This window comes from Aquarana catesbeiana, linkage group LG02 (genome assembly GCF_042186555.1).
Source record: "Aquarana catesbeiana isolate 2022-GZ linkage group LG02, ASM4218655v1, whole genome shotgun sequence".
NCBI lineage: Eukaryota > Metazoa > Chordata > Amphibia > Anura > Ranidae > Aquarana > Aquarana catesbeiana.
In genome coordinates this window covers 761,344,927-761,417,015 of record NC_133325.1, presented here as the reverse complement: position 1 = coordinate 761,417,015, position 72,089 = coordinate 761,344,927, and the positions used below count along the sequence as shown (strand labels likewise).

The 72,089-nt window shown below is 42.4% G+C and overlaps 1 protein-coding gene across 1 annotated transcript; it reads right to left on the bottom strand.

Annotated features, from left to right (window-relative positions):
- Nucleotides 1-15,491: 15,491 nt before the first annotated feature.
- Nucleotides 15,492-45,775, bottom strand: ETS2 (ETS proto-oncogene 2, transcription factor). The gene is made up of 10 exons (XM_073617219.1): nucleotides 45,569-45,775; nucleotides 35,345-35,421; nucleotides 28,407-28,524; nucleotides 27,841-27,960; nucleotides 24,472-24,672; nucleotides 23,715-23,786; nucleotides 23,255-23,476; nucleotides 21,668-21,931; nucleotides 20,658-20,776; nucleotides 15,492-18,349 (listed from the first exon to the last, which is right to left on the bottom strand). Exons 2-10 carry the CDS (start codon nucleotides 35,414-35,416, stop codon nucleotides 18,134-18,136), a joined length of 1,404 nt encoding a protein of 467 aa, XP_073473320.1. The 5' UTR covers nucleotides 35,417-35,421; nucleotides 45,569-45,775; the 3' UTR covers nucleotides 15,492-18,133.
- Between the last annotated feature and the right edge of the window lie 26,314 nt (nucleotides 45,776-72,089).

The following is a 72,089-nucleotide window of genomic DNA, read 5'->3' as shown; positions in this document are numbered from 1 at the left end:
CCCTTCTTACTGCTAGGCGAGAGTGCTACCACCACACCACTGTGCCGCCCCTCCCTTACATCAAACTCCAGAGTTCTCCTTTACATCACAGTCCACAGGGTTCCCCCTTACAGTGGAAGTGGTTAAACACATACATTTTGTAAATCTGAAAATTTGTCAAAATATTTGCATTTGTAAAAATATTAAATGTAACTTCCTTTCAGTTTTGCTTAGTAGTACATTAGAGAAGTACACCTCTCCTCCGCATTAGTGATTGACAGTGGCTTCCGTGGCAGTGCTCTGCCTGTGTTTTCGGCGCTGGGAGCGGCTATGTGTAAGCTTGTTCTAAATGGGAGCGCATATAAAGTGGAGCCTCTGGGGAAAGTCCATAGGTCATGGCAGGCACAGCCTTAAGTCAGCTGGCGTGGCTGGGGTCCAGTTGGCTGAGCAAGAACAGAGGAGAAAAATTGAAAAAGAATACCCAAAGCATGCAAGTCCTGCTAAAAGCATCTCGTTTAAAAAATTGGCTATAACATCACTTTACCCCCTTTCATAAAAATTCATATCGGCAGTTTTGCATGCTGATGTGAGATTATCCTCTATATCCTATACATCCTAATTAAATATTTCTCTATTAATTATGTTATTACTCACCTCCTGGTCTTCATAGGCACTGGCGACAGAACCTCACAGATGCCCCTGGGAAGGTTACATCACCAGTGCCTTCCAGGGAGATCTTGAGTCCTAACTGTGAGATCTTGGGGGAAAAAAATGTCTTTTTTCTTACAGATTAGTGATATCATGCACCTTATCTGCATGGCTCACACAACATTACAAGCATCTGTCTGAGAAAAAAAAACTGAAAAAATGCAAGGCGTTCTGTGAAGGGTGGATGTGCCGAGTGAAAGACCCCTTGTGGTTACTATGCAGAAGGGAATGGTCCAAGACCCAGAAAACTGGGGTGATCACTGTAGTAGTGTCTGACTACTACTACTACAGCCATGGCCAAAAGTTTTGAGAATGACACAAATATTAATTTTCACGAAGTCTGCTGCTTCAGTGTTTTTAGATCTTTTTTGTCAGATGTTACTATGGTATACTAAAGTATAATGACAAGCATTTCATAAGTGTCAAAGGCTTTTTATTGACAATTACATTGATTTTATGCAAAGAGTCAATATTTGCAGTGTTGATCCTTCTTTTTCAAGACGTCTACAATTCGTTCAGGCATACTGTCAATCAACTTCTGGGCCACATCCTGACTGATGGAAGCCCATTCTTGCATAATCAATGCTCAGAGTTTGTGAGAATTTGTGGGGGGTTTTTTGTTCACCTGCCTCTTGAGGATTTACCACAAGTTCTCAATGGCATTAAGAACTGGGGAGTTTCCTGGCCATGGCCCCAACATTTTGATATTTGGTTACCAAGCCACTTAGTTATCACTTTTGCCTTATGGTATAGTGCTCCTTCATGCTGGAAAAGGCATTGTTCATCACCAAACTGTTCTTGGATGGTTGGGAGAAGTTGCTCTCGGAGGATGTTTTTGTACCATTCTTTATTCATGGATGTGTTCTTAGGAAAAATTGTGAGTGACTCCACTCCCTTGTCTGAAAAGCAACCAAACACATGAATGGTCTCAGGATGCTTTACTGTTAGCCAGGGCCGATCCTGGGCGGGTGCACGGGGTGCTCCGCACCCCAGCGCTGCAATCTGCTGCAGAAGAGGGGCACCAAAGCTGTCTGTGACACTGACTTGAAGTTGACTGCATTGGTTGCTCACTTGCTAGAATCGCCGGCCGCCCGGCGTCTAGCTAGCAACCAGTGACGTCAGGCCGCAGCTGCCCCAGCATTCAGGGCGTGCCGCCTTCACGGCTAGTGAACAAGCTCCGCCCACCTCTGCCATGTTCTTTAGACAGCATGGCTCAGAGGGAGCCAAGCAGAGTGTTTCTGAAGAGATAGCTGCCTTGCTGTGGTGAGTGACTCACTGCACTGCACCAGGCCGGCCTCAAGTAAGTCTAAGTAAGTTGTGCCCATTAAAAGCAGCCACTGTGCCCATCAAAGCTGCCACTGTGCCCATCAAAAGCTGCCACTGTGCCCATCAAACGCTGCCACTGTGCCCATCAAACACAGCCACTGTGCCCATCAAAAGCTGCCTCTGTGCCCATCAAATGCTGCCACTGTGCCCATCAAACACAGCCACTGTGCTCATCAAATGCTGCCACTGTGCCCATCAAAAGCTGCCACTGTGCCCATCAAACACAGCCACTGTGCCCATCAAAAGCTGCCACTGTGTCCATCAAACACAGCCACTGTGCCCATCAAACGCAGCCACTGTGCTCATCAAACGCTGCCACTGTGCCCATCAAAAGCTGCCACTGTGCCCATCAAACACAGCCACTGTGCCCATCAAACGCAGCCACTGTGCTCATCAAACGCTGCCACTGTGCCCATCAAAAGCTGCCACTGTGTCCATCAAACACAGCCACTATGCCCATCAAAGCTGCCACTGTGCCATCAAACGCAGCCACTTGTGCCCATCAAAAGCTGCCACTGTGCCCATCAAACACAGCCACTGTGCCAATCAAAGCTGCCACTGTGCCCATCAAACACAGCCACTGTGTCCATCAAAAGCTGCCACTGTGCCCATCAAGCACAGCCACTGTGCCCATCAAATGCTGCCACTGTGCCCATCAAACGCTGCCACTGTGCCCATCAAACACAGCCACTGTGCCATCAAACACAGCCACTGTGCCCATCAAAAGCTGCCACTGTGCCCATCAAATGCTCCACTGTGCCCATCAAAAGCTGCCACTGTGCCCATCAAACACAGCCACTGTGCCTTCAAACGCAGCCACTGTGCCCATCAAAAGCTGCCACTGTGCCCATCAAATGCGCCACTGTGCCCATCAAAAGCTGCCACTGTGCCCATCAAACAAAGCCACTGTGCCAATCAAAGCTGCCACTGTGCCCATCAAACACAGCCACTGTGTCCATCAAAAGCTGCCACTGTGCCCATCAAACACAGCCACTGTGCCCATCAAACACAGCCACTGTACCCATCAAAGCTGCCACTGTGCCCATCAAAAGCTGCCACTGTGCCCATCAAACGCTGCCACTGTGCCCATCAAATACAGCCACTGTGCCCATCAAAAGCTGCCTCTGTGCCCATCAAATGCTGCCACTGTGCCCATAAAACACAGCCACTGTGCCCATCAAAAGCTGCCACTGTGCCCATCAAACACAGCCACTGTGCTCATCAAATGCTGCCACTGTGCCCATCAAAAGCTGCCACTGTGCCCATCAAACACAGCCACTGTGCCCATCAAAAGCTGCCACTGTGTCCATCAAACGCAGCCACTGTGCCCATCAAATGCAGCCACTGTGCTCATCAAACGCTGCCACTGTGCCCATCAAAAGCTGCCACTGTGCCCATCAAAAGCTGCCACTGTGCCCATCAAACACAGCCACTGTGCCCATCAAACGCAGCCACTGTGCTCATCAAACGCTGCCACTGTGCCCATCAAAAGCTGCCACTGTGTCCATCAAACACAGCCACTATGCCCATCAAAGCTGCCACTGTGCCCATCAAACACAGCCACTGTGCCCATCAAAAGCTGCCACTGTGTCCATCAAACACAGCCACTATGCCCATCAAATGCTGCCACTGTGCCCATCAAACACAGCCACTGTGCCATCAAACACAGCCACTGTGCCCATCAAAAGCTGCCACTGTGCCCATCAAATGCTCCACTGTGCCCATCAAAAGCTGCCACTGTGCCCATCAAACACAGCCACTGTGCCTTCAAACGCAGCCACTGTGCCCATCAAAAGCTGCCACTGTGCCCATCAAATGCGCCACTGTGCCCATCAAAAGCTGCCACTGTGCCCATCAAACAAAGCCACTGTGCCAATCAAAGCTGCCACTGTGCCCATCAAACACAGCCACTGTGTCCATCAAAAGCTGCCACTGTGCCCATCAAACACAGCCACTGTGCCCATCAAACACAGCCACTGTACCCATCAAAGCTGCCACTGTGCCCATCAAAAGCTGCCACTGTGCCCATCAAACGCTGCCACTGTGCCCATCAAATACAGCCACTGTGCCCATCAAAAGCTGCCTCTGTGCCCATCAAATGCTGCCACTGTGCCCATAAAACACAGCCACTGTGCCCATCAAAAGCTGCCACTGTGCCCATCAAACACAGCCACTGTGCTCATCAAATGCTGCCACTGTGCCCATCAAAAGCTGCCACTGTGCCCATCAAACACAGCCACTGTGCCCATCAAAAGCTGCCACTGTGTCCATCAAACGCAGCCACTGTGCCCATCAAATGCAGCCACTGTGCTCATCAAACGCTGCCACTGTGCCCATCAAAAGCTGCCACTGTGCCCATCAAAAGCTGCCACTGTGCCCATCAAACACAGCCACTGTGCCCATCAAACGCAGCCACTGTGCTCATCAAACGCTGCCACTGTGCCCATCAAAAGCTGCCACTGTGTCCATCAAACACAGCCACTATGCCCATCAAAGCTGCCACTGTGCCCATCAAACACAGCCACTGTGCCCATCAAAAGCTGCCACTGTGTCCATCAAACACAGCCACTATGCCCATCAAATGCTGCCACTGTGCCCATCAAACACAGCCACTGTGCCATCAAACACAGCCACTGTGCCCATCAAAAGCTGCCACTGTGCCCATCAAATGCTCCAATGTGCCCATCAAAAGCTGCCACTGTGCCCATCAAACACAGCCACTGTGCCTTCAAACGCAGCCACTGTGCCCATCAAAAGCTGCCACTGTGCCCATCAAACAAAGCCACTGTGCCAATCAAAGCTGCCACTGTGCCCATCAAACACAGCCACTGTGTCCATCAAAAGCTACCACTGTGCCCATCAAACACAGCCACTGTGCCCATCAAAAGCTGCCACTGTGCCCTCTGCACTGGTGGTGCCCCGATCCCACAGCCTGTCGCTTGCTGGACTTTCTTGCACGCCCTGAAGCCTTCTTCACAACAATTGAACCTCTCTCCTTGCAGTTCTTAAAGATCAGAAAAATGGTTGATTTAGGTGCAATCTTAGTAGCAGCAATATCCTTGCCTGTGAATCCCTTTTTGTGCAAAGCAATGATGACTGCATGCGTTTCCTGGCAGGTAACCTTGGTTAACAGAGGAAGAACAATGATTGCAAGCACCACCCTTCTTTTAAAGCTTCCAGTCTGTTATTCGAACTCAATCAGTATTAGAGTGATATCCAGCCTTGTCCTTGTCAAAACTGACACCTGTGTTAACGAGAGAATCATTGACATGTCAGCTGGTCCTTTTGTGGCAGGGCTGAAAGAAATGTTTTTTTGGGGATTAAAGGAGAAGTACAGCCAAAGCTCATTGGTCGTATTTCTCCTGTAGATCACAGGAGTGCAGTTCGTTCTGCACTCCTGTGACCCGTTTTCAGCCGACAGCGGGCCAAAGCCCGCTGTCGGCTGATGTTACAGAGCCGGTCCAGGCTTGGGCAAGATCGCAATAATGAAGTCAGGATCCGCTCACATGCTTGGACTGGCACCCGGCTCGCTGAGATGATGAGCCGGCCACTCCCGCCCCCTCCACAGCCCAGCGCTCCAGTAAACGAGTGGGGGGCAGGGCTCAGGGAACTCCAAGAACCAAGCGATCGGCAGTTTTCGATCGCTCATTTCTCAGTCTTAAGCTGGCCATACATTATACAATTTTCTTATTCAATTTCATTTAGATTTATCTTCAGATATGTGGTGCAAGGGCCTGCCTGAGTCCCAGGGCCCCTGAGGCCTCATGGTGACCTCGAGAGTTAGGGACAGCTGACATCCTTCTGTGTAGAGTGGGTTACAAGGCATGGTGGGTGTAATGCAGAGTAGATTGATGGGCAGCAGACATTTCTTGAATAGAAAGAGATTTGTTGTCTCTTAAATAGAACTGTGGGAGAGAGGGTTGAGGCCAGGACACCCTTAAGTAGATGTTAATTGGCAGACTCCGAGACTTCTATAGGCAGACAGCCATGCAGGGAAAGGCATCCAGCCAGGCATCACATCTGCATGAGTAGGACCGCTGTCTCCTATAGCAACAATCTTGAAACAGTTTCTAACAAAGGTTGTAATTAACTCCTTCACTTCTACAATCTCCTATTGTAGATCTTCACTCAACTGAGCCTATCACTTAGACTTGCTGATCCACTGCCACTGGATCCCCTGAGCTCTTCCAATCTTTTTACTCTTTTTAGTATCTTCCTCAAGTGTCACCCTCACGTCCCTAGCTTGTCACTTATAGATACTCTTGAAGCGTCACCCCACTGGCCTGCTTGGTCCCTGGCTTGGCACACAATAATGCTCTGCAAGCGTCCCCTCCACTGGCTTGACATCTGCTGAAGTTTCCCAATTCTTCACCGTCTCCAGTTGGTGAAAATACTGCTCCGGTACTTGCTTCAGCTACTCAGAGTGGTCCCCGGTATTAAGGTGGTTGGTCCCTTAGTGGCGACAGCTTCCCCTCAACCTCCGACCATGACAGGTTCTCCGGCCGGCAGAACCGTTACTTCTGGTTGGACTGCAAGCTGCAATCTCAACCCTATGCTGCTCTCTTGCTTCTGGATAGGCCCTCAGACAGCCTATCAGTCAGATGCCCCCGAGATAGGCCTCAAGTCTCTGGCCTAGCAGCCCAGGGCAACACGACATACATCGACCCAGACAGCCATCCAGGTGGCACAGAACCCCGATCACCTGACTCCACCCAGATAAATAGGCTCTCCCAGCAGGCCAAGAGACCCAAAAAAATCCTTGCCCATTGGCTGAGACACCCCATTCATTCCTAATCTGTCCTTGCAATGCCCTTGTCTTATCTTATGCCACCAGATACCCAGCCACCTAGTGACAGAAGAGAGAAGTGCAGCAATTCCAGAATTAGGGTGAAATCAATTGACCTCCTATCAATTAGCCAAAGCAATTATCACTTGGCAAATAAATTTACTAGCAACCCTGCCTAAACATCAGGGTGCTACACTTGCAAATTGAAAGTGTTTAGGGTCCACCTCATATTATATGGTTTTGCTAAACCTAAAGTAAAATTATACAAGAAAATTGTATATTGTATGGCCAGCCTTAGGGCCGGCAGGGGACAGATGCAGCATCGGACCAATGCTGCGTCCACCCAGGTAAGTATGATTCTGAAAAAAAGCCAAACCCCATACTTCTCTTTTAAGTTAATTTTCATGACAAAGAGAGACTTTGCAATTGATTGCAATTCATCTGATCACTCTTCATAACATTCTGGAGTATATGCAAATTGGTAGATTATTGGTTCCTGTCTAAATTGGCCCTAGTGTGTGTATGTATGAGTGTGAGTTAGGGACCTTAGATTGTAAGCTGCTTAAAGGCAGGGACTGATGTGAATGTACAGTATGTAAAGAACTGTGTAAATTGTCGGTGCAATATAAATACCTGTATTAAATTATATACAGTAGGGACATAAGTATTCAGACCCCCTTAAATTTTTCACTCTTTGTTATATTGCAGCCATTTGCTAAAATCATTTAAGTTCATTTGTTGCCTCATTAATGTACACACAGCACCCCATATTGACAGAAAAACACAGAATTGTTGACATTTTTGCAGATTTATTAAAAAAGAAAAACTGAGATATCACATGGTCCTAAGTATTCAGACCCTTTGCTCAATATTTAGTAGAAGCACCCTTTTGATCTAATACAGCCATGAGTCTTTTTTTGGGAAAGATGCAACAAGTTTTTTTACACCTGGATTTGGGGATCCTCTGCCATTCCTACTTGCAGATCCTCTCCAGTTCTTTCAGGTTGGATGGTAAACGGTGGTGGACAGCCATTTTTAGGTCTCTCCAGAGATGCACAATTGGGTTTAAGTCAGGGCTCTGGCTGGGCCATTCAAGAACAGTCAGAGTTGTTGTGAAGCCACTCCTTCGTTATTTTAGCTGTGTGCTTAGGGTCATTGTCTTGTTGGAAGGTAAACCTTTGGCCCAGTCTGAGGTCCTGAGCACTCTGGAGAAGGTTTTCGTCTAGGATATCCCTGTACTTGGCCGCATTCATCTTTCCCTCGATTGCAACCAGTCGTCCTGTCCCTGCAGCTGAAAAACACCCCCACAGCATGATGCTGCCACCACCATGCTTCACTGTTGGGACTGTATTGGACAGGTGATGAGCAGTGCCTGGTTTTCTCCACACATACCACTTAGAATTAAGGCCAAAAAGTTCTATCTTGGTCTCATCAGACCAGAGAATTTTATTTCTCACCATCTTGGAGTCCTTCAGGTGTTTTTTTTAGCAAACTCCATGCGGGCTTTCATGTGTCTTGCACCGAGAAGAGGCTTCCGTCGGGCCACTCTGCCATAAAGCCCCGACTGGTGGAGGGCTGCAGTGATGGTTGACTTTCTACAACTTTCTCCCATCTCCCGACTGCATCTCTGGAGCTCAGCCACAGTGATCTTTGGGTTCTTTTTTACCTATCTCACCAAAGCTCTTCTCCCCCGATAGCTCAGTTTGGCCGGACGGCCAGCTCTAGGAAGGGTTCTGGTCGTCCCAAACATCTTCCATTTAAGGATTATGGAGGCCACTGTGCTCTTAGGAACCTTAAGTGCAGCAGAAATTTTTTTGTAACCTTGGCCAGATCTGTGCCTTGCCACAATTCTGTCTCTGAGCTCTTCAGGCAGTTCCTTTGACGTCATGATTTTCATTTGCTCTGACATGCACTGTGAGCTGTAAGGACTTATATAGACAGGTGTGTGGCTTTCCTAACCAAGTCCAATCAGTATAATCAAACACAGCTGGACTCAAATGAAGGCGTAGAACCATTTCAAGGATGATCAGAAGAAATGGACAGCACCTGAGTTAAATATATGAGTGTCACAGCAAAGGGTCTGAATACTTAGGACCATGTGATATTTCAGTTTTCTTTTTTAATAAATCTGCAAAAATGTCAACAATTCTGTGTTTTTCTGTCAATATGGGGTGCTGTGTGTACATTAATGAGGAAAAAAAGTGAACTTGAATGATTTTAGCAAATGGCTGCGATATAACAAAGAGTATATATAGTTATATATAGTTTTTTATATATATATAGTGGGACAGATATCCAGAGGTTGTCTTTTGGAAATAGACGTATGAGTGCTGCCAGCATTGCTGCAGAGGTTGAAGGGGTGGGGGGTCAGCCTGTCAGTGCTCAGACCATACGCCACACACTGCATCAAATTGGTCTGCATGGCTGTCGTCCCAGAATGAAGATGATGCACAAGAAAGCCTGCAAACAGTTTGCTGAAGACAAGCAGACTAAGGACATGGATTACTGGAACCATGTCCTGTGGTCTGATGAGACCAAGATAAACTTATTTGGTTCAGATGGTGTCAAGCCTGTGTGGTGGCAACCAGGTGAGGAGTACAAAGACAAGTGTGTCTTGCCTACAGTCAAGCATGGTGGTGGGAGTGTCATGGTGTGGGGCTGCATGAGTGCTACCGGCACTGGGGAGCTACAGTTCATTGAGGGAACCATGAATGCCAACATGTACTGTGACATACTGAAGCAGAGCATGATCCCCTCCCTTTGGAGATTAGGCTGCAGGGCAGTATTCCAACATAACGACCCCAAACACACCTCCAAGATGACCACTGCCCTGCTAAAGAAGCTGAGGGTAAGGGTGATGGACTGGCCAAGCTTGTCTCCAGACCTAAACCCTATTGAGGATCTGTGGGGCATCCTCAAATGGAAGGTGGAGGAGCGCAAGGTCTCTAACATCCACCAGCTCCGTGATGTTGTCATGGAGGAGTGGAAGAGGACTCCAGTGGCAACCTGTGAAGCTCTGGTGAACTCCATGCCCAAGAGGGTTAAGGCAGTGCTGGAAAATAATAGTGGAAACACAAAATATTGACACTTTGGGCCCAATTTGGACATTTTCACTTAGGGGTGTACTCACTTTTGTTGCCAGCGGTTTAGACATTAATGGCTGTGTGTTGAGTTATTTTGAGGGGACAACAAATTTACACTGTTATACAAGCTGTACACTCACTACTTTACATTGTAACAAAGTGTCATTTCTTCAGTGTTGTCACATGAAAAGATAGAAAAAAATATGAGGGGTGTACTCACTTTTATGAGATACTGTATATATATAAACATATAAAATATATAAAGATTTTAACTATTGGGCTTAGATCTACTTTAAAGGAAACTTTGTACTGAAAAAAGTATACTACAATATGGCTGATTTGCTAAAGAATGTTTCGGTAAAGAAGAAAAGTGAAGATTCACTTACATTTTTCAAAATTCTTGTTTATTTATTTAATCCACCCATTACTGAAGAAAATGCAGTGAATCTTAATTTTTTTTTTTTTTTTGTGAAAATAGTTAAAATTTTATTAAAACCGAAAAAGGAAATATATTGCAGCTTACCAATCATCAGATGTGGTGCTTGCATTTATTTTCTTCTTTGGGCTTTTTTCCCTTTATTTTATTGGTAAATCTACTAGTGCATCGAACACGACCCTCTCCCCAGGGTGACAATTTTGCGGTCTGAAAGGTGTCTCTGTTGCTCCTCCATCCAGAGTGGAGATACCCTGTGACAGAATGAGTGTTACTGGCTAGATCACCAGGTAAAAATAAAGCCTAAAAAAATGAAAAACTAATGCAGCCACCTCATTTAAGGATTGGTAACCTGCGATAGATTACATTTTTGTTTTTGGGTTTAATGCCGCTTTAACTCTTTTGGTAAATGTCGCTTCATTGTCCTTCTCAGATAATAGTTGGTCTTTAATTGCTTCAATGTGGGGAACTTTTACCCCCCTTCCTGCCCAGGCCAATTTTCTGCTTTCAGCACTGTCGCTCTTTGACTGAGAATTGTGCAGTCATGCAACACTGTACCCATATAAATTGTAATCTTTTTTTTCACACAAATAGAGCTTTCTTATGGTTGTTTAGATTATTATTATATTTTTTATGTGATATCAGTTCACATATACAATAATTGCAGCTATATTATTTGGCCATCTTCTAGTATTTGTCACTTATTTACTAGTTCATATCAGCGCTTTAGTACACCTTTTACTTTATTTTTTCTTTTGGTTGTATTTAATCACCGTTGGGTTTTTTAATTTTGATAAACAAAATTTTGCAAATAATCTTTTATAAAAATGTAGGCTGCGCTGTATTCTGATACATTTCCCTGGTGAAAATAACCCAAATCAGTGTATAATATTTAGTCTGTAGGTAAGTTATAGAGTCCACAAACTATGGTATATATGTGAAAATTTATCAATCCTGATGTACTGACGGCCTATCTCATTTCTTGAGGCCGAAACCGCTAGGACAGTACAAATACCATATTTATTGGCGTATAACACGCACTTTTTTCCCCTTAAAATCAGGGGGAAATCGCGGGTGCGTGTTATACGCCGATCCCCTGCGATCCTGAGCTGCCAGATCTTCAAAATCGCCAACCGCGATTTGAAAATGGCACCGAAATACATAGAGCCGATCCTCGTTCACTTTCGGCTCCACTCGTAGTCCCGCCCAGGATGGGCGTGACTGTGAGCGGAGCTATCCGAACCTAGCCGAGTACACTCGGCTAAGTTCGGGCGGCGCTCAAGTGTGGCCGAGGACCGGCTCTGTGTATTTCGGCGGCGGCGCCGAAATACACAGAGCCGGTCCTCGGCCACACTCGAGCACCGCCCGAACTTAGCCGAGTGTACTCGGCTAGGTTCGGATAGCTCCGCTCACAGTCACGCCCATCCTGGGCGGGACTACGAGTGAAGCCGAAAGTGAACGAGGATCGGCTCTATGTATTTCGGTGCCATTTTCAAATCGCGGTCGGCGATTTTGAAGCCCAGGATGGCAGGGGATCACAGGATCGAAGGCTGCACTGACATGGCTGCACTGGGGCAAGGCTGCACTGAGAAGGCTGCAATGATGGGCATTTAAATGTAAGTTTTTTTTCCTTAAAATTCCCTCCTAAACTTGGGGTGCGTGTTATACGCCGATAAATACGGTACCTCCCAAATGACCTTTTCCGAAAGCAGTCGGAGGAATTTATGAAGCATGGCGTGTTTTTTGAAGTTGTAATTTTTTTGTCACATTTTTTGGAAAAAGTATGTAAAAAAAAGAAAATGCGTTTTACTTCAATCACAAATGTAGTACAGCATCCTCATGTAACTGGCATGGCAGTGACACGGACTGGTGACTGTATATAATAATTAAAAAAAAAATAATCTGCCTTCTTTTTTTACATACTGTGGCCATAGTAACACTGAACCACTCTGGGGAGTTGATCAGGTTCATTATTATTATTTATTTATTTTTTTTTTTTACATACTACGATTGCTTATAGCAGTGAATTTCACAGCTATAAGCAAATATATTGACTGAATGACAGTGTGTATACAGTGCCTATTGTTGTGATTGGTCATAGCTAATCATATGGTGCAAACAGGCTGTGATTGGCCCTGTCTGTACCATGTGATCGCTGTGACCAATCGCACTTTATAATATATATATATTTTATATATTGTATACAATGAATGGCATGAAAGGAAGCCATCCATGGTTTGCAACTGTCATGTGATCTGCTGTGATTAGTCACACCAATCACATGGTACCAGCAGTGGTCACAGCAGGTGACAGATCATGCCAGAGCGTGTTTTCGGGAGGATGTTATGACGTCCTCCCAGAACAAGGCTCCGGTCTGCAACAATGACTCGGGCGGGAAGCAGTTAGATGGGAACTAAACCCATCAATTTAACAGTTTAAAAAAAAAACAAAAAAAAAAAAAAACAAAAAAAAAAAAAAACAGTTAGGGCAAGTTTATACTTGCTTCAAAACAAGGCTTCGGACAGGCTTTGTTAAAGCTCTGTGAATGCTGTCACCAAATAAAATGGTTAGCTTACAGTCCTACAGACCTTGCTTTTGTTTTAAAAATGATACTCCATGTAGCTTCAGTGGTGCTTCAAAGCCTCCATAGAAGTCTAATGCAAAGCTCGCTTGAAGCCCCACCAAAGCCACATCAAAGCACCTAACAAAAGCAGGTGTAAACAGGACTGTAAGCCAACCATTTTATTTAGCAACACGGACTTTGACTGGCGTTCAGAGAGCTTTAACAAAGCGTGCCTGAAGCCATGTTTTGAAACAAGTGTAAACTAGCCCTTACAGTCCTGTTTACACCTTGCTTTAGCTTCAAAAATTAAACCCCATGTAGCTTTAGTGGGGCTTCAAAGCCTCCATAGAACTCTATGGCAAAGCTCCCTTGAAGCACCTGCAGCTTTTGAGAGGCTTTAATTCAACTTTAGCTTCACCATGTTTTGGAGAAATTGTAGGTATGAGATATCCACTCACACACAGGGCATCTGCCAAGCTTCAACAAAGCTTCAAAAGAGCATCACCAACGCTTCAAAGCACCACCGAAGTATTAAAAACACATCATAAAAGCGTGTTGAAGCCGAAACAAGTGTAAATGAGTCCTTACTATCACATTGGTTGTACTCTCAACTAGGGCTGCAACCAACGATTTTCATAAAAGATTAGTCTGATTTTTTTTTTTTTTTTTTTTTTTTTAAGGTTATTAATCGAAACAAAGTGTGGTGAATAAAATTTAGTTCGTTAATATGTAAATTTTAAAAAAAAGGCAATTTATTAAATATCTCTATGCAGTGGTAAATATTATACGAGATTTATATAGCGCCAACAGTTTATGCAGCGCTTTACAATGTATACGGGGGACATATAAATAAATAACTAACTATGTGGTTAGGGAGCAAAATATCTAATCCTCTCTGAGAATAACAGGCAGGAGATATACCGTCTATACACACACTATTAGAAGAGATATACTGTATATACCATTAGAGGAGAGATATACACTATATGTACTATTAGAAGAGATATACTGTATATACCATTAGAGGAGAGATACACTATATGTACTATTAGAAGAGATATACTGTATATGCTGCTATTAGAGGAGAAATACTATTAGAAGAGATATACTATATAATCCTCTAATAGCATATACAGTATTAAAAGTGAATCTGGTAAAATATCAGACTCAGGAGATTGTTTTTTTTTTTTTTGAAGGAAGACTTTTTTTTAAAAACAAAGTCATTTTAAGGACGTTCGGTTTTCTAATCGTTACTGGGGTCAAAATGACGTTCATTTTCAAACAGTGACTGGAAAATTTGGAAATTGAAAATTCCTTTGACCAAGAAGTTTTCTAACAGTGTATGTTGTTTGCGTTCAGAAATTACATTTACTTTTAAAAACAGAATGTTAAAAAAAAAAAGTGAAAATTTCAAACATTCTTTCATTCAGCGAACGTACAAAGATTTTTCGTCTTAATATTCTGGTCTGAAAATTGATCCGTGTGGACAGCATAAGGCTCGATACACACCTAATGCAGTTTGCTTTTGATCTGTTTCTGCAGTGCTTTTTGATTTTTGCGCATGTGATTTTGCTGCGATTTGGGTAGCATTTTTTTTGGGCCAATTTGTTGTTGTGCAGATTAAAAAAAAAAAAAATAAAAAAAGGTCCCTGACCCTTTCCAAATACGCAGCGGCTGAAAAAAGCATAGATGTGAAATTGTCCCATAGGAAACCATGTAAATGAACTGTAGTGCGTTTCTGCAAAAAGCACTGAAAGAAAAAAAAAATAAAAATAGATGTGACCAGGTCTAAGGCGTTTAGTAACATAATGGGGTTAAAAACTAAAATTAGCCCCTTATAGTACCAAAAAAACAAAAAGCAAATAATCACTACTGTAAGCGGTTCATTTATTTACTGTAGAACTGTGAAAGTAATATTTACAGTAGCGATTTGCTCTTTTTGTACTATAAAGGGCTTATTTTAGTTTTAACCCCATTATGTTACTGGCCGATTAATAAATTATGAAAATAGTAATCGATTAGTTGTTTCAGCCCTACTCGCAACCAAACTGAAACCATCCAATATCTGGTATCATAACTGATCACATGTGCGGCACCATGGCAGTTGAAGATTAACCAGAGGCCAGGACGGCCTCTGATCTCATCTTGGTTGAGAATGATACAAGGGTTTAGTTCTGCGCTAAGCCCCGGCACGACTCAGAGGCGACATGCAAAACGACTTCTGTATAGAAGTCTATGCAAGTCGCCCCAAGTCGCCCCCAAAGTAGTACAGGAACCTTTTTCTAAGTCGGAGTGACTTATTAGAACGTCTCTCCTATTAGAACGGTTCCATTGTACAGAACGGGAGGCGACTTGTCAGGCGGCTAGGTCGCCTGACAAGTCGCCCCTGTGCGAACCGGCACTAAGTTGGAGTCAGGGCAGCCAATCAGACACTTCTTTATTCTGTTATCTCCTGAAGGTTCATTCTTGCCTGTATTTTATTGTATAGGTAGGAAACTAAATGTCAGCAATGTGAATCATATCATTTCTACAGAAACAGGATAATTCGTACCAGAAACTGTAGTAACAGGCTGGGAAAAAAAAAAAAAAAAAACAAACACACACACGACAATGTTAAACCTCCCAAAAGAGTTTAATTAGAATCAGATCCATGTCCATCTTTAATGGCCCTGTTTTGTACAGAAATATACGCTTCAGTTTACAAGGCACTTTTGTTAAAAAATACAACCTTCTGAAAAAAAATTAAAAATAAACACAATTATACATACATTTCCAGTATATTAAATTTGCAGTAAAAATAGCTGCTACACAAAATCCTCCACAACTATGAAAGGGAGGCAAGATACACAGAAAATACAGAATCCAATAACAAAAATCAGATGGCAGTAAGAAGGCGAGGAGGAAATCATTTTAAAAAAGGGAGGACCAGAAAATAAAAAAAAATACCTTTATTCATATCAGTTTTAATTTTGAGCTGTGGCAGTATCTGTACTGAAGGTTACTAATTGCCAACCAGGAGCATAATTATGAATAAGCAATTAGCAATGCGGGGGGTGGGGGGGGTGGGGGGGTTGTGTATAATGGCTAGTTGGCGTTTGGAAAACACAAATGCGGACATTGCCTTAGAGAGGTTTCATTTTCTACCACAGGCCGAACAATTAGACTTTAGTATTAAACCATTTATTTTATATAAATTTATGACTTCTGGAGTCACAACTTTTTAAAGCTGAGGACATTGTTCATATTTACATCAAGAAAAATATATCAGTTTAGCAACATTTTGGATGGGTATATTCACTAGAACAAATTGTCATTAAAAGCAATATAAAATTGGTGAAAAAGAGAAGACATCCCAGACTAATTGCTATAGGCACTTCCTTTTATGCCCCAGCTTCATCTTTCTCTCCACTGGCTCAATCACACAATGGCTGCCTTAGTAACTAAGTTTTGGGCCTAGACCAGGGAAATTTCAGTGGTGTAGGAAGCAAGTTTTATGTACAGGACAAAACTTTGCTATGTGTTTTGGCACCTCTGTGGACCATGAGTGCTTGGTCCATACTTTGCCAGCCTGGCAAGAATGAGATTTGATGCCACCTATTAATAGGTCAAGGATAGTATCTTGTCTCTGTATTGGTGGCCCAGTGTATAAAGGCTATGGAGAACTTCTATACATTGCTTGACCAGGGCTGAATGAGATCAACCTACAGGAGTTCACAAGAGCCTCTAAATAAGCCTCTCTCAAATTCCTAACCCCAGAGGAACCCTGCTAAAATGTCCACGTCTCAGTGGGAAAAATGCATACCCTTGCAGACAGCTGAAGATCATTTTGGCGTCTTGCCACTGGATTGGCCTAGTGATGTTGGGGGGGGGGGGGGGGGGGATCAGTTAGTCATAGCTCAAGAAACCTCTAGCAACCTCTGGAGGTAATCTGGGGTTCCACAAAAACCTAATGGGAATGGCTTCTCTAAACAGATCAATTGTGACATGCAACTGGTTCTACCAAGCAGCGTCAGCCCGAGAACTATGCAGGCACTATCGCATGGGAGGTCAGTTAGTCATAGTTCAAGGAATTTCTAGCAACTTCTGGATAAACCCTGAGATTCCACAGAAACCTGGCTGAAAATGGCTGCTTCAAACAAATCATTGGCAACATGCAACTCGTTCTGCCAAATGGTGTTGGCCCTAGAACTTTGCAGGTGGGAGGTAAATTGGTCACAGCTGAAGAAACCTTGAACAACCCTTGGGGGAACCTTAGGGTTCTAGAGAACCCTAATTGAGAATGGCTGCTCTAAACATTCATACACCATCTGATAATTGCCAGGCCTTCCAAATCACCGTTCTGGGCCGGCTTTAACTAGTTACTATATTAAGTATCCAGGAAAACCGGTCACAAAGCAAGTGCCAGTCTTCATCTCCTGATCATGTGGCCACAACCCTATTTAGCTTCACTGCAAGTAATGCCACCTTCCTGCAATTAAAATGTGACGATGAGAGCTGCCATCTGGTGCTTTTTGCCAAAAGGCTACATTGCTGTGCAATGGATTCCTTTACTTGACCACAAATTATACTTCTACGTAGCGAACAGATGTACAATAAAAAAGCAAAAGCATTTAAAATGCTATCATTTCTGAAAAAAAAAAAAAAAAAAAAATCTTACACATCTGAAATTCAAATAATATACACATTCCTTTTGGAACAAAAAATATAATATTAATAATTATGTAAATAGGAAACAAAAACTGAACAAATTATTTACAATCAGCTTGAAATGGTTTGAAAATGTCCACAAAGTGCATGGACTCAGCATGAAGAAATCAAACATTAGGTGGTAAAGTGCGCTTTTTCTCCAAGACCGCGCATCAGCTGAAATTAAAGTGGTGACTTTTTCTTCTTCTTCTTTACAGCATTAAACCACAGTTACCCAAGCTTCCCGCTTGCTCAATAATTGAATGAAAATGACTTATTTTTTCCCTGTTGATATACAGTTTTTTTTTACAAAAAGTACATGCTTCCTGTGCAATTTTTTATTCAAGTATGGGCTGTGTTCCTAAGCAGCGTTCGTGGGACCTCTGTACATCCAGAGCTTCGAAAACGTCCCCAAAATGTCTCAAAGTCCCCTCAGGCCCCACAAACTACCCCAAAAGCAAGTTCCTTCATCTAAAAACAGTCCAGCCCATATAATGCGACCAAAAAAGAAAAAAAATTGGTCATCCCCTTTTCACAGTTTTCACAGCCATCGTTCCGCGAGCTTCTGCTCAGTCGTCTATATCCGGTTGAACGTCTAGCATCGCGTGTAGCTCTTCTGCAGAGTAACCCAGCAGGTTCTGGAGATCGCAGACGAACCGGTAGACGTATCGTTTTCCGGAGGTCTTGTGGATAATGTTCTTATCATAGTAGTATCGCAGCCCGCGGCTTAGCTTTTCATAATTCATTTTAGGCTTGTTTTTCCTTTTTCCCCATCGCCGTGCCACCTGGAAATTCCAAAGGCATACAGATGAAAAACGGAGTTCAAGCATAGTAACAAAAGGCTAACTTTAAAAGAATAAAAGCAATTTTAAAAGGGTTATATTGCATCTCACATGTGGTAGATTCAATACCAGCAGCCCTGAAAATCATAGCTTCTATACCACATTTGCCTTCTATAAAATGTCATCACATGTATTATAATAAATGTACAGAGGAGAAGAGATCCTGCAGGGTTTTTCTTCATGTTATTCAAATGAAAGCATCCCTGGTATCTCTTTAGATGTTCGTGCTCCTTGACAGCCAATATAAAAAAAAAAAAAAAAAAAAAATCTATGAAGCACACACACATCTAAAGCAGGTCTTCTTTGATATAACTCCATATGCAAAGAACACAGTTTATAGGTCAGGAAACAATGAAATTAGAACTGGCAGGCCATTTGATGATGCCGGCAAGTCTCAAAAGAACGGCAGGAGAAAGAGAAAAGATTTGCAATACATGCTTGATTTGACTGAATATAATGAAGGACTGATTGCAGGCATTTATGGTTTAAAGCAGGGGTCTCCAAACTTTCTAAACAAAGGGCTAGTTTACTGTCCTTCAGCCTTTAGGTGGTTTGACCTGTGGCTACTGGGAGTAGAAAAGGTCCAGATGTCAGTGGGGAAAAAAGTCCAGTCTTTGGTGTCAGTGGGAGAAATTGGCCTCATCATTTCTCATTGGGCCCCATTGTTGGTGTCACTGGGGAGGAATTGTGCCCCATCTTTGGCATCATTGAGAGGATTTGTGCACCATAGTTGGTTTCATTGGTAGGAATTGTGGCCCATCAGGGGGGAATTATGCCCAACTGTTGGTATCAGTGGATGAAATGGTGTCCAAGGGCCAGATAAAAGCAAGCAAAGGGCCGCAGTTTGAAGACCACTGGGTTCAAAGGTTTATAATTTTCCCTTTAGCTTTCTTTGGGCTTAGTACAAAAGCTAAAGGATTGTTTTTTTTAAAAAAAAAAGTGACAGGTACTTAAGATTCAAATAAAAGATTTTTATAAAACAACACTTTATGAATAGAGCCTGTCAATTGCAAATAATTAACGAAAAAAAAAAAAAAATTGTATAATTTGGCTATTTATGGAGAACCTGGTGCCATTTGGACACATGTGACACTTTATCCAATTTTACTGTAGTAAGGCCTGTACTTCATCTGCAATAACTCTTAATGAGAACCCATCCCTTGAGCTCTTTGTAGAAGAAAAAAAAAAAAAGTCACCAGCTCGCTCATCATGCAGCCTTCACATTTTGTATCCTTTGGCATCCAACAAAAGGTTAGCTATTCACCTACAGATTTCTCTTGTTCAGCCTGTGGGTTGAGCATGAGAAATCTAACAGATAAACCCCCTCCACCCATCCATGCTAAACAGCATGAAAGAAGGAATCTCAACCATGGCCGTCACAGTACTGGAGAGTTTGGATGCAGTCACTGTTCGACGGACAACTTTACACTTGACTCCACCAATAAAAGTCAATTGAAAAATCCACACTTTTGAGCTGAGTGGTGCCGATGGGGCCACGCACAACTCAAATTTTAAATCCAATTTGGAGAAATCTATTTTCTGCAGAAATGGGTTGAAATTGAAACTGTATGCAGGTTTAAAGGGGTTTATGGTAAATCAATTCAGTAAACAAAAAGGTCTTATGCCCTGTACACATGGTCAGATTTTCTGACAGAAAATGTGCGATAGGACCTTGTTGTCGGAAATTCCAACCGTATGTGGGCTTCCATCAGAATTTCCGACACAGTTTGAGAGCTTGCTATAAAATTTTCCGACAACAAAATCCGTTGTCGGAAATTCCGATCCTGTGTACACAAATCCGACGCACAAAGTGCCACGCATGCTCAGAATAAATTAAGAGACGAAAGCTATTGGCTACTGCCCCGTTTACAGTCCCAACGTACGCGTTTTACATCACTGCGTTCAGAACGATCGGATTTTCCGACAACTTTGTGTGACCGTGTGTATGCAAGACAAGTTTGAGCCAACATCCTTCGGAAAAAAATCCATGGATTTTGTCGGAATGTCTGATCAATGTCCATGTGTACAGGGCATTACTGTAAATCATGGCCCTATAGAGACCCAAAAAAGTAATCAACTTGACCAATCTGAGGATATGAGGTGTGGTATGGAGCACTTCCAATTGTTTGAAATGTTCAATAAAAAAAATTTCAGAAACATGAAGGATAAGACTCTAGACTCTCCGATACTGAATTAATATCTTGAAAATGGCCTGACTAATCAGCCTGTAGAAAGATAAAAAGGTACAAACCTCGTCTGGGTCAGTGAGCTTGAACTCCCAGCCGTCCCCGGTCCAGCTGATAAAAGGCTGGCAAGATTTATCTGTCAACAATTCTAACAAGAACTGCCAGAGCTGGATAGGTCCACTCCCTGAAAATAAAGCAAAGACACGGTTATCACATACAGCATCAACTCTATTGTGCAGACTCTGGGCAACGTGCAGGGACCCACAGCAACCAATCAGGATTCATCAACCTATAGGCACACTACAATATGAACAAGGTTATAGAACTACCTTTACTGCCATGGTTTAGCCCAATGTGGGAATGTACCAACCACCGATATTCTTGTATAGTGGACAGATGTTATAGGGCATGAGAACATGATCGGTCTTGGACTTCAGCATAACCAATAAAGGTGAAAGAATTTAATTTCTAACTCACTTGTTAAATTGTATGTTTTGCCCAAAATAAATAAAAAATTATAATATATATTGTGGCAGGGCGAGCTCCTGTCACTGTTTAATATTGTGGTTTACGCCAAATTTTGTAAGAAGCAAGCACACTAATGGCACAGGTGTGTGATGGCTTCATATGAGAGCCAGAGTTAGCGCTCAGAGCCCAATGAAGTTAGCAGTGAAAATTGCTCATGTGCACCATACTGTCCAGGTCAGGACAGACCAAGGCTCGAGCCTGAGAGAGTCCATGAGGGACAGAGCAGCTGGGAAGCTGCAAGGAGAGCTCTGAGGTACAGCATTTGATGGTCAGGAGGACCTAAAAGGTACTAACTGTCAAGAGGACTACTCAGAGCAGTAATTTACATGTTTTTTTAGAGATGTCCTGAGCTCTTTTTTTTTGGGGCTCAGACAGACAATTTCCCTTCCTCAAGGTTGCCTTTGGAACTTTCAAAATGTACATAAAAACCCCAAGCAGTGAGAAGAGCAATAAAAGCTTTACAAGACAAAGGCACGGATTATGACTCAGCCATTTATCAGCTTAAGAGGAGACAAGTGACTCTTAAATAGATGTTCAATTATCTCACCTGTGAACCCGGCAAGGATGGCTGCTGGGATAACTGGTTTGCCTTGCTCCACTGGGTCATTCCTGTCTTGTATGTAATCTTTGAACGACATGGAAGGCTTGTTCAAGCACAGTGATTGGCTAGCGTCTTCTTCAAAGCTTTCGTAGGACGGAACTCGCTGCATGTCCACCAGTGAAGACTGGCTAGTCCATGACTGTAATAGGGAGTCTGTGCTTTCGAAACTCTCCGTACCGCTGTCTACAGAATCCATGTCAATGGATTTACCTGGAAGAAGATTAAGGGAAAATAATTAGAGCACTCTCCAATATATAAATAAAACTCTTGAGCTTAAGACAGCCTGATTGTTCTTCTTTAAAGCCAAAATTGGGAGATACACCCTCTATTTCTCCTACTGACCATTGTCACTGATCTCTAAAACATCTCAACTATCCTGCTCCATCACATGGGGAATGCATTGTTTCCAATGAAAGGAGGGAGAGATGAGGCTGGGTATCAGGTCCTTAGTAGCAGTGGAGAGATGACACTGAAGGAAGCACTTTGTAGAGAAGAAGCAGCTCTGGGATGGTCATAACGGAAAGAGAAAGGTGCCGCTAAGTGCAGTGGTTAAGAGATTACAGGCACAATGGGATTAAAAACACTTACAAGATAGTAAGAGGTCATAGGCATATGAGAGAGAGCGAGAGAGCGAGAGAGCGAGAGAGCGAGAGAGCGAGAGAGCGAGAGAGCGAGAGAGCGAGAGAGCGAGAGAGCGAGAGAGCGAGAGAGCGAGAGAGCGAGAGAGCGAGAGAGCGAGAGAGCGAGAGAGCGAGAGAGCGAGAGGAGGCGACCCGGGTTCTGGAACACACGTGACATCAGGTGAAGGTGGTGGGCGGTAACGCATTTTGGCACATGCACAGCTCCTTCGTGCATGCTCCAAAATGAGTTACAGGCCACCACCTTCACCTGATGTCACATCGGCCACGTGCATTCCAGCTTGATTCCGGAACCACCTCATCTTCACCAAGCCACGTCACCAGGAATTCTCTCTTCCCCCCAGACGAGGATTACAGCGATCCGCATGAGGACTAATTATTATATGCCCATGACTTCTTACTATCATGTAAGTGTTTTTAATCCCATTGTGCCTGTAATCTTTTAACCACTGCACTTAGAGGCGCCATGCTCTTTCCTTTGTTTCCAATAAGTCATCTGACTCATCAACTTGCATTGTTAGAAAGAGCAGTAAAGTTCAACCATAATGCAGATATGCAAATCAAAGACTTAATGTATAACAGGAAAATATGGCTGCCCCCATTCACAAATACACTTACAAATTATACATGATCAAAGGTTTTAAAAGGCATAAGATTACTTACATTAAGCTGACCATTTTACGGATATAGATATATTTAAAAAAAAAAAAAAAAAAAAATTTGGGGAGACTATACACTACCTTTAAATTGTCTCAAGATTATCCCAAATGTGTAAGTCAAGTGCTGTGAGACAATTGTATACATTTGTCTCAAAATAGAAGATGAAAATTATTATTAGGTGCCAGCAATGACACTATTAACACCCGAACCTCAGAGATCATTGTTCTACACTCACCGGAGCTCAGGGAACTCAGTAGGATGTTCATGTTTCTATTATAGTCCCGGTTCATTGAGGAGTAATTGCTGCCCATAGACTTCATGCACGAGTAACTCTGAAACTCTTGCTTGACCGGAAGGAGGTTGGGCACTTGGGGCACCGGGCATAGGTCACTGTACATTTCAGTTTTGGGGTAGCTGTGTACTTGAGAGCCACAATGCAAGGGGTCCATGTTGAAATCTACAGGAAAATTGGAAATACAAAGATCAGGATTGTTGTACCTTATATATAAAGCGAGGTTTAAAAAAAAAAAAAAAAAAAAAAAAAAAAAAGGGGGGGGGGGGGACGACAATAAGAGTAGTGGATAAAATGATACCATAAATTATAACAGCATAAACAGCAAGTATACTGAATTACAAAAGCACATTGTCGAATAGCCAGTTATTTTAAAAATAAATTAGAAAAAAGGAATACTTACTTAATGAGTCAGTGTTCACCCATTGGGTTTGATTGGAGCTATTAATATACTGGTCCTGTACTCTCTCTTGTTCTATAGGAAAGAAAAAAAAAAAAAAAAAATATGCACGGGTCAGTCTGGAAAATATACACAAGACCGACACATTTTAGGTACTATTTACTAAAGGCTAATGCCCTAGGGAATTAATTTGACCACCCTTGGGTCAGGTATATATTTTTTTTCATCTTAAGTAGCAAATTTGTTAACAGTCGCCTGGGGAAGGGGTTGTTTTTCCTCTAGACCAAAGCTGCAGGAGATGTGCAAAGTTCAGCATGACGGACGTCTAAGCTAACTTTATTAACTAGATAAAAAGGGCAGCTAAGAAGAAGTCTTTCCTGATCATTTCCATTGTTCTTACAAGTCTCTGGAGGAATGACTTTTTATGGTCACAGGATTTATGCAAATTTTATGTTGGGCAACCCCTTAGTGCAAGAATGACAGGTGGCTTCATAGCCCTGCAACAAACAGGTTCTTCAACTTTGCTAGTGAAAGTGGTAGACCCCTTTAAAGGGTTTACATTGTAAGTCCATATTTACATAATATGTAAAACAAATCTCAACGGATCCTTTAAAAGGATGAATAATACAAAGTGAATGGCATTTTCCCTTTAAAGGGAAGAGATCTTATTTGGAGAGGAGTTTTTAATCGCCTGTGAACATCTAAAACAACATTCCCGGAACTGTTTAAATGACATTCTGGCAGACGGCTTCTTAATTACCTTTCATCATCTGTTCCAGATGCTCCCAGAGAATGTCACCCACAAAGTCTGGGGCCAGCTCCAGGAAATGCTCCTTTCCTAGACTGCACAACTCCTGACCAGTCATGATGAACTTCTGGAAGTTAACGGTCTCCAAGGAAAACTCGTTGGCAGCCCAAACAAGCCACTGGCACACTTGACTCTCATTCCACAGCCATGGATCTACAAGGAGGAGAAGAACACAGGTTGAAGATACTGGCCAACCCCATATAGGAAACATTTAACAGTAGAATAATAGGAAAATGGGCATGTTTATTATACAACCACTCATAAACCACACACGTGTAATTTTACTTTTCTTGTAATTTCTATAAAACAAATCCCAGATCAACAGACGCTACTAGCCTTTCTCAACCTTTGTACCAGGGAGAAACCCATTTAAGAAGTTTTCAGGCCTGAAGAAAGTCTTACTAAAAAATATATCAACAGCACATGGTACAGTTTGTAATTAGTGGGTTAGAAAGAATCCTACCCGGGAGAAAGACTAGAGTAAAAATACATTTTTTTTTATGGTTGCCATTGTGTCACGATCAAGGTTTAGTGTGCTGCACATAAAGGGCCAGTCCACCCATAGCAGATTTTTACGTTTTTTGGTACATGCAGGAGAGTTGTCCCACCTGACATTTTTTGATCTCTCAGACTCAATTGGTGAGACCTCTGCACTGAGTTTCCATTTTTCACACTGTTGTCCTCATTATGAGAGCTCACACTCCTTTGCTGGACTTTTCATTTCAGATTATGTAGAGCAGCCTTTTCTCAACCCTTTCAATGCAGTGGAACCGTTAAAATAACTTTCTGGTCTCTGGGAACCCCTGCTAAAAAAAATTGCTATATCTACAATTCATGATACATTAGAGTGGCCATTGGGAAGAAGCACTCCCTTACAGATAGGTAAAAAAAGATCAATAGTGTCATTGAGAACGTATCTGAGAAAACAGAAATTGCTTATTGCTCGAGGAACCCCTAGCATCCTCAAGAACAGCCATTCTCAGCCAGGGTGGCTGCCAGTGGTTCCTTGAGCTCTGGCTGATTGACCTCCCATTTGATGTTTCCTGCATAGCACTAGGACCAATGTCACTTGGTAAAGCAAAACCGTAACAATGATTTGTTTTTAGCTGTCTGTAATGGTGGCAAACTGACCACCTTATAAAGAGAGCTTTCTTCCTACTGACCACTAATGCAAGGGGCATTTTTGCCACTAACCCCTTATAAATCAATTTTGGTAAGGGCTCCCCAAGACTTGACAATTTTAGGGGTTCCTCTGGCCTAGAAAGGTTGGAAAAAAAAAAAAAAGGCTACTCTAGAGGAACCCTGGTTGAGAAACCCTGCTGTATCATATAACAGAAGAATTTGGAACCCATACACAGTGAACAGGAACACCCAAAACTTCTAGGTGGACAGGTCAGAAGTTATAGCAGGAAGATCATGCTGGAGTATTGAAGACAGAAGTCAGGGGTAGACTAAACCACCAGGCTCCACCATTAAACATACATTTTGGATGGAGCCTTAGTTGTTTACACCCATAAGCACACAAGCATTTGCCAAGGTATCTGCCAGGTCTATTAATATCAGTGAATGTTTATGCTTTCTGGTCTGGGGAATGACAAACACCGTTTTTTTTCTCTGGAAAAATGTGCACAGGATGACTAAACAGGGTCACGCTGAGAAATCTAGGAACATTGTTTAAATAACTGGCGGTTGCACAATAAGCTGTAGTAGATTTCATGCAGGGAAATTCCTGTGACGTCTATTCATTCAGCTTCTCCCCAAACACGGGATAGGCGAGCTTAAACCTCTGCAGGATAAGTTAACTGCGCTGAGATTGAAGCATAAAAAAAAAAAAAAAAAAAAAAAAAAAAGGGAACATGCATTGTGGAAGAATAGGGGTGGCCATAGATGACCTCTCCTTCAGAAAATACTAATTCCCTGGTTATAATACCAATCCAGCAGCTTTAGTGCTTTCTATATGGCATTTGTGTAAATGGCTTCACTCCAACTTGCCTCATCTGCACGGGTTGTTCCAGATAATGGTCTCCAAATAGTGAAGCCAGGGGCAAATAGGAGTTCTATCACTGACATTCCATTTTATGTTATAAGGATGTTAAATATGTTTAATGGAGGCATGGACTGAGATGTAAATGTTAACACAGAGCTATGATAAAGCTTGCCATACATGGAAAATGTACCATCTATCCCCTATTCCAGTGGTCATCAACCCTGTCCTCAGAGCCCACAAACAGGCCAGGTTGGCAAGATAACTAAAATACAAAAAAAAAGGTGATATAATTTGCTGCTCAGTGATTGCAGTATTCTAGTCTGCATCTCCCCAAGGTAATATACAAAACCTGGCCTGTTAGTGGGCCCTGAGGACAGGGTTGATGACCACTGCCCTTTTCCACACTGTCCGGCCATCAATTTTCCCATCAGAAAGGTCAGGCAGTAGAGTTCCAGCAGGACCCACAGCTTGAAATTCACTCCATAAATGGCCATCTATACAGTTTTACTGGGCATTATAAACAAACAGTTACAGAAAGGTGGAAATACATTGGGTGAAGAAACTGCTTCTCCAGGCACTCTACAGTATTAGAAAACTTGGCTTTAAGCTATGGGATCTCTTTTGAAGGGTAGAATCGGAATTTAGAATGGCCAACCTTCCCCTCCAGCAGAGATCATGTGATTAAAGACCTAGGGTTTTGACTATATAAGCAGTACTAGAGGGAGCATGGAGCAGTATTTATTCCAGCAATTTATGCCCTTATATGCATCTTATTTGTCAATTCCAGCAAGATTGCAAACATAGCTATAAGTTAACATTTAAAACGCAAGTCTGCTATAAGATTTAACTTTCATCACAAATATGAAGGGGTCACTTTTACAATAAACCCTTTTCTTTGAATGAAAAAAAAAAAATTGGACCCCTTCCCTTCAAAGAAACATCCCTTAAATTGAATACAAACCAGACAAAGAAAGGTAGCCTTAATGATTGGGGTAGGTATACATTAATAATGAAAAAACAAAAAAACATGTTAAAAGGACCCACATACCAGCAATGTATCTCCATCGCACAAGCCAGCAGTCATATCAACATAGTCATAAGATACAAGATGGCTTCCCTCATGCCAAAAAGCCAACTGGGCTCACCAAGGCAAAAACCATTGTGCAAAGTGCAGTCAATAAAAATATCATCTTTTATCAAAATGTAGACAAAACCAAACTTCATGTGCCAACTGTCGCTTTTATTAGATGTGAAATGGTTCCAACAATACACACAGCCCCATGGCCGCTAACAATGAACGGATTGTCTAGATAAGAATAGAGAATTCAACTCACTGCTGGGGATGCCAAGCCGTCTCTGCTCCTTTGTAAACCCATTAAAAGTGGCCTTCAGAGCTTGACTCATGACCGCCTTGCTGCAGGGTGTCAGGAGGGGTAATTCGCAGCTGCTGGAGTCTGGAGAAAGACATAAAATGTATTTTATATCAGTGGATACCAAAGACCGATCACATATGCTGCGCTCGGAAGCCTTTCACTATAAATAGTTGAGAACTGCTAAAGCATTTTATGGTCGATGCAGCAAGCTGATCTGTAATGGCAGGATATCGGCTTCCAATTACACTAAGAGAAGCCGCCATACCATCACAAGGCTCAGCAGTCTGTTTCACACTTATTGGAGGCATATGAGAAAATAAATATATATAAAATATTTTATTATCAGCTGCTGGTGTACACACTGGCCAAATATTGGCTGGTTTCGGTTGAACTGGCCGATACATGACAATATTTGGCCAGTTCGCACCAGCCTCTCTTAGGAAATACCTAGTCACTCTCCATCTGCTCCTACTGGCTTACATATTGACCCCCCAACCCACATACTTAGTATAAGACAATAAATTTACCATGTGGGAGCGAATCCAGACCGGTAGGGACTGCCTGCTCTTCTTCATAAGCGTCATACGTGGAGAACAATCCAGTGTAAATCGATGTCGATAAATTAATATCAAATGCCAGCTGCCGCTGCAAAAAAAATAGCAAGAGGAACAGTTTAAGTTTAGAGAACCAACCTTTTTGCATCACAGTAGCACAAGATTTAGCAAAATTTAAAAACAGCTGTATAAATAAAAAAAAAAAAAAATAATATCTATATAGTGGGGACGGAAAGTATTCAGACCCCCTTAAATTTTTCACTCTGTTATATTGCAGCCATTTGCTAAAATCATTTAAAGTTCATTTTTTTCCTCAATGTACACACAGCACCCCATATTGACAGAAAAACAGATATGTTGACATTTTTGCAGATTTATTAAAAAAGGAAAAAAAAAATAAAAAAATAAAAAAAAAAGTCACATATCACATGGTCCTAAGTATTCAGACCCTTTGCTCAGCATTTAGTAGAAGCCCCCTTTTGATCTAATACAGCCATCAGTCTTTTTGGGAAAGATGCAACAAGTTTTTCACACCTGGATTTGGGGATCCTCTGCCATTCCTCCTTGCAGATCCTCTCCAGTTCTGTCAGGTTGGATGGTAAACGTTGGTGGACAGCCATTTTTAGGTCTCTCCAGAGATGCTCAATTGGGTTTAAATCAGGGCTCTGGCTGGGCCATTCAAGAACAGTCAAGGAGTTGTTGTGAAGCCACTCCTTCGTTATTTTAGCTGTGTGCTTAGGGTCATTGTCTTGTTGGAAGGTAAACCTTCGGCCCAGTCTGAGGTCCTGAGCACTCTAGAGAAGGTTTGCGTCCAGGATATCCCTGTACTTGGGATTCATCATTCCCTCGATTGCAATCAGTCATCCTGTCCCTGCAGCTGAAAAACACCCCCACAGCATGATGCTGCCACCACCATGCTTCACTGTTGGGACTGTATTGGACAGGTGATGAGCAGTGCCTGGTTTTCGTCACACATACCACTTAGAATTAAGGCCAAAAAGTTCTATCTTGGTCTCATCAGAACAAAGAATCTTATTTCTCACCATCTTCGAGTCCTTCAGGTGTTTAGCAAACTCCATGCAGGCTTTCACGTGTCTTGCACTGAGGAGAGGCTTCCGTCAGGCCACTCTGCCATAAAGCCCCGACTGGTGGAGGGCTGCAGTGATGGTTGACTTTCTATAACTTTCTCCCATCTCCCGACTGCATCTCTGGAGCTCAGCCACAGTGATCTTTGGGTTCTTCTTTACCTCTCTCACCAAGGCTCTTCTCCCCCGATAGCTCAGTTTGGCCGTACGGCCAGCTCTAGGAAGGGTTCTGGTCATCCCAAACGTCTTCCATTTAAGGATTATGGAGGCCACTGTGCTCTTAGGAACCTAAAGTGCAGCAGAATTTTTTTGTAACCTTGGCCAGATCTGTGCCTTGCCACAATTCTGTCTGAGCTCTTCAGGCAGTTCCTTTGACCTCATGATTCTCATTTGCTCTGACATGCACTGTGAGCTGTAAGGTCTTATAGACAGGTGTGTGGCTTTCCTAATCAAGTATAATCAAACACAGCTGGACTCAAATGAAGGTCTAGAACCATCTCAAGAATGATCAGAAGAAATGGACAGCACCTGAGTTAAATATACAGTATGAGCGTCACAGCAAAGGGTCTGAATACTTAGGACCATGTGATATAAACCTGCAAAAATGTCAACAATTGTGTTTTTCTGTCAATATGGGGTGCTGTGTGTACATTAATGAGGAAAAAAAGAACTTAAAATGATTTTAGCAAACTATAACAAAGTGAAAAATTTAAGGGGGTCTGAATACTTTCCGTCCCCACTGTGTGTATATACATACATTTTTTTATTTTACAAGGTAATACTAGGTGCACAAAAAGCAGATTTATATCTTGTGTGGATATTTATCTTTATATTATAGTTTTTTTGCCCAGAGCTTTAAAATATTCATATTTTGTATTAAAAAAAAAAAAGGGAATATTTTAGTCCTGAACATAGCAATTAAAGAACATATACACTTTACTCTGCCTTGAAGCACAGAAAACTCGTCAATGGAGTGAGGTTTAATCAGTAGTGGCAGGAACGGTAGTGTATAGCAGAGCTCTAATGAAATGAATCCACTCGGATGAGGCAGAATTCAGCAGCCTAATAAGCAACCCCTTCTATAAATACAACGTGATGAGCTGTCGCCATAATTATACATGCCTTCTCCCAGAGATTACAGGGGGAAGAACACTCCATCTCACCTCACCTGTGTATACATGCCATTTCTCTACATCACACCGCACAGCAGAACAAGGCTCTATTCATCCGTGCTGTTTGGGTGCTAAAAATAAAAACTTAATTACGTTGTGTCAGCCATCACCCCGTCTCAGAGGGAAGACACAACACACCTTGACATGTCAGCTAAAAGTCATTAAAAGGGTCACCTACAGCCATTTAAGGTCTTAATTGTTTTGTGGCCCGAGGGAAAAATCAGGGCTAAAAAAGTAGCATCAGTGTGATCATTCCATGCAACAAAACTGTTCAAATTAAATCAAAACCAAGGTGGATAATAAATAAAAACATAATCCATCTATCTATAGCTACATACAAAACTTTTTTTTAATCTGATTTTTTAGATCGAATATATATTTTAATAAAATGCTTTTGGAGAAAAAAAAAAAAATTTTTAAAAATTGAAAATCTAAAGCTAGGTTTCTATTTAGGATACATCAATAATTTAGTTTATTCAGCATGAAATGGAGCTTAGTTATGTAGCATGAGCCTTTATATTCTGCAATATTTACATTTTTGGTAAACTCATTCAATGAATCCAAGCTCTGCAAGCTGAGATGACATGCACTGCATTGACGCATTCACACAATTCCACAGTAGCCATGGGATAAACAAAGTTCAGGAATATTCCTTTATCCCATTGTTTTGCAAATCTATGTACACTACTAACTGTATGATTGAATCGGTTCTGATATCGCCGCCTTACTAACCTAACAGTTTATTATTCCAAATAGGAAAACTTAAATTTTGTTCATAAATAAAGATTCAAGAATAAGATCTTATATTTAAAGATCACCTGTCATTTCAGATCCATCATGGAAGCACCTGTTAGCGGGAATCCACTCACCTGCTGCCACCACGTCCCTCACCTTGTTGTGTCACTGCTGCATCACCAGCCGTCCCATTAAAGTGAATGGGACTGTCGGCGAGTCAACAGCGGGTCAGAGGAGGAGCCTCTGTGGGACAGAGATGACCGTTCCTTTTTAAAAATTAGGAGTTAAATCAAGCGTATTTACTAGCGATTTAAATCAAACCGACCCTGATCAAAACCCCTCCTATCAATTCTTCTGATTGATTTAAAAGCAGGCCAAAAATGTAACAGGAATTCCCATTGATCATTAGCGTTCCCACTGCGATGGCGCAATTGAAAGTGATTGATCCAACATGCTGGATTTTTTTAGAAAAATGAAACCAATGATGGCATGATCGTGTGTGCCCCATTTTGAATTAACACAAGTTTTCGACTCTACAGCCAGCCAAACTCTGCTGTATTAAGCAGTTTTGCTGATCACTTGGACAAATTTTTTGTGGCGCCATTAAGGGCCAGAGAATTGATCGTATTACAGACCGAATAAACATCCGTTTTCTAACAATCCATTAAATTTACAAATTGATCATATTTGCGTGCGTGTTGCATTGCTCTATGAGTGGTCTTCAAACTGCGGCCCTTTGCTTGCCTCTATCTGGCCTTTGGTGCACTAATCCTCCCACTGATGACACTATTCTGCCAACTGACAACAGTGGGGCACCATTTCTCCCAAAGACACCAACGATGGGGCACTATCCCTACCCCCATTACCGAGAAGGTGTTGCATAGTTGCCTCACCTCCGCACTGCAACCGCAATGCACGCAATTGCGGGGCACTTGTAAAATGGCCCCATTCACCTGAATGACTCATGCTTGGCGGGCGCTAGAGACACAGGGTATAATTCCTGCCACAGCCAAGAAGCAAAGCATCTCTGCCATGGCAAATGCTTCATCTGATTAGATGTAGTCACTGTTTGGCCAACTATTTTCCAATCGACTTCTTGAGTTTTGTTAAGCCAGATGGTGTCAACAGAGCTGCCCACAGATCAAATTTCAGCCAGTTGGATGAAATTTGAATGGAGTATGGCCAGCTTAAGTGGATTTAAACATGCTTGAGAGAACCTAGGTCTATCCTCAGACAAAAAGGTTAAAATAAATGGTCTTTATACATTTTCAGCCATTCTCATCCGGGGTTCCTCCAGAAGTGGCTAACTGACCTCCCATCTGATGGTACCTGCATAGCTTCAGGTGCATTGTCACTTGGCAAAGCACCATAAGGGTTCATTCATTCCATTAACCACCAATGTAACAGGAATTTCCCTTAGGACCCCTGATGGACTAATCTTAGTACCACATCAAATGTTGACTTGACCCCACTAATAATTCCAAAATCAAAACGAACATTCCTAAAACTAAAATATTTGAACAAAATTCTACTAGTCTACGGCCAGCTTTATTATTCGCACGTTGAACAAACCCCAACCTCTGCGGGACAATTGCTTTACATCCACAGAAAAGGCATTGTCTTCACACACTTTACAAACAAAACACACAGACAATCCAAGTGTCTGGGTCTACACACACGTAAAATTAATCATAAACCAGCAGTCTGGACAGGTTGGGACACAATAGTCATGAGTCAGCCCGTATCTTTATAGAAGCAATGAGCTGGGCGGGGACACTGGGCTATGTGCAAATATTTGGAGCGGTGTTAATGATAAAGGGACAAGGAGCCCTAGAACAACCACACACTAGCAATAGGAAACCTGAAATTCCACCATTTAGCAAGGGCCAGAGCCACACCAGGTCCATTGTTGGCCATCAAACCACAGCACCTTATCATATGCAAACATATGCAGAGAGGGATCAATGGAAACAAGCCCCGAGCCAATGTTGATAGCAATAGTCACCTAGTCAATGGGAAACTGTTCTGCAAAGGAATTCAAACAGAATCAAGTTTACTCCAAACTTTTTGATTAAAATGGGCCTGCCCATCTAAAGCTGGCCTTGGGTCGGCCATATACTAAGAGCATTTCTGCTCTTTTCTGCAACCTCGGGGGGGGGGGGGGGGGGGGGGGAAGCAGTCCAAGCTGGGAGAGGACAGTGATTATTGCTAGTGGCTAGAATTACATGTAAAATCTGGTCGGCTGCTTGTACTAAAGTTGATCGATGGATCAACTTGGGTACATTCAGCCTGCCCATACAGTTCGAATCTAAGCCGGTTCCTGCTGAACTTTGAACCATCTATGACCGGCTTTACACTAGTAGATTTTCCTACGAATATTTGAACATTGGTAGTACTTTTGATTCTGTGACGAACATCACTTGAAAGTACTTCAAAGCTTTCTTTGCTTTTACCATTTGATTTTGGAATGAATAGACTTTCCTGTATGAGAATCACATTTACTCGTTCGTTCGAAATTCATTCAACTCGAGAAAACAAGTCCACGATGGATGAAAAACAAAATGTCTATTTGTTTTTTTTTTTTTTTTTTTTTTTTGAAAATGTAAAGCTTTATTAAAGAGCAGTGCAGTACAAAGATGAACATAAGTTACAAAGGAGTATTGGAAGAATCCCCCATTAGTAAGGGATAGTAGTAATGCATGGATATTGCAAGCAAACATAGGTTCAAAACCGTAAACTGTAGCCTTTGATACGTTAGGTAAAACAGCTGTTGATGTTCCCCGTGTTGGTGGAGAATCCCGGCACCCCTGACGGGAACTCACTGTGCTAGGACTCCGCCCTCCACAGGGAGAGCATTGAGGCTGATCCAGAAAACCTACCGTACCCACCCCCGGGGACCTACCATCGCCCGAGAGGTGGGAACACGAGACCCTTAATAAGGCCATAAATCCCTTCCTTCAGAAACCCCCCAACAAGCCGAAATCCGTTCTGAGTTATGAGCTAAAACTCGTTGAAGAATATCTGAAGGTGGCAATAGAGGTTCTGCTATTATGTAAACGGACAGTAAAACATAACTTTTACACTGCTAGCTTGGAATCAATTCGTTATACATACCAAAATGATATGGAGAGACAGAAAAAAGGAAGAGAAGGCGAAGAGAGGAAGAAGAGAAAGGACAAGATAAGAGAATTCACTGTCATGGGGAAAACGTTTGTAACCAGTCCAAGGACCCCCTTTATTTTTTTTTTTTTTTTTTAATATGAATAAAATATTCAACTAGGCTGAGATAATGGAATTCCTGTGATAAGGGAAATGCCTAGGTGCCTAGCCCAGGGCTCCCATTTCGCCTCAAATGACCTAGAGGTGTCCGTCATAGAGCTGACTATTTTTTCAAGTGACATGATCCAAGATATCTTTCTTTTGGCAGCCTGGAAAGACAAAATGTCTATTTGATGCCATTTACAAGAAAGAACCTTAATTCAAATTTCCTAAAATGAAAACATTTGGAACAAAATTTTACTACTGGTTGGTTACCTTCACGGCGGTCATATTTGGCTTTGAAACTTCCATTTTGAAGTTTGGGTATATTTTTCATATTTTGAATCTCGGAAATGTTTTTTTAATTGTAAGGGCATCGTATTTTAATTAAAATTTTTTATTGATAAAAATGTTTAATTGCACTAGGCCTAGTGCACGCTTTTATAAAATGTTTCTTTGAAACAATATACCTACATCATACTGGCCCATTTTAAAGTCTACGTCCAAGCCAAAAACTTTTTTTTTCAGCTTTGGATGGAGTGGGGAAGGATTAAAACAACTGGTTTTACCATGACCCGGGGGTTCTGTTCAGTCCTGCCAAACAGAATTCAGAACACAATTTAGAACCAGAACTTGCAGAAATATCTAATAAAAGTCTTACCTTCAGTACGCCTCTGTGGGTGTTGTACACAGGAGCCACCTGATCCAGGTTTCGGATATCAAACTCTGTCATTGTGTCTGCAGAAGAAAAGAACACAGGATTTACTTTACGCACCCGGGGGGGGGCCCAAGACATATTCCAGGCAAATCAAATTTATAAAAAAGGAGTCCAAAGCAGCTTTAATGATGCTCAAAATAGCCAACATGTTTCAAGGGCAAAACAACCCTTCATCAAGGCTACAAGAGAAATACATTTTGGTATTGTATGTATGAGAGAATTTATACATTAAAAAAAAATAATATATATATATATATAACAAATACATAATAGGCAACTAGAGAAGTTCTTTGAAGGGCTGCCATCACACAGAATGATTTCTTGGCGCTCCCTGCTCTATGACTCAGCTCGCTTTCTGAAAGACGAGCAAGTAACAGGAGGGAAAAAAAAAAAAAAAGGAAGGTTTATTGCCTGCGGGAAGCAATCTTTGATGTCGGGCAATTGAGGAACGAAGGACAGTGCCAACGTGTAACATCGCACCTCTACTGAACTACGATGAGACATTCTGTATTTACAGAAAACAAAAAAAAGGTTTTAGTCAAAACTCCCAAACCTGGGCCCTTTGCGTGGCCTTGGCTGGGGGGGGGTTCTGAACTCAAAATATACACATTTAAGAAACGGGGACAACTCAGGGCGTTTATGTGCATTAAACTGTAACAGAATTTAGCCAACCCATAGCGCAATATTCTGTTTTGTAACATTTTGTAATGGCATTACCACATAACCGCAAAGTATAATACTGTAGATGCATTACGTTTGGGCATAGCGCCCAAACGTAAATCAAAACGCACTGTGCAAAAATGTTCTCAGCGCACGCAACAGAACATAATTGCATTGTCTATGCACTGAGCAATGCTGCATAATGCAAGAGAATGTGAATGATCCTCTAAGTTCTGCTTTCTCCAGCTCACTTCATTATACTAAAGTTAAAAAAAAAAATAAAAAAAAAAAAAGGGAGCGGAAAGCTGGACGACCTTGCGGAGGTTTTACACCGCGGCGGTCACATTTTTTGCTAGAATCCCAATCTCATCAGTGTTGGATGACACGATGTTTTTGCCTTGAAGGACACGGAGGAAGTCCATGTTATGGTTTTACAAAGCCGTATCCGGCCTGCGAGCTTCAAGCTGGAGAGGCGGAGGACACACACACGACACATGCAGGCCTCACGTGCTGGAAATCATGTTTGCGGCCAGATGATACACAGACGGGGGCTGCTTAGCAACAAAGAATCTAAGCGCGCCGTTAACCCTTCTCTCCTCCCCAGGGCTAGCCCCATTAATTTGCTGGAAAATTAGATCTGCAGAGAATTTGATCACTTCCAATAATTCACACCGGTTAGAAAGAAACTAAAAACGTTCAGATCATGGTGTGTAAAACCAGCGCAACCATCAAATCCTAACATTTTTATTTAACTAAATAAAATGGTCTACAAGCCTGGGAAGATGCCAGAGGAAAGGAAGGCAATGCTGTTGTATAAGCCAGTTAGAGGTTTCCTCTTAAAAAGGAAGCATCTAAAATAAGACCTACAAGCTTATTGGCTGCCATGACTAACCCCTTTGCTCATTTCACTCAGTTGGGAAGCCCAATCACTTGCATTAATTATTTCTGTAAAGAGCTTCAAATAAGCACCTATGCTTATGAGCGTCAAGCTTTTAAGAGATCTATCAGAACTCTTAAGGCATTTTGGACAACTTTGTGGGAACAGTTTGGGGATGGCCCTTTCCTGTTCCAACATTACTGACTAAAGGCTCGGTTCATACCTGTCTGGACACGCAGTGCCCTTCAGCAGATGTGCAGTAGTGCCATCCCAACATGCACTGATGTGAACATGGCACCCCATCTGCTAACGCAGGGGTCTCCAAGCCTTCTAAAGAAAGGGCCAGTGGACAAAACAATGCCTGATATTTGGTATTAGTGGGAGAAATAGTTGCTGTCAGTAGGAGGAATAGTGCCCCATTGTTAGTGTCAGTGGCAAGAATTATGCCTCAAGGGCCGGATAAAGGCAAGCAAAGGGCTGGGGCCATAGTTTACAGACCACTGTGCCACCACACGTGCCAAGCCGCATGCTGAAGCGTGATTTCAGAACAGGGTCAGGGACTTCTTTTTCATGGTTTTTTGCACACAGGGCAGCCCACTGAAATGGATGAGCTACCCTATTTGTGACGCGCAGGAACACACAGAAGCAAAGATGTGGTGGGTGTACCCCAGTCTCAACTGGCGATCAACTTGCAAAATGTATGGTTGGCCGATCAAAACGCTCCTTACTACAGGAAACAGATACGCAACTGGTTTAAGGTGGACACACACGTCCATATGATCCCTCAATCGATCATTCGATGCGACTATAATAATCAAATTGAATTAGAATCTCAAATCATAGACCTTTCCTTCAACCAATTTGGTGAGCTCGATTGATTTTGATTCTAGCAAATTGAATGCCATGGTGAAATTTTGTTGATCACGTTTTGGCAAACGTCTACAAGTTTGGCAAGAACTGATCGTAATAGACAGATTTATTGATTATAATATATTGTGCGTTGCATAATTTGATATTTTGACATTCTACGATGATGATCACCAAGAGTATGAATACCTTTACTATACACTCAGCCCTGCTCTTCTCGCCTGCCTCAATGATTGATCCCATTTGTACACACCCACAAAGATAAACATTTAACTTCTGACCCCAGTCACAGCACTTCTGAGCTGCAGAGGTCTTTGTACTGGGATAATCTCCTTGTCAGTTTTGAAGGCATTGCTCAAACACATGGAGGTAACATGAGAGGAGGTAGGTGGGTGTATGGAGCACAGTGAACTCAGCTCATACACACCTGTGCACTCAGGTCAAACTACACAATCATTTCATAGCATGTGACAGATGGAACACGCGCCCCGGATTATCTGTAGCACCTTCACTATTCATCATTCCCATTTTACAACCGACTGCAGCCTGGCCAGGGAAGGGATTTGCATCATTCATATGAATGAGAGCCAACAGGTCGCAAACAATTGTGACTCATTCTGAGCACACATGTTACAGTGACCGAGAGGTGAGAGAATCACAAACAAGAGAGACGCTCTGTCACATGGACCAACTTTTTTTTCGTTACATTTTATACCTACAGGCAGTTTTTGTTTTTTTTTAGTTGTATTGCCATTATGCCTTCCAATCATCCTGCCCCCTTATCTTGAAATTTAGAACCTCCTCATCAAACTTGATTGTCCGTTTGGCCGATGGGTAAGGAAGCTCATGGGGCAAGAATAAAGTTGCGGATCACGTTGGACCAAACTTGGCTTTTACAAGAAAAGTCAAGATTTGCATTGCCTAAATTAATGCTGCCGTTGCCGAGTAATTTAGCAGTGCCAATTAAAATTTTTTTTTTTTAAAAATTCATGAATGGTGTATTACATTGATACATAAAAGGCATGCTAGAGCAGGGGGTCGCCACACTTTAAGGAAAGGGACAATCTAATGTCCTTTAGAATTTAGGGGACTGTGCCCAGTGGGAGTAAATAATGACCGATCTTTGGTATTAGGGGGAAAAAAAAAAATTGGTGGGAGGAATAGTGTCCCATTTTTGTTGTCAGTGGAAGGAACAGTGCCCCATTGTTGGTGTCAGTGGCAGGAATAATGCCTCAAGGGCCAGATAAAGGCAAGCAGAGGGCTGCAGTTGGAGGACCACTGTGTTAGAGGAATGAATGGTGGGCACACAACATGGCAGCTTGGCCCAAGGTTGCATTTGTTGTTGTGGAGAAGGCTCAATAGCGACTGTTTTGCACAGGGCAGCCGGTCAGTGGGCTCCAAATATTAAAGCTGCCATAACATTGGCACAAGTCGTGGAGCTAGAACATGGATACGGTTCAGGATGTTTTCCTACTTCAGATGTAAGCAACCTCAGCACACCAGCTGTAGTTAAAACTACAAATCTGATCAAGCTTTAGGAAGTCATGCCTGTGGCTATATCAAGAATCTTTCAATGCCAAGGCTGCCTACCCCTTGCCTACCTACTTCAGTGGCTCAACCTACGGAAGCAAGAGTGTCACCATGGTCAATGGCAGCCTCCATTTTCATCTCATGATGAGTTTTCATAAAGTAGAGGGCAAAACGATACAATAAGCCACTTTTTAAATGCTGCCTTCCCAAAGCAAATCTAAAGGCTAGTCCATAGAGGGCCAACAACACTGATGAAGATGGCGTCCATAGCTCTAAATTAAGCTTGAATTAAAATTAAGTTAATTATCATCCCCACCACCTGCAGAGAAACTGGGAATAGCCAAAGCTTTGTTAGAAAATGCAGAGAATATAAGAGCAATGGGGAGGCAACATTTAAAAAAGGTGGGCGATTGTTTGGATTTCCCCTTAAGATCTCCAGGCCTCATGAAAGACATCACAAACCCACAATCACAACAGAGAGGGTCATTAAATATTTAATATTTTATTCCCCTCCTCCACTGCTGCTTTTCAAAACTGAAATTAATTTCTTTGGTGATGTACATTTAAAAGCCAGATCTAGTCTTAAAAAACAAAAACAAAAAAAAAAAAAAAAAAGTAAAACAAAAAAAAAAAAAAAAAAGAATCAGGGGGAGGGAGTCCCACATCAAAGTCTCCCTTCTCCCTTCCCAAAATTAGATTCTTTTGTCTTTAAAGTACAAAGGCTCCATTATCAAAGTGGATGTAACTTAATGTATACAAAACACAGCCGAGTTCAGAGACATATAATTCAAACAGCCTTGAGCAGATTGTCTTTACAGAATTTGGTTTGTATTTCCCAGCATCCCCCTACCTCTACGTCACCATACCACCTCCACCACCAGACAGAGCTGAAAATGTCCTGAACGCTGATAACCATCTCAAATTGACATTTCACATAATTGCATTTTAACAGCTACAAAAACAAAAGCGTGGTTAAAACTTCAACAGGGCGAGTCGAAAGCCTACCCACATCCTACAAACAGAGGAGGTAGATATAGACAGTTTACAGGAGACTGTCAACCTTTTTGCCCTGAAGGAACTCTTGAAATTATTTTCAAGTTCCTAGGAAAAAGGACATCCACAGTTCAGGTAACCAATAATTTGTAGATAATGGAATAAAACAAGAGATTATAAAGAATGTCATCGAAGTGGGTAATTTTAAGACACCCCCATGATCTATATGACAAAACAATTTTCCAATAATAATTGAAAAAAGATACTAGCATAAAAAATGGTCATAAAAACAAAAAACAGATTGAACCAGTGGTCCATTGAAAAAGAGCCACCTTATGTTGGTGGACCATTGAAAAGCACCCCTTATGCTGGTGGTCCACTTAAAAGTGCTCCCTTATGCTGGTGGTCCATTGACTAGGGCCTCCTTACGCTGATGGTCCACAGAAAACTGTCCCCTTATGCTGGTGGTCCAAGCAACAAAAAGTATCCCCTTTTGTTTGTAGTTCATTGAAAGTGCCCCTTGTGTTGGTGCTCACTGTAGAAGTGACCCTTTACATTGGATCCTGGATATGCGATTGGAAGCGCCTGGTAAAAACAGCCATCTTGCTTGCAAATTAGTTTATAATGTTACATTGAACATGAACATCAGATACAGGCTTTGATGATCTGAAGAGCCATTATTCAACCGTGATCAGAGAGGGAGCACATTAAGGCCTGAACCAGGTCTCCACATACCCACCAGTCCGTTTACACTGGATGCCAGTGGAAAAGTGCCCCGTTACTGGTCAAAGCAGGTGGGAAATCAGGATCCTGTCCACCATTTCTCAAGGAACCTCTAGGAACCATGGTTGAGAAAGGCTGGTATACAGTATAGTGGATAACTAGCCACATGTCATAAGACAAACAGTTTGTTATACATGCTAAGAATAATCCATTGATGCAATACCATTGGAGTGAAACATAACAGACTATACATACAGCTGATATGCAACACATCAGACGTTCTTTTATTCACCACCTAAGTATTTTAGGGCACGTGCTGTCCGCCAAAATAACTATCTCACATGTGATAATTGCACGCTCAAGTGTTAAAGAATTTCATCTCTTTAAGGGCCCATTTTTACCCTTTCATAACATGCATGACAATGTGCTAAAACGCATACGTCCAGGCTCCCCATCTTTGCCAATGGCTGTCATTGACTTCTATAGACCTTCCAACACACTAAAAAGGCAGAAATAAAAAACATTAGCTTTTCTGCCTTTTAGTGCGTGGAAATGCCTATAGAAGTCAATGGCCATGCATTTTGTTGCATTGGCAACAGATATTACCAAGTTTTTGTCAATAGCTATTAGCTCCATCCATGCTAAATCCCAACTGCAAAAATGCCTTTGAAACAAAAGTCAATAACGCATTTCAACGCATTTCTGCCTAAAGCTAAAAAAAAAAATGCACTTCTATGCACACACATAGATTCAAACGGACCCTTAGAGAAAAAAAAAAAAAAAAAAAAAAAAAAATGCCCCTCACCCATTAAACCTCTAATGTATGAAAGAGGGCCTTCCCACTGTCATGGTCCGCCAAGGGCAGGCATCGTATACGTCCCTGCATTGCTTTCTATGAAAAGCATTATATGCGCCAGATGCGGCGATAGAGGACATCTCCATACTATGTTGTTTAGGGCGTGTCCAGGACCTGTGCACATGCAGCGTTTAGACAGAGCACTGCAGGAATATTACCAACCCTCAGATCTGGGCAGGTCACAACAATAAACCTCCCTTATTGGACGTCTATAGTTGTATCTTAGGACACAGGAGGGAGAGAATCAGTTAAAATATTTTTCATGACTGCCGCCGAGCAATCAGCAGTGGAAAAGTTATGGTTTTTGCACCCGCTGGTTGGCATCTATGAGAACTTTATAAAACCAGCATTGGTTAATGTCAGTTATTAAAAATGGCCACACCTAGAATAAAATAACACAAATAGGATTTTTTTTCATTACACATACTAATAAAAACAAATAGAGAAATAATAATAATAATAATAATAATAATAATAATAATAATAATATTATATTATTTAAAAAAAAAGGTATTACACATACTAATAATAAAACAATATATATTTGTTTTTATTATTAATATTATTAGTGTGTATATGTGTAATAAATAAAATTTATAACACACTTCAAGGGCAAAACAACCCTTCACCAAGGCTACAAGAGAAATAAAATACCAAAATCTAATCACAATACAAACAAAAAAGTAATTTTTTTTTTATAGGGATAGAGAGAGTAACAGGCTATCTCAGATAAATCGGGATCAGGTCAGATCCTTACTCTTCTGCCAGAAGTCCCTTACACTGATACAGCGGCTTTATAAAGCACAAGGATACAAGAGGAGAAGGTGTGTCCCCCACCTGTGCCCTACAAACACCCTCTGTGACCCAGCCAGGTGTCATATACACTGATTACTCTGCCGCTGTTTACCCAGCGAACACGCAGCAGCCTCTGACTAATGCAGCCAGCCTGAAATAAAAATATTCCTATAATCAACATGTAGGCGGGAGGAATTTTACAGACAGGTAGAACCAGGTCCAAACATCGCTAAGAGCTGACAAGTCCACATTCAGCACAATTATACTATAAACCTGCCCCTTCTCCAATCACTTTAAAAAGATGGCTATTAGAGAGGAAAGTACATAAAAGTCTAAGAGACTCGACTCATCAAGGCCAGGCGTTATTGGTGTCAAAAATGAACACGTGCGTGCAGCATTCAAGAGGGTGTCAGTCCAATCCGGGTCGAAATAAAAAAAAAAAAAAAAAAAAAAAAAAAAAAAGTTAGCTATTCCTTTTGGTTTGTCCCAATAAAATGATCATTATGGGACATCAGAGATCTCATACACTTAGCTCAGGATTCATCATATTACTACACAGTACAACTGAAATCTTGGTTCTCTTTACTCCTCTCCTTTTCTGTTGTATTTTGTTTGTTGCATGTAATAATGTTTATACTTTTTTTTTTTTTTCAAATAAATGATAACTCACAACTTGTAGTCATTTAAACCAATCACTGGAGACAGGAACAAAAACTAGCATGCCTGCCCTTCATGATCGCACAGGTTTACCCCCCATCATTGTCGGGGAAATTAAATAGATATGCTGATTGATACCTGAGGGTGACAGCTAGAGTTTGCTTTTTTAGTGGGTTGCATTAATCAGTCCCCATTGGCTACTTGTAAATATTAGAAAATCATGCACACAGAATACATTCAGTGTGTACGTATAGTCAGCGATAGAAGATAGAGAGATATAAAGAGATAGAAGATAGAAAGATAGAGAGATAGAGAAATAGACGAATATATCTAGCTAGACAGATACGTAGATAAAACCTCAAACCGCTAACTAGTAGATGGATAAAAGAGGCAGATTTTTGACCTAAAAAGATAAATAGAAAATGTATAGATAGATAAAAACTGATCTTTTATCATGTAATAACAGCTCATTACAAAGTCCCATTACATAAGGCCATTATCTCGGTGCAGCTGCATTGGGGTCTGGTAATGTACTTTATGTCATCTATTATAGATGAAAGTGATAGAGAGAAATGGAACAAACTTCACAATCCCCATCCATTATCATCATGATGATCCTGCAGATCTAATAGACCTGGCACTACACAGAGCAATGTCTCCAATCTCCGGCCAAACCCAAAACACAACCAACACACATACTTTGTTCAATTCTTCGCCGAGCTCAGGACTACTTGTATCTCCGATTCAGATGTCACAACAATGTAGAGGGACATCTCCAATTACAAAGAGAATATATATCTATATTCACAATGTATATAGACATCTCCGGTCACAATGTATACAGTATGTATATACACCTCTGATCACAATGTATATCTACACATCTCTGGTCACAATGTATACAATATATACAGACAGCTCTGATCCCTATGTATAGGGACATCTTCCTTATCACAATGTACGAGTACATCTCTGATCTCAATGCATAGAAAGAGCTCTGATCCCAATTTATAGAATGTATACAATGTATGGGGGCTTTCTAATCACAGTATATATACACATAAAACACACACAAACATATGGGGAGATCTGTATACAATGTATAGGGGGGGGGAGAAGAGATCTGTATACAATGTATAGGGGGGGGGGGAGAAGAGATCTGTATACAATGTATAGGGGGGGGGGGGGAGAGAAGAGATATCTGTATACAATGTATAGGGGGGGGGGGGGGGGGAGAGAAGAGATATCTGTATACAATGTATAGGGGGGGGGGAGAAGAGATATCTGTATACAATGTATAGGAGGGGAGAGATATCTGTATACAATGTATAGGAGGGGAGAGATATCTGTATACAATGTATAGGAGGGGAGAGATATCTGTATACAATGTATAGGAGGGGAGAGATATCTGTATACAATGTATAGGAGGGGAGAGATATCTGTATACAATGTATAGGAGGGGAGAGATATCTGTATACAATGTATAGGAGGGGAGAGATATCTGTATACAATGTATAGGAGGGGAGAGATATCTGTATACAATGTATAGGAGGGGAGAGATATCTGTATACAATGTATAGGAGGGGAGACATCTGTATACAATGTATAGGAGGGGAGACATCTGTATACAATGTATAGGAGGGGAGAGATATCTGTATACAATGTATAGGAGGGGAGAGATATCTGTATACAATGTATAGGAGGGGAGACATCTGTATACAATGTATAGGAGGGGAGACATCTGTATACAATGTATAGGAGGGGAGACATCTGTATACAATGTATAGGAGGGGAGACATCTGTATACAATGTATAGGAGGGGAGACATCTGTATACAATGTATAGGAGGGGGGACATCTGTATACAATGTATAGGGGGGACATCTGTATACAATGTATAGGGGGGACATCTGTATACAATGTATAGGGGGGGAGATCTGTATACAATGTATAGGGGGGAGATCTGTACACACACAGTGTATAGGGGGGAGATCTGTATACACAGTGTATAGGGGGAGATCTGTATACAATGTATAGGGGGGAGATCTGTATACAATGTATAGGGGGGAGATCTGTATACAATGTATAGGGGGGAGATCTGTATACAATGTATAGGGGGGAGATCTGTATACAATGTATAGGGGTGGAGATATAACAAAGCCTCCATACATCTCACACAGATACAATGTAACACTATAGAAGTCTCTCACCTTGTGCTGATGATGGGCGATCCCGGCAGTGATGTCGGTCGGTCAGTAGTATACAGTCCACACACACAGCGATGATCCCGGAGGGGAGCGCTCTATATTCCCAGGGGCCCGGACAGGGAGGAGATCCTCCAATCACAGCCGGACGGTCTGAGCTCTACTCGGGTCTGCTGGAAGTGCTGGAAGCTCACTGATCACCGCCCAGGCAGTAGGGAGGGGCGGTGGCCCCGGGCCCGCCTATTAAGGAGGGGGGATGTGCTCCTGGCTACGCCCCCAGGCTGATTTGTGAATGGGCTGGAGAGATGACAGAGTCATTCATAAAGTCTGTGTGCCAGGTGTGAGCTTCCAGCTGGGGGGCAGGGGCACCTAGGGGGGGGCATTTTGTGATCACAGCAGGGATATAATGAGGTCTGATCACACAGGGAGACTTGTGCAGTTTCTATCAGTAAACATTCTTGGGACAAACAGAGATCTCTGATTTGTACAGGAAAAACAAAAAACAAAATAAAAGATAATAAAAAATAATAATAAAAAAGCATCAGAATGAGTCGCGCTCGTCAGAGGTACCACTAGGGTCACCACCTCATCCCTTTAAACCCGAACACATAATAATTACACAGGTTCTGAGGATAATTTAATGCAGATAAGGCACCAAGTGAGTTTAATTATCACCTTAATTATCCACAGAACCCATGTAATTAATATGTGTTCGGGTTTAAGGCTAGGTTCACACTGCTGCAGTGCGAATTTACCGCGATTTTACCGCGAATTTACCGCGATTTTACCGCGAATTTACCGCGATTTTACCGCGAATTTCAGGAGTTGGATATAGCTGCGATTGATAGTCTAGCCAATGGAATCATAATGTAAAAAAAAAAAGGGTCTTAACTTCCTGTGTACTTCCTGGTTTTTGTGGAGAGTAGTGTGGTGGAATTCGCACATATGTGAACCAATCAATGCGATTCAAGAACGATTTACATTGATGTCTATGGAGACTAAATTCGCAACGCAACGCAGTAAACTCGCACAGGACCTTTTTTTCACGCAGGTTATATTCGCAACGCGTCGATGTGAACGGCACTAATGTTAATCTATGTAATTTAAATGACTTGCGAATTTGAGCGATCGCAACGGCTCAAATTCGCAATAGAATTCGCAGCAGTGTGAACCTAGCCTTAAGGAATAAGGTGGCAACCCTAGGTGCCACCCGCCCCATGTAAAGCGCCATTTCATTTTAAGTTGTAGCCTTGGCATGTGTACAGCCCACAGCGACTGCATGCCCTTATTTAGGTGGGTGGTCGGGGGTGCGGTAACATCACGGCTCAACTGCCTGCTTCTACTCCCTCCCCCCCCCCCGGTCATTTATGTGAATGAGCCCCTAGAGCCAGCAAGTGACAACTGCAATGTCATACTGATGCTTAGTTTTCTTTTTCCAGCTTCTTTTCCTTTATTTTCAATTGGTGATCCTGCCAGTAACACGCTTCCTGTCCTAGGGTGACCACGCTACAGACATATAGTACAGTTAATGAGCGTGGTCACCCTAGGACAGGAAGCGTGTTACTGGCAGGATCACCAATTGAAAATAAAGGAAAAGAACTTGGAAAAAAAAAACTAAGCAAAAAAAAAAAAAAATCAATGATTCTCTATGGAGACGGCTCACATCTGTGCTCCAAGTCGCCTGAAGCTCAAAAAAAGATCTGGAGCTTTTTTTTGTAGATCGAATCAGGCAGATCGGTGCGTATTTTTAAGCGTTTTTTTCCTTTATATAAATGCATGGACATGCTCGATTTGAGCGTTTCAGTGTGTTTTGTCACACATTACTCTGCTCAAATGCGATAATGAAAATAAATAATAATAATAAACAATATAATAAATAAATAAAAATACATAAATAACCCTAACCCCAAATCTTAACCCTAATGTTAGCCCCTAACCTGAATCCCAAACCCTAACCCCAATATCAACCCCTAACCCTAATATTACCCCTGAACCTAACCCCTAACCTAACAAATAAACAATAAGTAAAATAAATAAATTAATAAATAAGTAATAAGATAAATAAATAAAAAACCCTAACCCATACCCTTTACCCTAATATTAACCCCCTAACCTGAATTCTAAACCCTAACCCTAAAATTACCGCTGACCCTAATCCCTAACCTAACAAATAAATAAATAAATAAATAAACAATAAGTACATTGATTAATTAATTAATTAATTAATTAATAATAAAGAAGTAATTCAATAAATAAATAAAAAACCCTAACCCCAACACTTTACCCTAATATAAACCTCCTAACTTGAATCCTAAACCCTAACCCCAATATTAACCCCTAACCCTAATATTACCCCTGACCCTAACCCCTAACCTAACAAATAAAAAAATAAACAATAAGTAAATAAATACATGAATTAATAAATAAAAAACCCTAACTCCGACCCTTTACCTTAATATTAACCCCTAGCCTGAATCCTAAACCCTAACCCCAATATTAAAACCTAACCCCCTAACCCTAATATTAACCCCTGACCCTAACCCCTAACCTAACAAATACATAAACAATGCGTAAATTATTAATAATAAATAAATGAATACTAAAATGAATAGATAAAAATAAATAAATAAAATAAATAGAAAACCCTAACCCCCAAACTTCAACCCTAATATTAACCCCTAACCCTAATCCTAAACCCAATATTAAACCCTAACCCTACTATTAACCCCTGAGCCTAACCTAACAAAACAAATAAATAAACAATAAGTAAATAAATTATAATAAATAAATAAATGACCTCCTAACCCCGATCTTTAAACCCTAACCCTTAGACACTTTCAAAAAAAAAAAAAAAAAAAGTAAAAACATTAATAAATAAATCACAATAAATAAATAATAAATAAAAGCAGATGAAAAGGCTGAAAAACAGTAACAAATGATGCAACACATGATATTTTTCTCTATTAAAAAATCGCCAAAGCTCAAAAACGCTTTAAAACTGCTATATGCCATGCTAAAAAAAAGCGCATACAAACGCTCAAAAAAAAAAAACTCTGAAAAACGCAGCGCTCAGGTGTGAATGCAGCCCAAGAAAGGCCATGCAGCCATTGCCGGCATGCATGTAGACAACAAGTGGCTGCAAACAGGCTGCAGGGGATCCACAGAGGATGAAAAATAAGTGAAAACTGTATTTTATTGTGAAAAAAAAAAACAATAGTAATACTTGAACTCCCACCTCCCGGGTTGATGGTTTGCATACATTCACTTTTCAACACCATAATAAGGCAAAAAATGCGGTTTCACTTGTTTGGTGGTGGGCGGTTTCTCAGATTGCCGGTTACGGTTTCTGTTTGAGTGAGCGATGCTTGTGTATTGTGAAGGAAAACAATGTAGTGTCTTGTCACATTGATACCTGTATTCATTTCATGTCTTCTCTGCCTCCAGGCATGTAAAGAATGGAGAAGAAGGTGGCACACAAAATTGGTGGGAAAAAGAAAAAAGCTGAAAAGCCAGTTTACTATTGTAACAATAATGTGAAACCTGATTTATCCCTGAAGCTGGAAGCCGTAGTAGACCGCGGATGTTGCAAAGAAAAAAAACAAAAAAAAAACACATGCAAGGCAATGACATAATGTGCTAGTATACATTGCATACTAGCACATTATGAAATGCTCACCTTGGAACAAAGCCCTCCAGTGCTGTAATGTCAATGCTTGGGAGGGCTGACACGTTCCCCCCCAGTCTTTCTTCCGGGTTCACTATGTGATTGGCTGGAGCCGCGATGATGTCACTCGGTTCCGGCACAAAGCTCTGAAAGGTAATGGCGGACCTTCGGAACGCATGCGCCAGTGACGTCACCGGCTGCATGCAGGGTGTATATCTCCTAAATGGTGCAGGTTTAGGAGATATTCATTTTACCTACAGGTAAGTTTTATTATAGGTTTACCTGTAGGTAAAAATGATCAAGCGGGGTTTAAGTTTAAAACCGCTTTAATAAAGGAATAGTCCACCTTTTAAGCAAAAAATAAATAAATAAAATTATAAATACACCCCCCCCCCAAAAAAAAAGCACATTGAGGGGTACAGGGTGCAGAGCCTGTGTAATGACATTCCCGGGACTCACTGCCGCCACCTACAGCCATCTATTGGGATACATTAGAAGAGGCGACTGTACACTGCTGTGAGACATGGGTTGTGTAAAGCAGTGTTTCTCAACTCCAGTCCTCAAGGTGCCCCAACAGGTCATGTTTTCAGGATTTCCCTCAGATGAAACGGCCGTGGTAATTACTAAGGCGGTGAAACTGATCAAATCACCTGTGAAAAATAATGGAAATCCTGAAAACATGACCTGTTGGGGGCGCCTTGAGGACTGGAGTTGAGAAACCCTGGTGTAAAGTATCCGCACTGACGTATGCTCTGAATGCAGACCCTCTGTGATAGACGTCAGTGCGCATGCTTTATACAACCCAGGGCTCACAACAGTGTACAACTTCCTCTTCTAAGGCTAGGTTCACACCTATTCAGGTTAAGAATGATGCTTTTCCCCAGCGCGTTTTGCGTTGCGTTCTTCACGCGCATTTTTAATTTTGTTTCAAGGCTAGGTTCACATCTGTGCAGGTTGCGGTTGATGCATTTTTCTGGCATGTTTAGCATTTTTGAACATTTTTTTATGTGTTTTTGATGGTTTTTTTTTTGGCTAAGGACCCATTCACACCAGAAATTGCACATCTACTTCGCGTTTTTTTTCCTTATACATATGCATGCGTTTGATGTGTGTTTTTAGAGTGCCTTGAAAAAGTATTCATACCCCTTGAAAGGAGCATATATATTTTGGAGATGTTGCAGAGGTTGAGGCGGGAATGTTTGGACAGTGATTGGACAATTGGGAGCTTAAAGGAGAGTTCAGAGTCCAGGACTACTACTACCACGTGTAGCCTACAGTGCCTTGAAAAAGTATTCATACCCCTTGAAATTTCCCACATTTTGTCATGTTACAACCAAAAACATAAATGTATTTTATTGGAATTTTATGTGATAGACCAACACAAAGTGGCACATAATTGTGAAGTGGAAGGAAAATGATAAATGGTTTTTAACATTTTTTACAAATAAATATGTGAAAAGTGTGGCGTGCATTTGTATTCAGCCCCCTTTACTCTGACACCCCTAACTAAAATCTAGTGGAACCAATTGCCTTCAGAAGTCACCTAATTAGTAAATAGAGTCCACCTGTGTAATTTAATCTCAGTATAACTACAGCTGTTCTGTGAAGCCCTCAGAGGTTTGGTAGAGAACCTTAGTGAACAAACAGCATCATGAAGGCCAAGGGACACACCAGACAGGTCAGGGATAAAATGGTGGATAAGTTTAAAGCAGGGTTAGATTATAAAAAATATCCCAACCTTTGAACCTCTCATGGAGCACTGTGCAATCCATCGCACTCTTCATTTCACACTTTTCATTTCGCACTATTTTCAGTTCGTTTCTGAACGACCATTCGTCAACCAGCCATGTTGCGGAATCGGAGGAGATAACGTGTTATTTATTATTGGCCCTGGAGTTATTGCTTTGACATTATTTTTTTGGTTGAATAATAATGATTTGATTTGGTATATTTTCTATATTTTTGGATGCATAGAATGCACTTTTTGGTTAAGTTCTATTGGCAGATAGCATGTCTAATTTTATTTGTTTTCTTTTTTTAATGCACAATAAAAAAATTGTGGAGAATAATACTTGGCTATGTGTTTTACTTCAAATGACAGTTTGGGAGTAGGCAGTTACATTAAAAAAAATACAATGTAAAATTGACAAGGGACACCAAAATTTTTATTATTATTATTATTAATACATAGTTGTATCTTTGATCTTAAAAACTACGGGATAATGGTGTTGTGGTAACTTGCCCAAATAAAAAATAAAAAAAAACATAATAATATTATTCTTGATATCACTAGAAAAAAAAAGCCTTTGAAAATTTGTTTGCAATAACTCCATCAGTATCACCAGCAAAGCAGCTTCATTATTATCCCATTAAAGAAGAAGAGAATTGTGCGCTGCATTTCGAGATTTCATAATTTGCCGCGTCACGAATGTTAACTCTCCGTTATGAACGCTATTTTACAAGACCGACCGCTTCTGGCTCGTCCTTGCTTCCAAGCATGCGTGTTTGTACTTTTGGCTTTTGTCCGACCAACTTGTGTACACACGCTTGGAAAATCCAACAACAGACATTTGTCCGCAGAAAATTTGAAAACCTGCCATCCAACATTTGTCCGCGGAAAGTCCGACAACAATTGCTCGATGGAGCGTACACATGGTTGAATTTACTGACAACAGCCTGTCATCGAACATTTCCCGTGGGAAAGTCCGATCGCGTGTACGGGGCTTAAGTCTTGCACACTTTTCGTTTTGGTGCACCTGGAATGTATGAAAGTTCAATTGTGCTTCAATTCTGGGCTGCCTTTTAGGGGCTGATATTCAGCATGCTGGCCCCTAATGTAATCCAATATAACCTACAATGGTGAAGAGGACATCTGGTAATTCATTCATGTTGGACGACATGCAGCACCTGAAATGACACCAGTGACGTCAATCCATCCGCTTTATACTGCCAAGGCATGACAGGGGAGCAGCTTCCAGGTGAAGGGGGGCGGGGGTAGACAGTGACAGGCTTGTCCTAGCTTTGCCATTGTCACGTATACTCAAAGCCTGCGTCTGGCTGGTGTGATCTGACCTAAAATAAGTTATAAAGTGCTTGTTATCCTGATCACAGTGTGGTTTAAGCGGCGGTATAACCCCCGGGGCTCTCCAGCCAGCTCTGAGCTAATGCTATTGAGTGGTAATAAATCTCCCTCGTTTTACTACAACCTGACTACAAACTTTATAACAAATCATATCGCTCCGTTTTTATTCCCATATGCTAGCCTCACAGGTAATAACCCAATCATACCTTTAAAAAATCGCTTTGCATTTTAGCTTGGTATGTTTTCTATTGAAATAAATGGCAATGCATCTTAATGCATGCGTTAAGATATGAGTCATTGCACCATAATACATGTAAATGTACCTTGATATGCATTAATGTGCCCTATGGTGCACATTGTCACCCAATAGAATGCAATGCAACATATTTTGAAAAAGTGTAATGCCCTGTACACACGGTCGGATTTTCCGACGGAAAATGTGTGATAGGACCTTGTTGTCGGAAATTCCGACCGTGTGTGGGCTCCATCACACATTTTCCATCGGATTCTCCGACACACAAAGTTTGAGAGCAGGCTATAAAATTTTCCGACAACAAAATCCGTTGTCGGAAATTCCGATCGCATGTACACAAATCCGACGCACAAAGTGTACATGTTTTACGTCAACGCGTTCAGAATGATCGGATTTTCCGACAACTTTGTGTGACCGTGTGTAGGCAAGACAAGTTTGAGCCAACGTCCGTCGGAAAAAATCCATGGATTTTGTTGTCGGAATGTCCGATCAATGTCCGACCGTGTGTACAGGGCATAATAATGTATCAAAAAAAAAAAAACAAAAACAAATATACAGTATCTTACAAAAGTGAGTACACCCCTCACATTTTTGTAAGTATTTATTATACCTTTTCATGTGACAATACTGAAGAAATGACACTTTGCTACAATGTAAAGTAGTGAGTGTACAGCTTGTATAACAGTGTAAATTTGCTGTCCCCTCAAAATAACTCAACACACAGCCATTAATGTCTAAACCGCTGGCAACAAAAGTGAGTACACCCCTAAGTGAAAATGTCCAAATTGGGCCTAATTACCCATTTTCCCTCCCTGGTGTCATGCGACTCGTTAGTGTTACAAGGTCTCAGGTGTGAATGTGGAGCAGGTGTGTTAAATTTGGTTATCGCTCTCACTCTCTCATACTGGTCACTGGAAGTTCAACATGGCAGCTCATGGCAAAGAACTCTCTGAGGATCTGAAAAAAAGAATTGTTGCTCTACAGAAAGATGGCCTAGGCTATAAGAAGATTGCCAAGACCCTGAAACTGAGCTGAAGCACGGTGGCCAAGACCATACAGCCATTTAACAAGACAGGTTCCACTCAGAACAGGCCTCGCCATGGTCGACCAAAGAAGTTGCGTGCACGTGCTCAGCGTCATATCCAGAGGTTGTCTTTGGGAAATAGGCGTATGCTGCCAGCATTGCTGCAGAGGTTGAAGGTGTGGGGGGGGGTCAGCCTGTCAGTGCTCAGACCATACACCACACACTGCATCAAATTGGTCTGCATGGCTGTCATCCCAGAAGGAAGCCTCTTCTAAAGATGATGCACAAGTAAGCCTGCAAACAGTTTGCTGAACACAAGCAGACTAAGGATATGGATTACTGGAACCATGTCCTGTGGTCTGATGAGACCAAGATAAACTTTTTTGGTTCAGATGGTGTCAAGCGTGTGTGGCGGCAACCAGATGAGGAGTACAAAGACAAGTGTGTCTTGCCTACAGTCAAGCATGGTGGTGGGAGTGTCATGGTCTGGGGCTGCATGAGTGCTGCCGGCACTGGGGAGCTACAGTTCATTAAGGGAACCATGAATGCCAACATGTACTGTGACACACTGAAGCAGAGCATGATCTCCTCCCTTCAGAGACTGGGCCGCAGGGCAGTATTCCAACATGATAACGACTCCAAACACACCTCCAAGACGACCACTGCCTTGCTAAAGAAGCTGAGGGTAAAGGTGATGGACTGGTCAAGCATGTCTCTAGACCTAAACCCTATTGAGCATCTGTGGGGCATCCTCAAACGAAAAGTGTAGGAGCGCAAGGTCTCTAACATCCACCAGCTCTGTGATGCCGTCATGGAGGAGTGGAAGAGGACAACAGTGGCAAGCTGTGAAGCTCTGGTGAACTCCATGCCCAGGAGGGTTAAGGCAGTGCTGGAAAATAATGGTGGCCACACAAAATATTGACACTTTGGGCCCAATTTGTGTTTTTTTTAAATGCTTTGCCCCCACTGCCCTGAGAGCTGCCCACTAGATCTTATACTTATTTTAAGCCACAATCCACCATTCTTCACAGTGTGGTCTCCCTTCGAGCTATAAGAATGAGCATGTTCAATGAGTAGCAGTCGTTTTTGGAGGAAAGGCTGTGTGTTCCAGGACAGAGTTGTACAATGAGGGTCACTACATTGGGACTGAAGGTAGGTAAAAGGCTTCCAATACACTTTCCTTCTATTGATTCCCCCATCCATGCTAGTTTAGACTGAAGAGCCAGCTGGACTGACTGAACCCTGGATAGGTGGCTGTGTGGGCACTGGGCAGTGAGGAAGGAATCACTTCCAGTGGGTTGTGCCAAACGATGGGTGGTGGTGGTGGGCCCTCTTGAGGGCTTGGGCTATTACCTTTCTGGTAGGGCTGTGTGGCAGTTTCAGCAAGAAGACTTAGGTGGGAAAGAAGAAATGCCGATGTCCAAAAAAATGCAACGCTTGATGTAAGGTTCATAATATGTTTATTGAAAATGTAAGCGTGTACATCGAGCCAACACGTTTCAAGGGAATGGACTTCCCCTTCTTCAGGGCTGTTTCCGTGTACTTATGTGTGAGTATGGTTCTCAGAGGGGTTTATAGATTTTAGAATATAAATTTACAGAGTGCCAGCTAAGGATGATACAGAGGCAGCAAGGCTTAATAAATTGAATAAGTAGTGGGCAGTTTTGAAGGAAAGGCTGTGCGTCCCAGGGCAGAGCTGTACAAGGAGTGTCACTGCATTTGGGTTGAAGGTACTGTAGGTATAAAGCTTATAAAGTGCTGGGGGCGCTAATATTAATTGTTAATAGCACTTGTGGTGCTTTAACTAAAATGTGAAGTCAGTGGGCACCGATCCGACCCCAACCATCAAAAACATGACAAAAGGCAAAGTGCTATACCAATGTAAACCAAAGTATAAAGTGTCCTGACAACAGTGCAAAACCATACAAAGTGCAAAGTGCTATGTATAATTGAACTTGAATATAAAAAAAAGTTCTTTAAACAGTTCATAAATTCATCAAAAAGAATCTTCAGCTCTGTGTCTTCAATGTGACATTCTGTATATAAACCATCACCGTATTGTATATATCCAAACATACACGCGATGTGCTGAATAAATAAGTCCTACTCACCAGAGAGCCATGACCTCTTTAATTATAAAGAAGGTAAAAAAGCGCTTGTAATGATTGAGTAATGGTGGCTTGCTTGGTAGTTCAGGAGACTTGTCTTCTTATCCTTCTCTCCTCCAAATATACCATCAAATAAATGAGAGGGAGGGAACCAATAGCATGATATAGTTTAATAAAAAAAACTGTGTTAAAAACAAATACAAAAATGCCTGTTTACATAGAGGCTAAACAGATCTTTGCTGCCCGGTTTGCGCTCACAGGTCACAGATCAGTGTGCGTTCCACTGCAGTGTAGCTAGAACCAGAGACCCAGAAGTGACCGGAATGCACCTAGATGTAAGTTTCGTATTGCTATGTCATCAGGAAGCATTGGGGTCGGATCGGTGCCCACTGACTTCACATTTTAGTTATATCACCAGAAATGCTATTAAATATTAACAATTAATATTCGTGTAGCACCCTGGAGTTTAGGCAGGGTTGCTCCTCACAAAGTTACTTGCCAGGAGTAGTTATCCTGGTTGATTGCTAGAGATCTATTGATTTCACCCTAAGTTTGGCCTGGTTGCATTTTTCTCTTCTACCACTAGGTGCAGAGGCGTAACTAGAATCTTCACCATGAAGGGCCCCCTTAGCAGCAAAGTAAAGAGAGTCATACGCTTGGGCGGACATATACATGTGTGTGTGTGTGTATATATATATATATATATATATATATATATATATATATATATAAAATATTGTTACATAGTGCATACCCCCCCCTTACATCAGGATCCTCAGTGAGCCTCCCTACTTACATTAGGATCCCCAAAGAGTCCCCCCCTTACATCAGGGTCCCCAGAGAACCCCCCTCGCCTCGTATATCAGGGTCCCCAGTCACCCCCCACCAGAGGTCCCCCATGTATCTGGCTGGTCTCCACTGTGCACTTTCGACCCCCAGCACATCTCTGTAACCCCCCCCCCCCACCTGGGGGGAGGTGGGAAGCAGCGATCGGCAGCTCTATGGTGTCCACGGGCGGCGGGATCTCCCTGGGGCTTGTAGTTCACTTCCTGAGTCTATACAGTGGAGAAGGGAGGGGTCTCTGACCCGGGCATGTATCAGCAACAGTGTAGAAGCAGAATGACTCACTGAAGAGTGAAGCCGATACATGCCCGGGTCAGAGGCCCCTCTCCTCTCCAGTGGATACAGTCGGAAAGAGAACTCCAAGCCCCAGGGAGATCGCGTGGCTTGCGGGCACCATACAGCTGCCGATCGCACCCCCCCCTGCATGTTAAACGGACAGCCAGGAGTGCAGGGGGGGATGCTGGGTCTTGCCCCCCCCCCCCACAGCGGCAGAACGACAGGGCCCAAGTGCGACTGCAGCGACCCCTATAGTTACACCACTGACTAGATGGCTGAGTACTTGGTGGTACTAGATACGAGAAGGGCAATGCAAGGTCGGATTATTTGTATATGGGGTATCTCAACCAATGGGCAGGGTTTTTTTTTAATCCCTTGGCCTGCTGGGAAAATCTATATATTTGGGTGGAATCAGGTGATCTGTGTTCTGTGCCACCTGGACAGCTGTCTCGGTGGACGTGTGTTGTATTGCCCGGGTTGCTAGGCCGGAGATGGGGCCTTTCCCGGGCACATCTGGCTGCTAGGCTGTCTGACCTATCCAGAAGCAAGAGAGCAGTGCAGGGTTAGGACTGCGGCTTGCAATCCAACCAGAAGTGACGGTTCTGCCAGCCGGAGCTCCTGTTGTGGTCGGAGGTAGAGGGGAAGCTGCCGCCAGTAAGGGATCATCCACCTTATTACCAGGGACCACAGTGAGTAACTGAAGCAAGCACCGGAGCAGTATTCTCACCAACCTGGGGCGGTGAAGAATTGGGAAACTTCAATGGGAATCAAACCAGGGACCCAACCAGTGGAGGTGACACTTACAGAGCAGTCTTGTGTGTCAAGCCAGGGACCGAACAGGCCAGCGTGGGTGAAGCTTGAGAGGTATCTAGAGTGCCAAGCTAGGGACCCAGCAGAGAGGCGGGGGTGACACTTGAGGAAGACACCACCATGAAGATCGGAGGAGCTCAAGGGATTCTCGAGGTTCTTATTAGATCAAAGCCAGCCTGGAACCTCGCTACATTAGCACCCCCGCAGTTTATATATTTTTTTCACTTAGAGGTAGTTTTCTACCTTTGTAAGGGGAGCAGCTTTTTTTTATGTTACTTTCAATATATATAGTTATTGGCGTGAGGTACCCCCCTCCCCCCCAGTTTTCACTAGGTATAACGCTTGCCATTAAACTTCTCTTCTTCTATTGATTTCCCATCCATGCTAAGCAGTGCAGACCAGAGGAATCTCCTCTTCTGGCTATTGTAATCTACACTGTCTGCAGTCACTGTTGGGACAATAATTTTTAACCTCGCTCCTTTGATTTTAAGATTGAAGGATGTTGGGCTGAGTGGTGCCAACTGGGTCACCTACAGCTTCAATTGATTTACCTATCACAGTTATTTATGTGTACGCAGTTTATGCATTGTTTTACATATCGTAAATAAATAAATGATGACGCACTCTGGTGCGAACCGTACGTAGGGTTGCTAGACACGTGACGTAACGCGGTGCCGCCACGACAGGGATCCCGGTGGCGGTGTTAGATGTAAGTACTGGCGGTTTTATTTCTTTTTGTTTTTTTAAGTTTATGATGCTCTTGTTCAGTTCATGCTTATTTTGCAATAAATACTGCACTATGTGGCAGTATTTATTTCTGTTTATTGTCTGTTGCATGTGATGGAAGCTATACCCCCTGGAGAGTTCCAAAGGATTGCCGTGATATCCGCTTCTATAGCCACACAAGCTCTGTTGCTGCACACTTATGCCGTGTACACACGATCGGATTTTCCGACTGGAAATGTTCGATGGGAGCTTGTTGTCGGAAATTCAGACCGTGTGTAGGCTCCATCGGACATTTTCCATCGGAATTTTCGAAAAAGCTAAATTTGAGATCTGGATCTCAAATTTCCGACAACAAAATCCGTTCTCGTAAATTCTGACCGTGTGTACACAATTCCGACCCACAAAGTTCCACGCATGCTCCGAATCAAGCAGGAGAGCCGCACTGGCTATTGAACATCATTTTTCTCGGCTCGTCGTACGTGTTGTACGTCACCGCGTTCTTGACGTTCGGAATTTCCTACAAGGTTTGTGTGACCGTGTGTATGCAAGACAAGTTTGAGCCAACATCCGTCGGAAAAAATCCATGGATTTTGTTGTCGGAATGTCCGATCAATGTCCGATCGTGTGTACGGGGCATTACTGTACCCATATATGATGGTGAATGTGCACTACATGTGAGTAGAAGTTGGTGTGCTGGTCGTGATGGTGCACATTATAACTGTTTTCACACTTATCATGGAGATGTTTTAATTTGGAGTTTTAATATGGAGTGGTATTGCACATGTGATTGTGGTACCTTTTGCGTACTTATGCAATATTACACAATACAGCTTCTTCTTTTTTGACATATCCGGAGACACCCAACAAGGTCTTAATTAGCCTAAAGGCTTTACATTTACATGCTTTGTTGCTACACTTGATTGAGCAGCCATGACTTCTGGTGAGTGGGCCATCTGGCCACTTGGAACGCTTGAAGATTTTGCTGCACTTTATGAACTTTGATATTGATGAAATTGCTTTTTTTTTTTTTAAATTCAATACATTCTTTTAGCACTGCATTTTTATCTATTTATTTTACGATCACGAAGGGTTTACAGTATATTGCCTTTATTGCTAGCACCTTTGATAGAGGTGTTTAGTGCTGTCTTCTTTGTTTTTTCAAGCTTTACATAAAGTACAGTCACATCAGTCCCTGCCCTCGGGGAGCTTACAATCTAAGGTCCCTAACTCACATTCATACATACACATACAAGGGCTGATTAACCTTCCAGCATGTGTAGGAGGAAACCAGGGTACCAGGAGGAAATTCATTCAAGCACAGGGAGAACATGCAAACACCATGCAGATAGTTTCCTGGTTGGGATTTGACCCCAGTGTTTCAAGGCAGAGGTACTGCCCCACAGCTGGCGGATGAACCGGCCAAAATTCGTTCTGTGCATGGCCAGCTTTACTCTGTCTTTCCAACATAGATCATTCCCAATAATGAAATGTTTACTCTGTGCATGTATGTTCTATGACATGAAAAATGTTCATAGATAGAGAAAACTCATAAGGTAAAAGGTGTTTATGTCCAGGACAAAGTAGGTGAGGTGTATGAATCACCAGACATACTCCCACACTCCAAAGACATGCTGGTAGGTTAATTGGATCCTGTCTAAATTGTCCCTAGTATGTATGAATGTGAGTTAGGGACCTTAGATTGTAAGCTCCTTGAGGGTAGGGACTGATGTGAATGTACAATGTATATGTAAAGCGCTGCGTAAATTGACAGCGCTATATAAGTACCTGAAATAAATAAATAAATACTCTCTTACCTGGAGAGCTGAAGCCATCCATAGAATGACCCATGTTCATCCAGTAATACCTCCAATAAAGTATAAACTATATTGTCAAAAGTATTGGAACGCCTGCCTTTACACGCACATGAACTTCAATGCCGTCTTATTCCGTAGGCCCATCCTTTGCAGCTACAACAGCTTTAACTCTTCTGGGAAGACTGTCCATAAGGTTTAGGAGTGTGTCTATGGGAATTTTTGACCATTCTTCCAGAAGCGTATTTGTAAGGTCAGGCACTGATGTTGGACGAAAAGGCCTGGCTTGCAGTCTCTGCTCTAATTCATCCCAAAGATGTTCTATGGGGTTGAGGTCCGGACTATGTGCAGGCCAGTCAAGTTCCTCCACCCCAAACTCGCTCATCCATGTCTTTATGGACCTTGCTTTGTGCACTGGTCCAAATCATTTGGTGGAGGGGGGATTATGATGTGGGGTTGTTTTTCAGGGGTTGTTCTTGGCCCCTTTGTTCCAGTGAAGGAAACTCTTAAGGTGTCAGAATACCAAGACATTTTGGACAATTTCATGTTCCCATCTATGTGGGAACAGTTTGGGGATGGCCCCTTCCTGTTCCAACATGACTGTGCACCAGTGCACAAAGCAAGGTCCATAAAGACATGGACGAATGAGTTTGGGGTGGAAGAACGTGCACTGGCCTGAGTCCTGACCTCAACCCAATAGAACACCTTTGGGATGAATCAGAGTGGAGACTGTGAGCCAGGCCTTTTTCGTCCAACATCAGTGCCTGACCTCACAAATGTGCTTCTGGAAGAATGGTCAAACATTCCCATAGAGACACTCCTAAACCTTGTGGACAGCCTTCCCAGAAGAGTTGAAGCTGTTATAGCTGCAAAGGGTGGGCCAACTCAATATTGAACCCTACAGACTAAGACTGGGATGCCATTAAAGTTCATGTGCGTGTAAAGGCAGGCGTACTGATACTTTTGACAAGATAGTGTATGTAATGGCAAAGGGTGCTGGGATCCAAAAATAAAATACATTGCAGTCTACCAGTCCTCTGATATGATGGCTGCAATAGTTTACTTTTATAAGCTTCTGCTCTGCTTATGGCCAGCTATTTTTTTTTGTTTGTTTGTTTCTTATAGGGTGGGGAGGTTTTAGAACCTCTGTCTGTCTTTTTTATTGCATTCTGTGTCTCGGTTAGGGAGATTCCCCCTCTTTGTTTGTCCTGTTAAACCATTATTACTAATGTAAAAAAAGGGAAAGGAAATCACAAATTTTGGGTTGTTGCCAGATGTTGTTCCAATGGGGAAGCCTATTCTGACAACTATCGATTTTTACTCACTTCCTGCTTTGGCTATGGGAAAGGAAGCGAAAGGAAATCTCCTCAATGGGAGCTAGATGGCAAAAAAAGGCGTTATAACCCTCCCTTACTCTAGCCAAAATGAAAAAAATAAGTTTTGCCTGTAGTTTTACTTTAAGACTTAGTGAGCAGCTCTCAAGGAAATGGGAAAAAAAATTCAGTTTAGCAACAGTAAAGCCTTGAGAGCCAAATAAAAGAAATGGTCCCCCAGCAGGTTTAAGTCATAATGCACTGCATGCTAGCATATTATTACAGACTTACCGACAAACGAAGCCTTCCAGCGGACGAATAGCGTCCCCTTGTCTGTGTCAGTGGCAGGAACTATGCCCCTCCGATTGCTAACGGTGGGAAGGGAATAATGCCTCAAGGGCTGAATAAAAGCATGCAAAGGGCCGCATCCGGCCCCCGGGCCACAGTTTGGAAACCACTGCTATAGAGTGTCACTTGAGTGCTTACAGATTAAGGGCCAATTCACACCAGAACAGGGCGCAAGAAACCCACATTCCTTGCACACTTCCTGCACCTCATTCAAAACACACTGCATTTGCGATCTGCAGTGGGTGTCCGTGTAATGATCGCCAATGCAGTACAGTAGTACCATGCGATCCGGTTGCTGCACGTTTTATAAAGTAGTGCATGCACTACTTTTGGTGCAGTCCAGAACTAATTTCAGCCCATTCAAATGAATGGCCTGAGATCGCACTGCACCCGGATCACATGTGAATCGCAAAGGAATGAAAAGTCTCTTCCTATGTGATTTCATGGTGTGAACCTCTCCTAAAATTGAGTTTTAAAATTACATTAACATTAATCAGCATAAACTGTATAAGTTTATAGTTATTGGGTTTAACTTTACTTTAAAGTGGATGTAAACCCAATGTCATCCTTTCTAAACTCCTGCCATAGGGGTTATCTATAAGGATACACACGCCTCCTGCATGTATCTTTACCTGTCAAATGTCTCCCCTCTGTCTGTTATTAGACCCGAAAAACTGCAGATTCTGTGGGCGGGTCTGTTGTCTGGAGCTCGGTGGGTGGAGTTGTGATGTCAGTAGACTCCCCGCCCACCTCTACACTCCCCTTGTCAATATGCATTTTCTCCTGTGTATTTCTTACACTGAACTTCTGCTATGATCTCTAACATCCAGTGAAAAGACAGGAAAGTAACCACATGACTTCAGTGTGCCAAATCATGCTGAGGTGTGGAACAGCCAATCCTTGCAGAGCTGCTGAAGAAAGGAGTGGGGGAGGGAATTAAAAAATAATGCATGTCTTAGGCTAGTGCACGAGATGTAAATCACCTGTCACTCACAGCAAGGGGGAGGATTTGACAAAGTTTTTCTCAGTTTGTCAAGAATTATCTCACTGAACAATAAAAGGGGATTGCTCAGCGATGGATTAACTCTTTGTGGCAAGACTGGGCCCAAATGATAGCAAATCTTATACTCTACAGTATGATAAAAAAATTTCGGGTTTACATCCACTTTAAGGTCTCATTCAGACAGGAATCTATTGGTGAGAATCTGCGGTTCTTGCAGATGTGTGCGAACAACAGCGGCCAGCAGTCACACCACTAGAACTGTACCAATGGCCAGCACCTTAGTTCTTAGTTGGAGATAACATTGCAGAATAGACATGTGCAATTCGTTTCGTAACAAATGGAAATTCGGCCGAATTTTGCATCTTTCGGACATTCGGATGCATTTGAATGTCCGAATAAAAAAATAACGAATTTCAACTAATACGAAATAAATTATAGCGGATATAACAAATGAATTCGACATGATTCAGTAATTCATTAAAGATCTAATGAAACAAAAGGTCAACTCAAAGTAAATCTTATGCCGCGTACACACGGTCGGACTTTTTGTCTACAAAAGTCCAACGGACGCTGACGGACTAAAGCTGGCTGGTAATCCGATCGTGTGTGGGCTTCTCCGGACTTTCAACGGACTTTTTCAGCCTCAAATCCGACGGACTTTAGATTTGAAACATGCTTCAAATCTTTCCGACGGACTCGAGTCCGGTCGAAAAATCCGCTCGTCTGTATGCTAGTCTGACGGACAAAAACCCACGCTAGGGCAGCTATTGGCTACTGGCTATCAACTTCCTTATTTTAGTCCGGTGTACGTCATCACGTAAGAATTCCACGGACTTTTGTGTGATCGTGTGTAGGCAAGTCTGTTCGTTAGAAAGTCCGCCGCAAGTCCGTCGAAAGTCCGTCGAAAGTCTGTCGGACAGGCTGTCGGACTTTTGTAGCTGAAAAGTCCGACCGTGTGTACGCCCCATTATAGTCCAATCAGCTGATTCATTTTGTGCTGGAGGTTGGATTACTGGCAAAGTGCATTCCTGAGAACTGAGTGAGAAGAGTGTTGTATTGTATTTGAGCAGAGGAGAAGAGATATTGTCATTGTGTGTGTTAATAGATTCAATAAACAAACGACTTTCCAAACTACGAATCATTATCATCAATCAATATACTGTATTTATCGGCGTATAACACGCGCCGGCGTATAACACGCACCCCAATTTTAGGAGGGAATTTTAAGGAAAAAACTTTTTAAGGAAAAAAAACTTACATTTAAATGCCCATCAATGCAGCCTTGTCAGTTTCATCAGCAGCCTTGTAGTGTTTGCAGTCTTTTAGTGTCATCTGCAGCCTTGCCCAGTGACACTGCAGACTTGTCAGTTTTTAAATATGGCGCTTTTGGCTCCTCTCGTAGTGATGTGGGCGGAGCCGAGCGCCGCCGACATTCATACATAGCTGAGTGTACTCGGAGCTAGCCGAGTACACTCGGCTATGTATGCATGTCGGCGGCGCTCAGCTCCGCCCACATCACTACGAGGGAAACCGAAAGCAGCCGAGAGCCACCGACATACATACATAGCCGAGTGTACTCGGCTAGGTTCGGCTAGCTCCGCTCTGCTCACAGTCACGCCCAGTCCCTGTGTTATGTCCATCATAGGGCGGGACTGGGCGTGATTGTGAGCGGAGCTAGCCGAACCTAACCGAGTGCACTCGGCTATGTATGTATGTCGGCAGCGCTCGCTCCTCCGCTCACAGTCAGCAGGGGATCGGCGTATAACAAGCACCCGCCATTTTCCCATGATTTTAAGGGCAAAAAAGTGCGTGTTATACGCCGATAAATACGGTACATAAATATCGAATTTCAACTAATACGAAAGAAATTATAGCGGATATAACGAATGAATTCAACATGATTCGAGATTCAGTATAACGAATATCGACACTCTACAGAAATAACGAATTACTGTATCCGAAAATCAATTAAAGTACCATAACGAGTATAACAGAACGAAATTATGTATTTTACGAATGACAACGAAACTAAACTAAACAAAATTTTCCATTGTGCACAAGTCTATTGCAGAATGCACAGAATACATGGTGGGGTCAACAGTTTTTCTTTTTTTTTTTTTTTGCAATTATCGAACAGACATAACAAAATGCATCCAGCGGTATATATAACAGACCAAAAGGGAGAAAGTAAGATGTTCACTGTTATGGTCTACATGCACTGTGACGGATCTCTGACCTGAGGTGTGTCTGTGCCTTTACAAGAGTGGTAGGGATAATGTAAGCTCCATCAGGGACAAGGACTGCGGTAGACATGTGCAATTCATTTAGTTCCGAATTCGTTTTTTTTTTTTAAACGAATTTCAACAAATTCGTTAATTTGGAAATAACAATTTTTCCTTTAGATCAAAGGAATACACTTTGGTGTGTAAATGAGGGAAGTTTAACCACTTAAACACTAAACCTTTTTCTGACATTTGTTGGTTTCAAGTTAAAATATTTTTTTTTTTACTAGAAAATTACTTTGAACTCCCAAACATTATATATATATATATATATATATATATATATATATATATATATATATATATATATATATATATATATATATATATATATATATTTTTTTAGTAGAGACCCTAGAGAATAAAATGGTGGTTGTTGCAATATTTTATGTCACACTGTATTTGCGCAGCAGTCGTTCAAAAAAATTACACTTTAATGAATTAAAAAAGAAAAAACTAACCAGCAAAGTTAGCCTAATTTTTTTGTATAATGTGAAAGATTTTACGCCACGAGAATCGTGATCTTTTTATTCTAAGCAAAAAAATAGTGCTTCTCATTTTGGCCAGAACCGTGCAGCTCTAATGAACATCCTACACAGGGATCATATCCCCTTAGCAGTCATTGTCAGTGTAATTCCCCTGGCAGTGCTCTATGGTGGGGTTTCCGTTCTATACAATGGATGTATGTCCTCTCACTATACACAGTTCCTGTTCTCTTCTACCTGAAAATTACGTATTGTTTAGTCATGACCAGCGACACGCACATTGTGAAAGAGTGCATTCACATTTGATAAGTACATTTGAATCATCGCAGGGGTCGCAAGCAGGGTTGGCCCAATACATTGTGCTGCCTGGGTCCAAGAATGAAATGCTGCAACCCCACCCCCCCAAAAAAACACACCCATCCAGCAAAGAGACATTCCCATAAAGCAAAGAGACATTTTCGTAAGGCAAAGAGAAAAATCCCCATATAGTAATGAGACAGCCCAATCCCGCAAAGGGACATCCCCATATATTCAGCAAACAGACATCCCCAGTCCAGCAAAGAGACATGCCCCCTCCAGCAGAGACATACCCCCCTTCAGCAAAGAGACATGCCCCCTCCCGCAAAGAGACATCCCCAGTCCATCAAAGAGACATGCCCCCTTCAGCAAAGAGACATCCCCAGTCAAGCAAAGACATGCCCCCTCCAGCAACAAGACATGCCCCCTCTAGCAATGAGACGTGCCCCCTCCAGCAAAGAGACATGTCCCCTCCAGCAAAGAGACATGTCCCCTCCAGCAAAGAGACATGTCCCCTCCAGCAAAGCGACATGCCCCCTCTAGCAAAGAGACATCCCTAGTCCAGCAAAGAGATATGCCCAAAAACATCAGCTCAGCTCACAGGTATAGGAATTGTGCAGCACCACCAAAGCTCCCCCTTCCTCTTCACCGCCACTGACCAACTAAGCTCCAATCCTGGTCCAGTGATGCAACATGTGGCCACAGCAGAGCTGCAGCGTCGGCGGGAGTTCCTGCTTTTGAAGCCTGTGCTTTTCCAGGACCTAGAGAGCTGCTCCACCCCCCGCCCTGCTCTGCTCCACAGCCCCGCCCACTCCACTCTACTCCCCAGCAGTACAACTTGTACTGCTGAGGAGCGGAGCAGGGCGGGGCGGGGGAGTGGAACAGAGCATGATGCAAGGATGAAACTGCATGCTAGAGGGAGGGAGCCTTGGGACCTCGGGCAGTGCACCCCTGTTGCCGCCCCTCTTAGTGTGCCGCCTGGGTCCCATGGACCAACTGGGACCCATGGTAGGGCCAGCCCTGGTCGCAAGGACCTTCAAATGTTATGCCGCGTACACACGACCGGACTTTACGGCATACTTGGTTCGGTGGACTTTTAGACGGACTTTACGATGGACTTTCCGAATGTGTGACCGTGATAGGGTGGTGGACAATCTGGCACTAACAGACACTGGCTGGGAGGGTCACTAACTGACACTGACATGGCTAGTGACACTAATGCCGCGTACACATGAGAATACTTTTCGACCGGACTGGTCCGACGGTCTATCCAACGGACTTTCGGCGGACTTCCGACGGACTTTCCGAACCAACGGACTTGCCTACACACGATCACACCAAAGTCCGACGGATTCGTACGTGATGATGTACGACCGGACAAAAACAAGGAAGTTCATATCCAGTAGCCAATAGCTGCCCTAGCGTCGGTTTTTGTCTGTCGGGCTAGCATACAGACGAGCGGACTTTTCGACCGGACTCGAGTCCGTCGAAAAAAAGATTTGAAACATGTTTCATTTCTAGGTCCATCAAACTTTTGGGGGAAAAAAGTCTATCTATCTATCTATCTATCTATCTATCTATCTATCTATCTATCTATCTATCTATCTATCTATCTATCTATCTATCTATCTATCTGTCTGTCTATTGTAGGTTGGAACCCTTGAAATAACTTTCCAGTCTCAGGGAACCCATTTATTGTATCTACAGCTTATGGTATATTAATAGGTAGTTAGATAGGGGGGGAACTCTATATAAAAAGCACCAACCCCTACATGAAAAAAAGTTTATGGAGAGCAAGTCCCCATATTTCTTAGATTGTAAGCTCTAATAAACAGGGCCCTCTGATTCCTACTGTATTAAAGTGTATTGTATTTGTACTGGCTACCCTAAGTTGTAAAGCGCTGTATAAACTGTCAGCGCTATATAAATCCTGTATAATAATAATATCAGTATCTTTCCAGAGGGAGAGATTATGGTAAAAAGGGGGGATTTTAAATTGCCTATATATGCAGTGCCTTGAAAAAGTATCCATACCCCTTAACATTTTCTACATTTTGTCATGTTACAACCAAAAATGTAAATGTATTTTATTGGGATTTTATGTGATAGACCAACACAAAGTGGCACATAATTGTGAAGTGGAAGGAAAATAATAAATGTTTTTCAAAATGTTTTACAAATAAATATGTGAAAGTGTGGGGTACATTTTTATAGCGCCCCCCTGAGTCAATTCTTTGCAGAACCTCCTTTCACTGCAATTACAGCTGCAAGTCTTTTTGGAGATGTCTCTACCAGATTTGCACATCTAGAGAGGGACATTTTTGCACATTCTTCTTTGCAAGATAGCTTAAGCTCTGTCAGATTGGATGGAGAGCTTCTGTGAACAGCAATTTTCAAGTCTTGCCACAGATTCTCAATTAGATTTAGGTCTGGACTTTGACTCGACCATTCTAACACATGAATATGCTTTGATCTAAACCATTCCATTGTAGCTCTGGCTGTATGTTTAGGGTCGTTGTCCTGCTGGAAAGTGAACCTCCACCCCAGTCTCAAGTCTTTTGCAGACTCTAACAGGTTTTCTTCTAAGATTGTCCTGTATTTGGCTCCATTCATCTTCCCATCAACTCTGACCATCTTCCCGGTCCCTGCTGAAGAAAAGCATCCCCACAACATGATGCTGCCACCACCATGTTTCACAGTGGGAATGGTGTGTTCATGGTGATGTGCAGTTTTGGTTTTCTGCCACACATAGCATTTTGCTTTTAGGTCAAAAAGTTCAATTTTGGTCCCATCTGACCAGAGCACCTTCTTCCACGTATTTGCTGTGTTCCCCACATGGCTTCTCACAAACTGCAAATAGGACTTCTTATGGCTTTCTGTCAACAATGGCTTTCTTCTTACCACTCTTCCATAAAGGTCAGATATGTGGAGAGCACGACTAATAGTTGTCCTGTGGACAGATTCTCCCACCTGAGCTGTGGATCTCTGCAGCTCCTCCAGAGTTACCATGGACCTCTTGGCTGCTTCTCTGATTAATGCTCTCCTTGCCCGGCCTGTTAGTTTAGGTGGATGGCCATGTCTTGGTAGGTTTGCAGTTGTTCCATACTCTTTCCATTTTCAGATGATGGATTGAACAGAGCTCTGTGAAATGTTCAAAGCTTGGGATATTTTTTTTTAACCTAACCCTGCTTTAAACTTTTCCACAACTTTATCCCTGACCTGTCTGGTGTGTTCCTTGGCCTTCATGATGCTGTTGGTTCACTAATGTTCTCTAACAAACCTCTGAGGGCTTCACAGAACAGCTGAATTTATACTGAGATTAAATTACACACAGGTGGACTCTATTTACTAATTAGGTGAATTTTGAAGGCAATTGGTTCCACTAGATTTTAGTTAGGGGTATCAGAGTAAAGGGGGCTGAATACAAATGCACGCCACACTTTTCACATATTTATTTGTAAAAAATTTTGAAAACCATTTATCATTTTCCTTCCACTTCACAATTATGTGCCACTTTGTGTTGGTCTATCACATAAAATCCCAATAAAAAAACATTTACATTTTTGTTTGTAACATGACAAAATGTGGAAAATTTCAAGGGGCACTGAATACTTTTTCAAGGCACTGTAGTCTACACGTGGTAGAAGTAGTCCTGGACTCTGAACTCTCCTTTAAGCCCCCAATTGTCCAATCACTGTCCAAATATTGCTGCCTCAACCTCCGCAACATCTCCAACATACGCTCCTTTCTAACCAATGACACAACAAAGCTCTTAATTCACTCCCGGGTCATCTCTCGCCTCGACTACTGCAACTCCCTTCTCATTGGCTTAACTCTACATAGGCCAAATTCTGAGCGCTCCTATTTTAGTAAATCTCTCCCAATGAGTGATCAGTACTGATCACTCATTGCGTTCATTTGTAACTGAAGCATTGGCTGTATGGGGCCCCATGTCAGGTTGTCTGTATGGGGCCCCATGCTAGGTTGTCTGTATGGGGCCCCATGTCAGGTTGTCTGTATGGGGCCCCATGTCAGGTTGTCTGTATGGGGCCCCATGTCAGGTTGTCTGTATGGGGCCCCATGTCAGGTTGTCTGTATGGGGCCCCGTGGTTCCTAACAGCAGCCCTGGGGAGAAGCACAGGTCATAATCAGTCTAGAGATCCTGTGAGACTTTTTTTGTGTGCAATTGCAGCCAGAAGTTGTGCAAGTACAGCCAGCAATTTGTGAAGAGCAGCCAGAAGTTGAGCAGTCCTCAAGTTGAACCATTACAGTTCCGGGGTATCCCATGCTCTGTATACCTAAGTTCATCGTTGCCTAATAAAAACACAAAAAGAAGCCCCTAGACTGAACTTTTGAGCCCGGGGAAGAATGCAGGAAATGTTGTGTGCCTGGCTGTATGTGCTCTAAGGGGGAAATAAAAACTTTCAGCGGCTCTTCAGGGGCTGTGCTACAGTGACAAGAGTGAGCTATTGGCTGGAAAGAGAGCAAAATTCTGGCAAACAGGAAGTGCAGAGACATGGCTCAAATCAGACCTAGATCCTGACACGCTGGCTTTGCAGGGGATTGTGCAGGACCTCTGCAGAGAAACCGCTGCTTTCACACAAAGATCAGAGGTCTTTCGCTGGCAGTGAACAGGCTTTTCTACTCATGCTTTGCCTGTTTTCTAACCAACAAAAAATTTATATTTTGCACATCTTTTGTGTTGATGCGTCTGGCATGCATGTCGCTGATATAAACTGAAATTTCGGTTGGCCTTTCAACAATTGTTATGAAAACAAATGATTTGCATGCTTTTGTCCTTATAGGGAAACACGCAGGGTAATGTTTTTCTAAATAGAGCGAGTCAGCGACACAATGGAAAAAATCTGATGTAAAAAGTCCACTCTGTTAACTCCGCATTCTGACTCAGCTGAGCTCCACCTTCTCCACGTTTTATTTTCCTGTGAAATCGGCTTACACATGAGTTACCAGCTTCAAGTCGTTTTTTTCCAGTAAACATCAAGTCAGTCCAAGTCCTGTTCAAACACATGAAAATATTTAAAGGCCTCCAGGCGCAGCTGCCATGTTATGTGACCTACGCATTTGTTTAACCCTATTGCTTACACAGCACTGACATATGATTTTTTTTTTTTGTTATGGTTGTTTTCTTGATACAGAGTCTGGAAGAGTTGGAGGTACTGAACATACAGTGCCTTGAAAAAGTATTCATACCCCTTGAAATTATCCACAATTTGTCATGTTACAGCCAAAAACGTAAATTTATTTTATTGGGATTTTATGTGATAGACCAACACAAAGTGGCACATAATTGTGAAGTGGAAGGAAAATGATAAACATTTTTTACAAATAAATATCTGAAAGTTGTACATTTGTATTCAGCCCCCCGGAGTCAATACTTTGTAGAACCTCCTTTCACTGCAATTACAGCTGCAAGTCTTTTTGGGGATGTCTCTACCAGCTTTGCACATCTAGAGAGTGACATTTTTGCCCATTCTTCTTTGCAAAATAGCTCAAGCTCTGTCAGATTGGATGGAGAGTGTCTGTGAACAGCAATTTTCAAGTCTTGCCACAGATTCTCAATTGGATTTAGGTCTAGACTTTGACTGGGCCAGTCTAACACATGAATATGCTTTGATCTAAACCAGTGGTTCTCAACCACCCTAGTGCCGTGACCCCTTGATAAAATTTCCCAAGTTGTGGAGACCCCCAACCATAAAAGCACCCAAGGCAAGACAAGTAATTTGCGCCCCTAACCCATGGACATTTAGTGTTCCCTGAGTCCCTTCCACTCGCACAGTATTAAAACCCCTTAAGGTACATTTTAGGATGTACCACTCTTTCTCTTTGTTCTCCTTTCTTTCCCTTTTATATCTCTTTATCATAATTGCTTGTCCCCCCCCCCCATGCCTCTTTCTAGCCGTCTTTATTGTTCTTTCTCTTATTCTATCTCTCCCTTTTTCTTTGTTCCTCCCCCTCTTTTCCTCTTCCTTCCATTAATTCTCTATTTTTATTCCTTCTCTTACTCCTTGGTGGTGGTGGTGGGTGGTGGGGGGTGGAAATGGTTTGAGTGGCAATGTTGGCGGGGAGTTCTGATCAGCCAACTTAGGTGCTCTTGATCAAGCTCATCTGCTGATCTGAGAACTGTAGTGGGGACTTTTAATTGCAACTATAATCACAGGTAGTGTTACTCACTGTGTCTCCA

Excerpts from the sequence above, each read along its gene's own strand:
- ETS2 (XM_073617219.1), bottom strand. The coding sequence starts at position 35,416 with ATGACAGAGTTTGATATCCGAAACCTGGATCAGGTGGCTCCTGTGTAC. Across the intron at positions 23,787-24,471 it reads TCTGGAACAGATGATGAAAG|AACAAGAGAGAGTACAGGAC; the intron begins GTAATTAAGAAG and ends TCTTTCCTATAG. Across the intron at positions 23,477-23,714 it reads GGTGAACACTGACTCATTAA|ATTTCAACATGGACCCCTTG; the intron begins GTAAGTATTCCT and ends ATTTTCCTGTAG.